This window comes from Rhipicephalus microplus, chromosome 4, assembly GCF_043290135.1.
Source record: "Rhipicephalus microplus isolate Deutch F79 chromosome 4, USDA_Rmic, whole genome shotgun sequence".
Classification (NCBI taxonomy): domain Eukaryota; kingdom Metazoa; phylum Arthropoda; class Arachnida; order Ixodida; family Ixodidae; genus Rhipicephalus; species Rhipicephalus microplus.
Window position 1 is genome coordinate 6,300,733 of NC_134703.1, and position 72,089 is coordinate 6,372,821.

The window sequence follows — 72,089 nt, forward strand, 5'->3', positions numbered from 1 at the left end:
GTTACGTTTAGGTCCACATGACGTAATTGATATATATGTAGTGGTGTCAATGTTTACTTGATAGTGTACTAGTTGATGCATAAATTTTAATCTGGTTAGTTTACATCTATTTTATAGGCTAAAGAGGCCAGCATTTTCAGTAATTCAGTCGGTGAGTCTGAAGTTTTATAGTTGTTAAATACAAACCTAATGGTCTTTATATGCATCCCTGCATTCAAGTTTATCATTCACATATTAGTGTACGGGAACCATGCAAAGTTAGCATATGCGAGAGCTGTTCGGATAAAAGTTTTGTATGCTAAATACTTGATGTCAGGTGGCGGAAGACAGAGGTGTCTGCTGAGGAAGAAGAGCTTTTTTGAGGCAGTTAAGGTAATGGTGTTGATGTGGGAGTCCAATGTAAAATCGGGAGTAAGTAATAAACCTAGGTATTTGTTTTCTTGATTTCAAGCTAGCTGTGTGTTATTTGCGGTATATTTGAACTCTGACACGTGTTTTTAGTGCTAACTGTGAGGGCAGCCAAATTTTTAACCTTAAGGAATATTTGTCAGTCAGTACATCATTTAAAAACTGAGCGCAGATCTTTTTTATGAAATGTAATCCTCGGAAGAGTTAATAATATGATAAAGTACACAATCGTCCGCAAACAATCAAATTCGGCACAAATGTTAAATGGTAGATCATTGTTAAAGATCAGGAAAAGAAGTGGAGCCAGTGTACATCCGCAAGCACTCCAGATCTTACACGCGAAAGAGTGGATGACTGATAACAAATTTCTACGAACTGCAAATGGTTGACAAGGTAATTTTGATGCATTGATAAGTGGGGTTTAACGTCCCAACTCCACCATATGATTATGAGAGACGCCGTAGTGGAGGGCTCCGGAAATTTCGAGCACCTTGTGTTCTTTGACGTGCACCCAAATCTGAGCACACGGGCCTACAACATTTCCGCTTCCATCGGAAATGCCGCCGGCGCAGCCGAAATGCGAACCCGCGACCTGCGGTTCAGCAGACGAGTACGTTAGCCAGAAGACCACCACGGCGGGGCGAAGGTAATCTCGTATACAAGAGATGATGGGTCTGTTTCCCAGAGCTGATTCAGTTTTAGCCATGAATGTACTTAGTGAGGCCCGATCCGAAACTTTTAAAATGTCTAGTAAAAGAAGGTCTATTTGTTTTTTTTATTATCGATGCTGAGTGATATGTCGTGAATTAGCTCAACAAGCTTGGTGACAGTAAATAGCCCTTTTCGAAAGCCGTGTTCACAAAGTGAAATGATGCTTTCTTCTTTAAGGTATGTGGATATGCTTTTAAAGCACTATGTGTTCCAAAAGTTCACTGAATCAGCTGGTGAGAGACATGAACCGATAATTAGAGATTCCAGCTTTCTCACCGAACCTATATACTAAAATAATTTTCGCGACTTTGTTATCTTGTGGTAATGTAGAGGACAACAGTGGATTACTGAAAACTAAGCACAGGCATTTTGCTAACCCTTCGTCATATCTTTTTAGGAACATATTAGGTATATCTTCTGGTCCCAGTCAATTTTCAGTGTCGATATTTAGTGAAAGTCTAAATAAACAGACCACGCTCAGTTACAACAGGTCTGTCTAATCGTATTTGGTTCCATGGGTTAACATGTGGAATGTTTCCATCATTCACGGTAAACACTGACTGAAAAGAGTTATTAAAATTATTCGTCCTACAGAGTTTGTTTTCAGAGGGAATCAAGTGCTCGCTTTATTTATTTAGGTTTAAAATAATTCTAGAACTTCTGAGGGAACTTTTTGGAAAATTTGAAAGAGTATTGTAAAGGTCTAGTTGGCTTTAGACGCGTTTATTTGACTTTTTGTGTTACGAATGGCAGTCGAAATGACTAGTCAAAATGTGTTGCTGGGATTGGATTCCTATGTCTTCCTTAAGCGCTTTGCCTTACGTTTAGCATAAATGAGTTCACGATTATAGCACAGATTATTTCCTTTGTCTTTTTCATTTTCATAGGTACAATACTGTCTATGCAATTCTTTTAATCTATGTCATAGTTGTTCAATGTCAGATATTGCATTATTGGATAGTTCTAGGAAGACAGGAAATTCAACGATCAGGTGACCAAGGATGCTCGGGTCGTCAACATTACAAAAATCCTGACATTTATTTGGGGTATTTAGGTATGATATGGTGCCTCGAATAGGTATACTACAAAAGACAAGATTATCTGCTATACCATTGATGACGCCAATTCCTATTCGATATTCTGGGAAGTGACCACTGAGAAATAATAGATCTGGAATGTTAGATGAAGACCTGAATATACGCGTAGGTTGATTTACTATTTGAGACAAATTAAGATTCAATGTAGTATCTAGGAATATGTTCTAAGAACGCGAGGGAAAGTGCAACGTTGTTCAGTTTGTATTAGGCATGTTAAAATCGATTGATTGATTGATTGATTCATTGAGAGAGTGATTGATATGTCGGGCGTAACGTCCCAAACCAACCATATGATTATGGGAGACGCCATAGTGGAGGGCTCCGGGAATTTCGACCACCTGGGGTTCTGTGACGTGCACCAAAATCTGAGCACATGAACCTACAACATTTCCGCCTCCATTTGTAATGCAGCCGACGCAGCCGGGATGCGAATCGCGACCTGCGAGTCAGCAGCCGAGTACCTCAACCACTACACCACCACGGCGAGGCAGCATGTTAAAATTGCCCAACGATTCGAGCAAGAAATAAACTCACAGTAATGTGATGCATATTTTTCAAATTCATTCAAAGTGTTTTGACAATATTTTATAAGCATGATTTCTCGTATGGCGCAGAAAAGTGGCAGTGTGCGGGAATGGCAGCAACACAACTTCGAAGGCACTCAGCCTCGTTTCAGGCTTTGATGGTCATGAGCAAAAACGGACATAAGGACATAAAGGACATAAGAGATTATTGACAGGCACCCTTTTTAAAGCTGTTATACTTATGTGCAGTATTCACGGCTCTTTACTGTTATACAGTTGCTCTTGATTACAGGGCTTGGTGGCAAATCCGTAATATGTGGATTAGATCCCAGCCACAGGGGTTGCAGTATTATTTAGCCGAAATGCTAGATGCCTATGCTAGAGAGCGTTCATGTTCGATGTCAATGCACATAATAAAATAAAGGTGTCACGTGGCACTGGGAACTTCGAGACTGAGAATATATTTGTACGAGATAAGCTTTATTGAAGGGCCAGTCAACAGGCAACAAACGCGCTGGAAAAGCTCGCAAATTTTCACGGCGCGTCACCAACTTCCTTCCACGCGCAGTGACGTCAACTCGGTGATCGGAGTTCGGTCACGTGCAGGGAAAATGCGTGAGTTTTTCATGCGTGCTTCGGAGACTGTTGACTGGCCCTTTAAAATAAACCATTCGAAGCCTTCCACTGCAGCGTCTTCCGCAGTCCCACCCGCATTGAGAAGCTATACCTTACTTACCAACAAACAAACCAACTATTTTTCTTTTTTTTTGCGGCGGTGAGGCTGGGCCTCCCCGTCCCAACGTGGGAGCGGCCCGCGATCCTACCCCTATAAATCGGAGGTGGAATCCTTCAGGACTTCAATAAAAGTTTTTCATCCATCCATCCATCCATCACGCCCCACCGCAGTGGTCAACGGCTAAGGTTCTGGGCTGCTGAGGTTGCGGTTTCGGATCCCGGCTGCGGCGGCTGCATTTTCGATGGAGGCGGAAATGGTGTAGGCCCGTGTGCTCAAATTTAGGTGCACGTTAAAGAACCCCTGGTGGTCCAAATTTCCGGAGCCCTCCACTCCAGCGTCTCTCATAATCATATGGTGGTTTTGGGACGTTCAACCCCACATATCAATCAAACTTTTTTTCAGGGGCGAAGCGCGCCGCTGCGGTGGTCTAGTGGCTGAGGTACTCGGCTGCTGAGCCGCAGGTCGCGGGATCGAATCCCGGCTGCGGCGGCTGCATTTCTGATGGAGGCGGAAATGTTATAGGCCCGTGTTCTCCGATTTGGGTGCACGGTAAAGAACCCCAGGTGGTCGAAATTTCCGGAGCCCTCCACTATGGCGTCTCTCATAATCATATGGTGGCTTGGGGACGTTAAACCCCACATATCAATCAAACTATTTTTTCAGGGGCGAAGCGCCCCGCCGTGGTGGTCTAGTGGCTGAGGTACTCGGCTGCTGACCCGCAGGTCGCGGAATCGAATCTTCGCTGCGGCGGCTGCATTTCCGATGGAGGCGGAAATGTCGAGGCCCGTGTGCTCAGATTTGGGTGCACGTTAAAGAACCCCAGGTGGTCAAAATTTCCGGAGCCCTCCACTACGGCGTCTCTCATAATCATATGGTGGTTTTGGGACGTTAAACCCCACATATCAATCATCAATCAGGGGCGAAGCTCTTAAAGCTGTAAGTCGGACCAGGCATGTCTCTTTGTGAACCACTCGTAACCACCTACCTGTATGACTAACTCAGCTGGTGGTGCTAGTGTGAGGGACAGTCAGACAGATAGACGGACGGACGGATGGATGGATGGATGGATGGATGGATGGATAGAGGCACGGACAGAATGACGGACGCATGGATGGACGCATGAGCGAAGGGACAAAAGCATGAACGGAAGGACGCACAGATGGACGGACGCATGGAAGGGTAGACAGACAGACAGACAGACAGACAGACGGATACATGGACGGGTGGACAAGCAGACGGATGCATGGACAGAAGAACAGTTGGACACCCTATGAACCGGCGGAAGCATGGACGGACAGACAGACGGAGAAGCACGGACGGACGGACTTACTGACGGATGGACGGACAGATGCACAGACGAACGCACGGACTGACGTAAGCCCGAATGGACGAACGGATGGAAGCATAGACAGATAAATAAATGGACGAGCGAACGAACGGACGGACAGATCAACGCACAGACGGTTGGACACACGAACGGACAGATGGATGGACGCTTCGTCCAACTCATAATTATTCACTCCGTGGATATTCTGTGATTTTTTCCACTATATCTATGCCCTGTGAAGGCCTTAGTTTTGTTTTCTCTCCACTCGCACTACGTCAGTACAAGGGGCGGATGCATGAGGCGACGAGCGCGTTTTGCCAGTCGCTGCGACACAACGCATTCGTGCGTCCGGATCACGCTGGTGCGCGTTAATAGCGCGTATAAAGAGTAGCACATCTCATCGCTCTTTGTTCAGCTGGCCGCATTTTCTTTTCTGTGAATGAAATAAGCGATGACGCCAAGATGCCGTACAAGTATTTTGAGCTCTTGTATGTGTAAATTTTGTGCGCGCATGTTTTTATACTTGTATAAGTACATTTTCTGTGCGTCTGTTCTCAGATCCTGCAAAAGTATTGCTCATGTGTTTGTACAACTTTCTATTTTTTCCTTGATTTTGCATTTAGAAAAATGCCCCGCCCCCTTATAAAATGCCTCTAAGGGGCCCTTAAGGGTCAAATAAATGATGATGATGAAGTTCTGTATACCTCCATGTCCCAGGAACTACACAGGGTACATGAAGATGCACGTCTTCAAGTTGCTGAAACAGTAAGCTCCGAAGAACGCTTGGATTTGCGCTGTAACAAGGGAAAATATCACAGCCATAAAATTTTTCAGGGTAAGCTTTTTTTTCGGTATTTAAGTGCTTACAAGTGGTTCGCGCATCACACGTTTTGTGACAAGTAATCATCGGTTTGCTGATTTGAGCTAAATTTTTATTTCTGGGTACGCTGACTCACTTTGAAGATGAAGACATCATTTGAGTAACAACGTATACAGATCAAGCTGATATAATGGAAGTGCCACTATCTAATGTGTACCTTCGTTCAGCCACTGTGCCGTCAATGCTCTCGAATTATACTAGCTATATTGCCATGTCCCTTCCTCTAGTTTTGTTATCGTGCCGTCACTGTACGTAATTCTCAGCAAAAACTGCACCTGCAATGTTCGAGAAGGTTTGGGGCTGCAGTAGATCATTTCGTTAGGATCAGGCCCACTTCGCGAACATTGTAGATTAATGTGGAACCTACGCGGTCGCTGGCGATAACGCTAGAATGTTCGACGCCACGTGTATAAATGCAGACGCCCTTCACCCTTTGTCAGTTTATCGATGGCCGACACGGTACGTTCACCACTATCAGTGCGAGTCTGCTACAGTAATCCAACACTCCGTTTCCGGGGCACAGATTCGCCCAAATAAACAGTTTAATCTCAACATATCGTCTCCTGTCTTCGGCCATGTCACGAACCCATGACATCTGGAAGAGGCGCTGCTTCGTTCATCTACCGGACAGCCCCGTCAAGCCATTCACCAAGCCCACATCGCGTATAAAACACTGACGCCAGCCACGAGCAGCGAACAAGCCGCAGGCGGCAAGGTCTACCGCTGGAGTACGGGCCTCTACAAGACACGACTCGGAAAACCAAAGTCATGACCTCGACTGCGGTGACAATGATAACCGCTGCGTCACTGCCCGCGATCGTCATGCTCCGGAAATTTGGACCACCTGAGGTTTTTTAACGTGCACCCAAATCTGAGCACACGGGCCTACAACATTTCCGCCTCCTTGAGAAATGCAGCCGCCGCAGCCGGGATTTGATCCTGCAACGTGCGAGTCAGCAGCCGAGTACCTTAGCCACTAGACCACCGCAGCGGGGCGCCCTCATCTCAAGAAGGTTGATGATTGATATGTGGGGTTTGACGTCCCAAGACCACCATATGGTTATGAGAGACGCCGTAGTGGAGGGCTCCGGAAATTTTGACCACCTAGGGTTCTTTTACAGGCGCCCAAATCTGAGCACACGGGCCTACAGCATTTCCGCCTCCATCGGAAATTCAGCCGCCGCCGGGATTCAATCCCGCGACCTGCGGGTCAGCAGCCGCGTACCTTATGGCCTTTACACGCGCTACCCTCGCAGCTGCAACGTACGTGCCGGGATCCCTGCCGCACGCAAGCAGGGGTCGAATAAGCCGATTGGCGACGCTCTTCCACCCTACGCTTCTGTCCGGCAGGTGTGCTGGTATGTGTGTTGCGACTGTGCGGCGAGTGCATGGAAGGGCCCTTATCCACTAGACCACCGCGGCGGGGCAAGACCGCAAGAAGGGAAGATCTCGACTCCAAGCGCACGTATATGTAGGATGCGGCCCTCCAGAAAGCCATCGCTGTATTTTACGTGACATTTGGTTATCAAAGTTTGGGATGAGGATAAATTCAACACTGTCAACGAACTTACCTACTGCTTGAAGGGCAAAGGTATGTAGTTCAGGGATATAACAAAATAAATATGAACGGCATCTCCTCATACAAATCACCTATGACGAAGCCCCGTGGTTGAAATACTCTGCGTGAAAGTACACTTGAGTGTGGATCTACATGCTATAATAACGGCTGTAAAAAAGCATGGCATAAATTGCTACGTTACCGAATTGCCCAGCAGCAAAAAGGTTGTGTCGGAATTCCTGGAAGGCATGGAGAAATGAGATGGTGACCTGATGTGCATCTCGGTCATGGAAATTCGCGAGACAGTTTGTTTACTGCTAGACCACCTTTGCACATCCCAAGCGAAATCCAACGCCCAATATATTAGATTTGTGAAGGAGCAAGTCATCTTGCATCCATCGAAAAAACAGCGCAAGCGTTATTCTGCTAACTTCATGACGTTCTTCTGCATTCTTTTCACTGTATTACCCCATGCGTACGTGTTAATGCCCAGCCACGGAAGCATCACTTTGCCGCATCCTATGACTATCAGATTGGTGTGCTCATCATATGGTATGAGCCCCCAACAAAAGCATCGAAGCTAAACACTCCTCCACTACATGACGAGAAGAATTTCTGTCATGAAAGACGACCAATGCTTTGTCACACTTATGGTAGACTAAATACATATAAAACTCTACTTGGACTACGAAGGGGGCAATATTATCGTTAACAGAATTGAAGCTGCTAACTGTGCACTAGTTTTTGTAGTGCGCATCCTGACGTGTAAGTTCAAAGACTTGTACTTCTTTAGATTATTCTAACCGTTAGTACTGTAAACATTAGCCATCTTGGATCTAGCCAGAAGTGTCGTTATGAGTTTTTATGCCTTGTAAGAGCATGTGCAGTAAGACTACAGTATAGTGTTTTTCCAATATAAATATTCTGTATAAAGTCACTGCTCATGTGGTATCTATTCTTTGCTGAGCCCGTGTTTTTCACCTGTTTTGTATCTCCCAGCTGTGAGGTCGTCAATAAATTGATGCTACAATTGCTCGCTAACGAAACGCTATCCAACGCCGACAGGTTCAATGGCTACACGATTCCATTATTACTTACACATCCTGCCGTGGAACACCCATATTCTGCTTTAAAAAAATTTTGTAAGAAGCTGAACGACAAACCTTTCGACGCTGTCAATAAATAAACAAAGGTAGGACACAGCCTACAAATAAGTGCATCAATTGCTTCTAATATGAGCAAGTATTAAACGAAACTGGGCTGTGTAAATAAAGGTTCTGCTGGTATACAGCGTTTTGCTTCTATTTAATTTTGAATACATGCGTGATTGTTCTTGCAGAAAAAAAATGTTTACACGCTGTGCACCTGCGAGGCAACCTCTGTTCAACAGCACTTCATACTTTTTTCCTTTCAAATACGCCCCAACGTGTGACGTCCCGTGGAGAGAGCGAAGGGCTTCGTACTTTTCTAGAGGGTGTTGCTATGCCCCTGTGAGTTTTTCTCTACTAGCCACGATTGCGCATCGGCGATGTCTGGCTACAGTCTACTGACGTGGTTCTATCAGAGTAACCAAGGCAGCTGCAGCTCGGGCAGATACAAAACGTAAAAGCCAGGGTGAAGTAAAAAAAAAGGAGGGAGCATTACATCACACGAGTGAAGCCCACCTTGTCGCCCCAGCAAGTGATCAAAACGTGAGAGCTTGTGGTAGGACTTAGTGATCTCAGTGCTGTTCCGTCTTTGAACGACCTGTGTGAGCCGGCTGGTCTACACCGAACCAGAGCGTTTCGATTAAAAGCTACCTGGTGCCGTACTCCGAAGTATCGACAAGTCTCATAGCTGGCGTGATTTTCCGGAAAAGGCCACGTGCTGGGCTGACAATGCTGGCTTCAAAACTTCACGGCTTGCCAAGGCTGCCCACGTGACGTCAGGTGCCCTACTTTCTTTTTCTTCCTCCATGGTAAAAACACATATGTATCGTGTATTGACTGCATAATTGAGGAATACATTGTGAATCGGTACTGAATGTTTCATATTCGGATCGTTCTGGCATGTTCACCAAGGAATTATGTCTTCTTTTTTTTATTTTTGGTAATGCCGTTTATCTTTTCTTAAACCTTGTTTATGATGGCCTCCTTGCTTATGTCTTCACAAATGATAATTGTTTGTTTATTTCTATCATGGTATGTGCTTGACTAGAAGATATGGTATCTGCAATGATAAAAGGTGCATTTATGATCCCTACAATGTCATGATTTGAATTAGGGTTCTGTTAGTGCAATGAGAGTTTTGGATATGTTATGCTTTGTTATACGTTCTCGTGTAGCCTATAGACTCGTAATGAAGTATAAAAGACGACTGCATTCTAAACAACACCGTAAAGTGCTATAGTGGATTCACGCTGCAGGTAACGGCAAGAAAAACGTAAGGAATTTTTATTTTTTACACTGGGAATACCGGTAACAGTTTCTTGAAGCAGCAGATATAAAATTAAAGATATATATCACATTAGGCCGGGGCCCATACGCATGCGCCCCCATCACAGCTGCGGACGGACACCATGTCGCTCAGCCGTGGTGGCTCTTCTCGCTGTTGAAGACGTATCCCTTCTCGGAGCAGATGCCGGTGGCGCCGGTCAGGATGGCTGCGCCGGGCTCCAGCTGGCAGGTGGTCTTGCCGGCGCACTTGTCCTGGAAGACTGGCACGCAGGCCTCACCGGGGCACTGCGAGACAAGAGTACAAAGGTCGGTGATTTGGGCTCATTATGCCTCTCGCTTAAACGAATGCTACCGAGAAAACTATAGATATACGCCATTGTTATTGTTGGTCACACATTGATTATGAAAAAAAAACAATGCAAAAGAAGACGAAGCACATTTTTTTTTTAAGGCGAAACCCTCACCCCCGTATTCAGACACAATTGTTGACTTTAATTTGACTTGGTATCGCCTTCCATGCAGTACAAATGCGAATGCGCTGCTTTAGACAGTACCGAACCAGCACGAACGCACAAAAGCATTTGTCCGTTAAGACGCTTCATCAAACGAGAAAATTTACATCCCGCATCGGTGGTATCAGCGTGAGTGATGCAAAAACAAAGCGTGTCATGAATTTCACAATATAACGTCATTATGACGTCACAAGACGCAGCGTCACGTGTTGAGGTAATCGCATCGCAGCGTCACGCGCTTAAAGCTGGGCCGGTCATGGAAACAGAGCAAGACCGAGCAAGCTGCAAAAATGCTCGCGATGCCTGCAATCTCACAGGCAGCGCAATACCTTTTTAGAGGCAGAAAGTTTTCAGATGAGGTAGAAGAGCATCAAAACATCGACTAAAAAGATAAAGAAAAGGCTTTCTGCTTCGAGTCTTCTTTGGCATGCAGTAACTTTTGAGTTTGTCTTTTCATAATCATGAAGGCTTTGAATGTTTTCCCGTTGTTAAGTGCGCAAGATAGTAATACTGAAAGTAAAAAAATTCAGTGCTCGATGTCACGCTTGTGCTGCGCCTCCTGACAAGCTGTTTTGCCCATTTGCGAATGCCTCGCATTTGTCAAAATAAGGTCGTTATTATCTCCGCGGAGGTGCTCGGCTCTAGCTACATTAACGACACCCGTCATACTACTTACGCTGTCTTTATGAGGCGGAAAAAAAACCCAAAATGATGGATATTTTCCCGTTAAAAATATAAAAAGGGTATACAGCAGAAGTGCGTCAACAACAAGGTTGAACTTGCCAATGATTTAAACACGCGAGTGAATAAAAAAGGTGCAGTTCAGTCTTCGTCTTTTTCTTCAGTTGCTATCCATATGATTTAGAAGTTTAGATCACTATATTATAAAATGTGTTCAATATTACGTGCAAGAAGCATCCTCGCCCAAAAACTTCTCTTGACCCTTGTTTTATCTTGATGCTATATATGGGTTTATGAGATTTATTCTTCTATTTGAGAAACTTCACTGCAACTGGAAGGTTTATACGGACGTATTTGGCGTACCATTTGCCATGCATTTTCGAAGAGCCATCCCTTAAGGCTGCCTATTCATTTCTCGGCGGCACTGATGCGACTTCGTAAGAAACAACGGTTTTTTTTCTGCCTTTCATGTTCCTGCATAGATCAGTCCATGCAACTAAAAGAAGTTTGCTAGTAATCACCTGGCAGAAATAAAAAGAATCGCCGGTCCCAATTTCCTCTTTATACGTTCCTGCAGTTATAGCTACAGATAACTCACGAATAAAACAATAATTTTTGGCAGTTGAAAAGTTTGTATACCTTGTAGCAGACATCGCAGCAGTTGCAGGCGTCCTTGTAAGTACCGCACTTGCAGCTGGCAGTGTTTGGGCACTTGCTTGGATCGCAGGGGCTAGCGGCGCAGTTTGGCTGAGAGGTAGCCAGGGTGCTGCGTTATAGAAAGGCACATATTATACCTATTCCAGTGAAACACGTACCCATAAGCACATGGACGTTGAATTAACCAAATTCAGCGCAAAAAAGGATGACAGAAATTCAGGCGTCATGGTAACACATCCGGCCGTTTCCTACGATGCTTTATTCATATGTAGAGGTTTCTGCGCTCTAAAATCATTACAAATATTGTATGAACACGATAGCAATAAAGAGATCGTTTCGCAGAAATTCTGGTGTCAGCGTCGTTGGTTTTGAACAAAACATCATCATCTTATGTTGACCGAAGAATTGATCACACTGAAATAAAATGAATAATGAAAATCTTGGAGCAGAGTGCATGGGGACCGAACCAGGGTTTATTGGGTACAAGTGGCAATCGAACCTGCGTCTTTCTCGTGGCCAGCGGATGTTCTACCACACGAACACATCTCTGCTTGTGAAACAGGGAAAAGAACTTTGCTTGGAAATGCAGGGAAAATATATTTAATGCTTCACAAGCACATGCGTCCTGTATGCATGTTTCACAATGCAACATGAAATGTTGCAGTAATGATGCGTGGTACAAGTGTTTCCTGCGAACGGGCGTCAAAATATGTGATTATCATAATGGTTCCGTGGTCGAAGGCCGGTACCCCACTACAAAAGGCACACACGCTACTTCGCTTATTCCCTTAATGCCACGTGGTGGGTGCATACCAAATTCGAAAAGATTTCATGCACTAAGTGTTTATGCACTAGAAACAATACGTTACTATCTCATTCAACTCTTTAAGGTGAAGCTTTAAAATCCCCTATTTTTTTTTCAAACAATGACTACTGACTGAAGTTGCTAACATTGTAAGTTGTGCGTGGAAGCTCATGCCGCCGGATCACATATAGGCCACGTCATCAGCATTTAGATGGTAGCGAAGTACACGATTATCTGTGTACTTTGATTTAGGTGCATATTAAGAACGCAACATGGTCATATTGATCCGGTTTTTCCCACGGTGTGCCTCATATGCACACCAATGTTTTGAAATGTGCATATCTAGAAATAAATATTGCCAGCTAGACCATCCATTTATACTACCATAATTTTTGCAAGCGTGAAATATTTCATGACGTGTCAGAAAGAAAGCAGTGAAAGACTAAACGCCTATTAAAAATTCCCGCCTCTTATTCCACTGTGTGTAATGATGTAGTGATCATTTTTAGTGAATATATAATCAAAGCTCTGATATACCATGCATTGATGTTCTAGTCCTGATGACCATGATTAATTGGAGCTGCCCAACTAGTCTTCGCCTTATTCTAGCATAAAAATACTCTCAACTTCTGTCTTCAGTAGTTCTTCCAGGAACTGAATTACCTTATTTCAATGTTACTGAATATCTCGGGCATACTAAAATGTCAGAAAAGTTTTCGCAGTTATTTTGACAGCCAAACTACATATATGGATGTTTGGGTAACTGTATTCAGCCTCTAATTGGATATATCTAGGATAGATCTAATGAGAATGATATGGTAGAGTGCGTGAGTTTTCTAAATAGAAGACGCCACATAACATGCTCTTTCTTACCCGATGACGGCTATGGTGAACACGACCAGGAGACACAGAGCAGCCTTCATCTTCGTTTTCTAAACACAATGCAAAGAAAACGGGAGTGCAACAAGGTAAACTAGGGCATTAGTACATTAATTACTGATGCGGACGTATACGCAGCAACAAAAGTCGGTCTTTTTTACGTATATAAAATCTAAAAAAAAAGTATTAGTTGTATTATCTTTCTCATCGCCCTGTACTGATTGAGATGATCACGGAAACACCTAACGGTAAGTTCGACGTCCAGCTTTAAGAGGCTTCGTCACTAAGCGTGAATTAGATTCGCTATTCAATTAAACCAAATCGCAGCTTCTCATTTCGTCTCGTCACCTCTCTTTTAAGCACTTCTTACTGCTGCAGCCAAGGGACCTTCGTATGCCTTCGAAAGGCCCTTTGCTCGTTTTTCAAAGAGAGCCGCCCCATTATACTTGTGCAAATATTGTACCTAATTACGTGGTAACTCATTTTACTCTCCTCTCTTTTTGGCGTATTAGCCTTACTGTATCCATCTTAAAAAAAGTAGTAATAATTCAAACACGGACTACGAAACATCAAACGAGGATGGGTGTGCCTTCATGTGATGTTTCGCAGGTCGTGTTTGATTTAGCGCGGCTTTTCTCAGATGGATCCGTATCAACGTGTTTACTTTCATTCACCTCTAATCCTGAACTGTAACTTCCGTTTCCATTTGGCGATTTCCAAACATAATTACCTCTGGTAACCATAACAGATTTCTACACAGCCTTCACTTTGCTGGCTGATTTCTTGGTCTTTCTTCCTCTCTTTCTCAATTCACTACCTTTATTTTGATCGTTTTGGATACCATCTTGCTGGTGATAAGTGGCAACCCTGCTATTGAAAGCGAGCAACAGAGAAAAGAAGCTGAGCACAAATAACCTGCCACGAAATTTGACCCGCAGATACGGTAGGAGTGCCTTTGTTTCTCATTACTCTTGTAACACTATGCCCAAGAAGTTATAAACCCTGGACTGCAACAATACAGACTCACTAACCTTTAACACACACAATACACCATACACATGAAACACAGTTTAAAACGTTCTCACGCACATAAAAACAGTTCGCAAAAGTCGCAGCACAGATAAAGTTAGGCAAACATGAGGCTTCATATCAATTAATAAAAATAAATTACAGGTTCCTCTTCACATAAAATAATTTTTGAATATCTCTTATAAGTAGCGTCGAAGTTCGGCTATGAGGCTATCGAGAAGACAGATATAGAAGAACCTAGCTGTCACAGAAGCGTTGTTTCGGTGAACCTAATTAATATTTATTTTTGAGTTGTCAAATTAAGTAACTTTTATAGTGAAGAAGTATTTTGCTCATCTTGACCGTATTTTACTGCCAGTAGCACTCTTACCCCACAATATTGTTCTTCAAAGTTACGATTTATTCCTCACATGCTGAACCATATCCTGATATAATATTTCTTGGTTGCGTATTGAGTCAACAAGCAGCCATCCGGTTCTTGCTTTTTCTATATTTAGTTCTTCACAAATTTACTCGTTTGACTCACGAAAAAAAATTTGCGGGGGCCAAGTTTCCAGACTCTCATTAGTAAGTTGACGGGAATTTTCAGCGCACAAAAAGACGCATTCACAAGACTAGAGGACTGGACGGGTGCTAGATCTATCAAACTTTATTTGAGGCATCGCCTGAAATCTAACTGGAAAAGCACACATGCGCACGCAGTCAATCGTAAGTGTCGATAACAGACGTGCCTCCTCGTATCAGGGAAAAGAGCTCTCAGTGACAAATCGGTGAAGCTTTGGAAAGCAGAAGCTGAGAATCTCAATAAACTTTGCGAAGCGAAAACGTCTTCGACAGTTGCATTTGATTTTGCGCACACGTGGGCTTTTCTGGTTAGAACGGCGGGCGATGCCTCAAACAAACTTAGCTGAAAGTGGCGCCCATCCTCTCCTCTCCTCTTGTGACTGTGTCTTTTCAGCACTCGAAATTCCCGTCAACAATGCACCATCTCACCGAATTTGAAGTTTTGCTAAATCACCAATGGAAGGCGGTGTGCTGCTTCATCGTACGAACTCCTGCGAAATACCGCGCACTGAAACGTTGACATTCTAACTGAAGTAGGTTATCGGCGTTAATGAAATTCTAGGTTTCTTAGTTACCAATTTATTAACCAGTACAGATATTTTTGAAAAGCAGAGAGATGCGCAGATTTCTTTCATAAGTATGCTAACAGCAGGCTCCCCAGTGGTAGTCTAGTGGATATATGGAACTCGACTGCTAACCCGAACATTGCGGGATCAAATCCTGGTTGCGGCGGCTGCATTTTCAACAGAGGCGAAAATGCTTGTATATAGCCTGTGTACTCATATTTAGGCGGAAGTTTAGATGAAAATTTCCGGAGCCCTACACTTCGGCGTCTCCATAATATAATTAAAATATTTTAATAATATAACCCTCTATTATTATAATATTATCATGTTAACGTGTCTTACGTGCGGGTGTTACTGATAACATGGATGCTAACATCGAAAAAACGTTTAAAGACATCATTAACACTACGGCAGCTGAAAATTATGGAGACGTTAGTGCTTACGCAATGTACCTAGATAACTTTGAACAAAAATGTTACCGAAGAATATCTGTGTGCTTGTACAATAACTGCAGAATTTTTGCTTTAAATGAGAGATTTTAGTCGGAACTCAGTACATGTGAGAAAATATTTCGCTTTTCTATATTCTGCTATATCTTGCATGCTGTGGATACATTAAGCTTTATTGTATGTGGGCTACCACATTTCTCTACGATTGCTTTCTTCTCGTGGCGGAAAACTCGGAGGGGGGGGGGGGGTGTAGCTAGTAATGCATATCCACCGGTGCTTGCCACCAATATTCAAGCTCAAGATATGTCCTATGAAGTGATGCGAACGCTGCTAGAGATAACATATCCGGGAGCCGCGCTATTTTAAAGATTTGCAGGCTGCCTTTCACGAGAGCAACAAGGCGTCGCTACTTGCGCAGAGTGTCACGGCGTGGCGTGTGTGACGTTACGCCTCTTCCGAAAGCTGGGCAGTTTTGGTATCCGCAATCGTCGCGAAGCAAAGCGTTCATCCTGGCGTTCAGGGGCTCACCTTCTCAGTAGCCGCACAAGTGCAGAGTTGGTTGAAACGAATACGGAGCCCTAGAAAAAAAGGGGTGGGTTTTATACGCACGGACCTTTTTGCCCTCTCCTTCCTTCGCCTGAACTAGCAACTAAGTCCAGCTTCGAGCGTCCTCCTCTTCACAAAACCTTGAACGTTCGCTCGAGGTGGCACCGGTCACTTGACGTTGTACAGCCTCATTAATGCAATGGGTGAGAACGAGTTTCGTGCGATCCTATATTAACTAAATAAAGAGCTCCGCCAGCCTGTTTCTCGGCGTTGTTCCTATCTCGGAAGATCGTTGCTTTTCGCTTCAAGTTCCAGCGTGCTCCGGTGTTGCGTGCACAGACCCCCTTTCTTGATTTACAGAATTTAAAAAAAGAAGCCGCAATATCAACGCAAAAGCCTCACTCAAGTAATGAATTGCGCGAGCACAGTGTTACGTGGAGGGAATCTTGGATATGCGCGCCTGTTAATCGCACTGGCTGCGGAGCACGTGATCTGACTGGATGATACGATTGCACGTTATGTTAGCTTATGGAGACGCCCCGAGTCGTGTGCGGGGGGTATTCTCAGAATCGCTGCTTCGAGCATCGTCCGATTGTCAAAAATAGCTGGTAAGCACTCAAATGTACCACCCTTTTTCTGGAACTCGCATGCGTATCAAACGGCTTGCATACATTTATTCTTTGGTCAGCCAGCAATGCTCTTGAATCTATTGAGCTTTTGGTTGATGCTTCGCATCCGCCTCAACTGTATTAGCAAAACTTTATGGGCTCGAGTGTGACGTATCATGAAATAAAGGGATATGTTCGACAACACTTGGTTTCACATAAGTTTAGTCATTTGGCTGCAACCTAATGCATATTTTGTCAATGCCCTGTTTGTGCGGACTTTTGTATTTGCACATTCTTAATGCAGCGTAAACAAAACAGCCTCGACTTTGAGAATCACCGTCACGCAGGGTATAAACTTAACTGTTTTTGTGAATCTGAGGTCAGAATTAGTGAGAAATTTTCACCTCTTATTTAAACGCTATTTTCTTGACTGTTACCACGTGAGTGGTTTGTAGTATATTTTGATCGGAGCCGACAGTGCTTCTTTGGTAGTATAGCTATTTACAGCATGGTCTTTCATTGTATGATAACAGTGCAATAGGAGTTATGTATATATTCTGTATGTTCATTGATAAACGGGGTTTGTTGTGCATGATTGTCCCGACGGCAGGTTCTTCTGCCCCCATCCTAGCACCAGAACCATGTCTAGTTACGCATCCCCTCCAGCACTCCCAGCTTCCCACCCTTGCAGATCTTCATTATGTATAGTCGGTTAAAACCTAAGAATATAAACCCAAATAAAATAAAAATACAAGCACCACCCCCTAACACTGCGTCTCACCAGCGATTCATCAGTGCGTGAGAGTCGTGCTACGTGGTTTCCGTTGTAACCATAACTACTTTTTCACTGTTAAGAATGTTTGATGTCCCTACGTGAAGAATTACGTTTGACAGACAGTGATGTCGAAATCATCTGAAAATAAGGCAAACCTAAAAATAAGGCAAGCCCAGAACGGATTCGCTTTGTTTGCGCGATAATTATTCGTTATTATCCGCTCCATGACAAAAGAATTTTAGCTTGTTTGAAGACAGATGTTCTTGTGAGAACGTTTTATGCATTGCTCTTAAAAAGAAGGTATGGCGAAGGGGGGGCTACTAGTGAATAAGGTATGCAACCTTGCCGCTTCAGACGCTGATTTCGCAGTAGCCGAAATCTCGTAACCATTCAATGCAAACGTAGCAAGCTTTAGTTCATCGTAAATGCAGCGCAGACGAGAAGGAGAGACAAAGCATATGTATATTGCTATGTGCCGCTCACCTAGAGAACGACGAAGTGAAGAACTAAGTGTGCCTGCTCTCGCCATTTTGGTTGTTTTTGGCCGCGCTACTGTGGACTGTAAATATTGTAAATAATACGCCTGTTTTCTGTCATTCCCCCCCACGTAACATTATTGGTGGAGGTTGCGGGGTATTCACTTCACGCAAGACGGAACTTCGCAGCGGGCGTCTTCTTGGACAGTCCATCATGTTGACAGACAATTCCATCGATCCAGCCCCCGATATGCCGTATGCAGCGAGCCGCGTTGTTGTGACCCACCCTCGAGACTCTGGCTCTTCTGCGGGACTGATAACGTGCACGTGGAGAAGTGGCTGGCCGACTACGAGCGCGCCAACAAGACCGATCGCTGGGATCCGACTTTGATGCTTGCAAATGTCAGCTACTACATCAGGGGTACGACCAGTCTGTGATTCGACACGCACGAGGAAGAGCTGATCAGCTGGGACGTATGTAAACAAAAACATGAAATACCTTTTCGGAGAGCCTATTGCACGCCAATGAGCCGCCCAGAAAGACCTCTCGTGTCGGGCCCAAACCTCAACGGAGCCGTACATGCTGTACATACAAGACGTCTTAGCCTTGCGCCGGCAAGTTAATAGCCAAATGCCCGAAGCCGACAAAGTCAGCCACATCCTCAAAGGCATCGCTGACGACGCCTTTCACTTGCTTGTGTATAAAGACTGCTCCGCCATTGAAGACATTATCAAGGAGTGCCGGTGGTTCGAAGAAGCAAAGAGCCGACGAGTCACGCAGCACTTTGTTCGGCTCTCTAACAATGCCACAACGTCGTTGTGCGAAGACGTCCAGAATCAGCCGCCACCCAGTACCGAAAACATTCTGCGTCTTGTGCGGCGAGAGATCGAGGCAGCAACTCCTTCCGCTCCCCAGGCTCGTTCTCACGAGGAAGCGCGTCTGACAGTGTAACTAATTCAAGCCGCCATGCACGAAGAACTGGCAAATGCAGGCATCCAGCCAGCATGTGCCTTAAGTAGTCTTGCGGCTAGCCCTGCTCCATACTACCGGTCACAACAGATGTATTCCCGCTAACGTGATCTAAACCAGTAGCGCACGCTTGATGAACGGCCGATATGTTTCAACTGGCATGGTGTAGACCACATTTTTTGCTATTGTCGCTACCGTCAGCCATCGACCCTTCGTTCATTATACCGTTTAGACGACACTAGGTTTTCCCCTTTGCACAGCTATGAGGACCCAGCAATCCCTGAGGCCCTAACATCGACCACACGTTACGACCGCTCGCCATCCCCACAGACCCAGCGACGTTCTCGGTCATCTATGCCCCGTCGCTCCCCTTCGCCTTTCCCACGCCGTCCCTCCTCGGGGAACTGACCCGTGCAGCTATCGGAGGTGATGCTGCATTGAACAATCGACCCGAAAACCCTCTCCTAACTCCGGCAACTCGGCAAATCTTTTTTTGACGTAGAAGTAGATGGCGTTCCTGTCTCAGCGCTCATCGACACAGGTGCCCAATTATCAGTCATGAGCGCTTACCTTTCTCGTCGTCTCCGTAAAATAGTTACACTTGCCTCATCACCTGTTGTTCGCGTAGCCGATGACCGTAAACCTACTATCCTTGGAATGTGTTCGGCGCGTGTAAGTTTCGATGACCACAAGACCCCAGTTCTTTTTGCTATTCTGGGCGAGTTCCCTCATGACCTAATCCTCGGCCACGACTTTCTGAGCATGCATTGAGCCCTGATCGACTTTTTGTCTAGTTTGTTAGAATTCGAGCTTCCTGCTATACCTGACCTCACTATGGTATCGTCACCACGTTTATGTCTCGTCCAGTTTGTTCGCTTGTGCCCAGGTACCGCAACTTACGTCTCATTTAACGCAGACCCACTAGTAGGTGATGACGACTACATGATTACCCCCTCCTTGAACGTTGTTCTGAAGCGACGAGTAGCTGTGCCTCACTCTCTTGTGACTGTTTCTGCGAACAACGCTTGTACACCTGTCCTGAACTTTGGACGCTGTGCACAACTGCTTCCTGAAGGCATCACGCTGGGCACTCTATCACCTTCAGACGCAAACGACCCTGTTGCCCTGGTCCTTGATGTCCTACAGCCGCCTCTAGGCAGCCCTGTTTCTAGTCCAACACCTGATGACGCATTCGACAACATCATTGCCCCAAACCTGGACCCTTCTCAATGAATGGACCTTCGCCTTTTGTTGGCGTTATACCACAACGTGTTTTTTTATTTTGCTTCACCAAAACTTGAAAAAACATCTATGGTGACCCATATAATGGACACCGCAGACGCAAGACCTGTTCATCGACGCCCTTACCCTGTCTCGGCGACTGAACGCGGCGACATTCAAACAGAAGTTGACGAGATGCTCTCTAAGGACATCATCAAGCCATCTTCGATCTTTTGGGCGTCGCACGTGGTACTTGTAAAAAACAAAGATAACACCTGGCGGTTCTGCGTCGAATACCAGCACCTCAACAAAGTCACTAAAAAAGACGTCTACCCTTTGCCGCGAATGAACGACGCCCTTGATTCTCTTCTTGGCGCACGGTCCTTTACTTCTATCGACCTTCGTTCAGGCAATTGGCAAGTAGCTATAAATGAAAATGATCGGGAGAAGACCGCCTTTATTACACCCGATAGTCTGTATCAGTTTAAGGTCATGCCATTTGGGTTGTGCAACGCGCCATCAGCAACATTTGAGTTGCTGCATGATGGACTCGCTGCTGAGGGGTTTCAAGTGGTTCATATGTCTCTGCTACCTGAGACGATGTTATCGTTTTCTCTCCAACGTTCACCAGTCACCTGCAACGTCTGTCGGCTATTTCTCAAGTCTTTCGCACCACCAGTCTTCAACTCAACTCATCAAAATGCCGCTTTGGCCGCCGAGAGATCACCGTGCTTGGCCATCTTGTTGACGCTGTGGGTACACGACCTGATCCAGCAACAATACGCGCAGTCACCAACTTCCCTAATCCAGGTTCTTCCAAGGACGTTTGCTCGTTCCTCGGCTTGTGCTCGTATTTTCGCCGCTTTGTTAGCTATTTCACAGTCATTGCGCAGCCCCTCACATGTCTTTTGAAAAAGGACGTCCCTTTTTCTTGGAGACCTGACCAAGCATCGGCTCTTTCTCATCTCGTCGACCAACTCACGTCATCCCTTGTGTTGGCCCATTTCAACGACTCTGCACCTAGCAAAGTACGGACCGATGCCAGTGGTCATGATATCGGCGCTCTCCTCGGTCAAAATCAACGCGGCAATGACTGCGGTATTGCTGACGAAAGCCACCTCCTCACCGCAGCTGAGCGGAACTATTCTATAATTTAGATAGAGTGTCTTGCTCTTGTTTGGGCTGTCGGAAAATTTCGTACCTATATTTAAGGCAGACCCTTCACCATGGTAAGTGATCGCCACGCCTTAAGCTTGCTATCTTCACTCAAAGATCCGGCTGGTCGACTTGGTCGTTGGGCACTACGACTTCAAGAGTACACGTCCACTGTTGTCTACAGACAAGTCTGGCCGCTTTCATCAGGACGCCAACAGCCTTTCCCGCTATCCAGTCGACCCAGAAGGCTCTTCGGTGAACGATACCACTCCGCCTGTGCTTGTTGTAACTGATATGTTCAACATTTCTGATGAGCAACGAAGTGACCAGACTCTTCGTAACATTATCGACCACATCAACTCTACAGCTCCCGATCCATCCCTTCGGCTCTTTGTGCTACGCGACGGCAATTTGCTACTTCCTGAGCTCTTACTTGTGATTCCCGCATATGTTTGTTTCACTGTTCTAAACCAGCTTCATGACGTGTCGATGGCGGGGCACCTTGGCGTTTCCCGTACCTACGATCGAGCACACCGTTGGTTCTGCCAGCCAGGAATGCATAAGTCAGTACGTCGTTACGTGATCTTGTGCGATCCTTCTCGGTATCGGAAGAAGTCAACTCACCCACCTGCTGGCTGTATTCAATCACTCGACGTTCCATATAAACCGTTCAGGGACAGAGAAAAAACAACATCATAGCGACAGAGGAAATGTCACATCAAAGAGTAAAAGACACTAAAGTCTGTCTCTGAATGAGGCCAGTTGTCCGCAAAAAACGTAGCAAAGCTTTCAAAGCCTTCTGAGCTGAGGATGAGCTCGGCCAATGACCCAGAATCTTTTGTTCCGACAAAGGCTGATCATCCAGTCTATCCAGAGCTGCAGTCAGTGCTTGTCTTGGCGCGTTGAAATGGGTGCGATCACATAGAAGGTGCGCAATGGTTTCTTCGCCGCTGCAGTAAGTGCATGTAGAAGAGCTGGCCATTCCAATGAGTTAGGAGTATGCCTTCGTAAAGGCCACTTGAAGCCACGGGCGGCATAGAAGAGTCTCCTCAGCTAGAGATATCCCTGAGGGAAGACGAAGCTGCAGATCGGGATCCAAGTTATGCAGGCGCGCGTTTGTGAATTCTGTCGAGTTCCACTGTACCAGTGTGACATCACGTGCACGCAAGCGAACGAAGTCTTGTAGCTGCGTTGGTTCTTGAGAACGGGATGGCTGTGTATTGGGTACCGTCGTGCGCAGATCTAGCGGCCTCATCGGCGCGGTCATTGCCATATATACCGCAATTACCTGGTATCCACTGATACACTATGCTGTGCTGTTTCTTGATTGCCTGGTGGTGAAGAAGCCTTATTACAGCTACTAACTGTTCATTAGGTTCATGTCGAAAGGGTGACACAAGACATTGAAGAGCTGCCTTCAAGTCCGAGAAGATAGGCCAAGTTCCCGAAGGTTGTTCAACTATAAACTCCTGAGCTACACGTATGGTGGCGAGTTCTGCAACTGTCGACGATGTCAAATGCGATGCCATAAATTTAATTGTGATGCGCCTCGCGGGAATAACCACCGCCTCTGCTGAGCTTACTGAAGACACCGAGCCATCCGTGTAAATTTGAAGACGTCCGTTGTGCTTCTCTTGCAGGAAGAGTATTGTGGCCCGTTTCAGGGCTAGATGCGACAAATATATCTTAGTTTCGATGCCAGGAATTGTAAGAAGGGCATTGAGTGGGTGTAGGCACCACAATGGTAAAGGCGGTCATGCTGCATGCGTGAAGTGAAATGGAAGTATTGCGTTATGCTTAGCTACAGTTGCGCCAAACACTGAGTGTGCCCGAGAAGTTCGAAGTGAGGCGAGGTGATGTGATGGAAGCCGAGCGAAATGTCTTATGTGCATTCTCAAAGCGTCTACGCGAATGTATGCGTCGACTGGATAATCACGCGTAATGATGACTGGTCGCTGCTGTAGACGTGCATCTCGGGAGACCAAGGCTTATTCACAGTGCTTGGGCTTGGATCGACTGAAGGACGCGCAAGTTTGTTTTTCGGATCCCACAAAGCAGTGGTAAGCTGTAGCGCATATAACCGAGAAACAGAACATTGTAAAGTTGAAGTATTGCTCGTACCGATGCGCCCCACGTTTTTCCAGCAAAAAACCTCAGCACGTGGGTGAATAGGCCAAAAAACTCAGTGGGACAGTCACCACCAAAATACCCAATTTATACCAGGATCTCTTGTCCTCCTGCGGTGTCCAGCACGCCGTATTCGGCTGTCTGAGAAGCTACTATTCCCGTACTCCGGACCATACCGTGTGCACCGCCATGTGACCGACGTCACGTACGAAATCGAAAAATTGTCTTCGTCCTCGTTCACGCGACCCCACACTGACATCGTTCACGTTGTCCGCCTGAAGCCTTATCACACATATGACTCCGCCAACGCACATATATAGTGACGACTTTAACTACCTTCTTTCTCTGGCTGCACCCTCGGTGCCTTCGCCATTGGAGGGTAATGGTGTTTGCCGCTCACCTACAAAACAAAGAAGTGAAAGACTAGGTGTGCCTGCTCTCGCCATCTTGGTTGTTTTGACTGCACTACTATGGACTGTGAATATTGTAAATAATATGACCGTTTTCTGTCATTCCCCAACGTAACAAGATATATATATTGAGAGAGAGAAATAGAGAGGGAAGGCAGGGAGGTTAGCCAAGCTTGGCTCGGTTGACTATACCTGCGCTTGGGGTAGGGAAAGGGGGAATAATGATAAGAAAAGAGATTGAAAGAAAAAAAGAAGAGTAAGAAAGAGACAGATAATTAGCTCGAGACAACAGGGCACGGTTTATAGTTTACTGGAAAGAAACCAGTGTTTCCTGGGGTGAGACGGGACAAAACCACCGAGAAAAAAAATATCAAGGCCTCCGAACGCCGATGCGACGTCACGCTAGCGAGATGGGCCGGACCGTTGGCTTCGACGCGTCTAGGTTTGTCGCGCTTGCAGGTAGTCACTTTGCGAGTCGCTGTTTATGGCTTCGAAAATTTTGCGCTGTCCTCCAAGTTTATACAGCACTGTATATGCTTCGGCCTCAACGCAAAACACCTATTCTGAACGCAAAAAATAAGTACTTCGTGCGGGTACACCGCAATCTACACCATCATAAGAAGCGTCATTCTCTTACCCTTAGGATAATGTGCTAAAAACATTGTTTTTGTGTGTATCGTAACATTACATCTCTTATTGTGCTTTTGGGCGTGAATGCTTGACAAAGGCTATAGAAAGCAAACTCTGTCACTTCAGTCGTAGACTGGCGCGACTACGAAAGAGAACAGCACAGTGAAGGCACATAGTATACTTTGTACACAAATTATAAAAACTCCATTCTTCAAGAATAGTTGAAAGCATGTATTTGCATAGATCAAGTGTATTTTCACATTTTGTAAATCAGGGCTAGACACAAGAGTATCATCATCATCATCATCATCATCATCATCACCATCAGCCAGACTACGTCCACTGCAAGACAAAGGCTTCTCCCATGTTCCGCCAGTTAACCCGGTCCTGTGCTTGCTGCTGCCAATTTATACCCACAAACTTCTTAATATTATCTGCCCACCTAACCATCTGTCTCCCCCTAACCCGCTTGCCTTCTCTGGGAATCCACTTAGTCACCCTTAATGACTCGCGGATATCCCGTCTACGCGCTACATGCCCAGCCCATGTCCATCTCTTCTTCTTGATTTCAACTATGATATCCTTAAACCCCGTTTGTTCCCTAATTCACTCTGCTCTCTTCTTGTCTCTTAAGGTTACACCTACCATTATTCTTTCCATTGCTCGCTGTGTCGTTCTCAAGTATGAAGGTTCATTTTATTGGTGTACATTTTGTCAGAATAGCGCCATGCACAAATGATTCGCACAAAACGATCTTCAGCCTTCTTGTACTATCCCTGATCGCTTTTTTATTTCAATCCACCCTGTTTGCTGCTCACTTTGCTCATCATAAAATGTTGATATAATGGCGAAGACCCAACAAAAGACAAAGTTTCTCCCATCAGTGCAAAATTAAAGTGGCCAATGAATAAATGCGGTCACATGGAGAGCTCCAATGATAAACTACCATAATGCGCTTCAACGATAATATTTAAGATGAACAAAATGCAATTTTTCATAAGATGATGTGCGCAAGTGAAGCCTAGCTACAGCACACAATTTTTACATGGTTTCTGTCAGAAAAAGCATACAAATAAGTTCCAAAAAACAGAGCATCATGAATAAAACATAAAGAACGAGAAACAGCTCTCATGTCTTTAAGGTCTTTAGCTTTCGCTCATTCTTGACATTACGCGTTTGTCGTTTTCTGCGTGGCACAAGTTGTTCAGCAGTGTATTCGCTGCAGTACTTACAACATGCTCCATTACTTCCTGTTTAGAATGAATACAATTGTTTCCACATTCATATATCTGCCTTATTCACACATGGTAGTTTGCACCCGACAGTTACCGATACTTTTCGAAGCGATCCTCTGAACAGTCAGTTTGTAATTTGCCCAAAAGAACGTACTCAAAATGAAGCTCTTCCAAGCAGTGTATGGCTAGTTCGTGCTAGGGGGGGGGGGGGGGGTAATGTGGCTGAAAGGTGTGCGCGTTTCACATATAAGGTGGCCGTTGTCATGTCTGAGGCTCTCCCGGGGATCAAGCCACTCAACTATTTTTTGCAAGAAGTCGAGCTGTGGACACAACGATGATACTATTAGCCCTTGCAAATTATATCTCGCAACTGCTGCCCTTTTTTTAGCGTCTCTACGTTAACAATGTTCCACCAAGTCAATATGGTGTCAATGTACTCAGATGTTTCTTTAGCATGTTGGAATGTGGCGGTACTGAAAGCAGGCAACAGTAGATGAGTTCAAAACCTTTAGTCCAACCTAAAGTCCTGTCATTTCTTGTTGGAGGGGTTCAGCACTTTCAAAGCGAGAGTTGGCGCTAACTTCAAGAGCTCGTGCTTTTCAGCTTCGTGGAACTCTCACAATACCTTGAAAGACGCTGTATCTTTAGTTCAGCCGCTATACTTTCTGGTTCAGGAAGGCACGTGCATTTTCCAATGTTTTGTTGATTGAACCGGTTATTTCTCATACACTTTAATATGTGAATTGGGTCCAACATGAAAAACAGAGGACGCGATGAGTCAGCAGGATGCTGGTAAACAATGCTGACACTTGCGGGATTAGCGAAGAAGGACATAGCTTTTCTGTTTACGAAGTTATTGTCTGAGATCACTGTGATTATTCTAAAACCAGGTGCCTCGAGATCAAGAATAAGCTTCCGGAGAAAGTCATGTAGTGTCTTAGCATCAATTTGCGCCAAGGGAAGAATGTGTACAACATCCTTGTTTGGAGAAAAAAGGCTCTTTATCATAAATACATGCGCAGTCTTTGCTGCAATCGATGAATTTGGCGCAGCGCAAGTTAAAAAGCCAACCTTGTAATAAAAAAGGAGACTGCAGATCAACCTCATCAAACCTTAATGTCACAGTCTTTTCATGATCTTTAAGTGCGCTTACAATTGTATTGGCATAAGGAAGAAAGCTAGCTTCTTGCTGCTCCTTCACTGGGTTAATATCACATGATGAACACAGTCTCCTGATATTACCAGGATGTGGCGTCTTAAGAAGATCGAATTTCTCAAGAATATATGCATGAGGGAAAATGGTGAACAAAAGGCTGGAAAAAACAACAAATTTGGGGGATAACGGCTGGCATTATTCAAAACGAGATCAACTTGACTTTTCAAGAATTTAAGCACCTCCAAATGCCACTCTCGCAACTAGCATGCGAAATGTACCCCGCTTACTTGCCCTAGTAACGTCGACACCAATCTCGGTAGATGACGGGCTTTCTTGATATCTTCGTGAACAGATGCGAACCAATTCTTTCGCGAGGGCGGGAGGGGGGGAGCGAACCTATTTTACTCGTCAGCCACATATATATTATTCGGCTGAACTTTTCTTTGGCGTTTCCAGTACGGCAAAACCAGAAAATTTAAAAATATTTGTCACAATCATCGGCTCACAGCAGCTTCGACAGAGCAGGAATTAAGCTGTTCATTTTCGGCGAAAGAAAATGATTTTGCCGAAAAAGCAAAAGCTCTGATTGGTTCATAAAACGATTGCTCGTTCCCATCCATAACAAAGCGGGCAAAGTATACATAACAAATCAGTATATGCTTTCTCGCCTTGTTCTGTAGCCTGCTTTGCAATGCGTGGTACAACGCGCGAAAATGTCGCATAGGTGGTCCGCAAGGCAGAGAGCCTTCAAGGAAAATCTTCACAGCAGAAATGTTGAAAAGTTTTGCTATATTAAAACATTGCCTGTAAACATTTTCGTTTTTTTGTAACATTCAGTGATTACTATGGCGAAGGAACATTTCGCCTTATTTGTTAGTTTCCCCAGCGTTCAGCTGAAAGTGACCACTGTCGAAAGGGGGGTGGGGGGGTTTAAGCCCTCCTAACTTTCCTCAGTTGGGAGGCTCGCGCCTCCCTTGCAACCCCGGCTGATACGCCTATGCTTGCCAGTCTGATCAATGATATCTAGCACTATCTTCATATCTCTTAAGTCCCATATATTCTCAGAAACTATCACATCACCCCAATTTCTCACGACCATTTCACTAAAAAATTCTTCAATGTAAAGGTCAGTTGACACAATCACTGAAGTGCGGATGTTTGGAGCGGAATGGAGAGCCAAGTCCAAAAAGTAAACCTTGGAGCCATTGTGGTTTACAGTCCAGGAGTCTGAATGCCAAATCCTGGCAAGGCGTTGAGCAAGTCTGCAAAACTACAGAGGTAATTTTTGGTTTTCTTTTCTGCTTGCGTTTGCAGCGAAAGCATTATTGCATTGTGCAAACAAGCGGCTTCCAATAACGCTCTTTTCACATCCCGTGCTTCCAGAACGCATGCTTGCGAACGCGATAAGTAGGCAGGGCAGTTGGGAAACAAGCTCGGCACAGCAGTTTGCTTCGGACGACTGTTTTTAGGGTAATTTCTACAATTTTTTCTGTCTTCACGCCTGTGTAAGATGTCGTCTTCAAGTAATCCGAACGCAAGAAATGCTTTTCACAGAGTTGAAACAAAATAAAAAGATGTTAGAAACATGAGATGGACCAAAACGCAGAACAAGCGTGCCGACGAATGCGCAATCCCCATCTAGCGTGCAACCATCAACGGATACATAGGACACTATGCTAACGAAATCCATATATCTGAAAACCCTGATAAACAACGCAGATAATGAATGCTTACCACAGTGTACTTCGTTGGAAAGAAGTCCTCCAAAGAAGAGCTCTAGTTCACGCTGCCCGCATGATTGGGTCTGAAACAAACCTGTGCACTCGTACACTTGGCCCTCCATCATAATTTGACTAGCAGTTTGGTGCACAGCAACAGCCAGTCATTGTTGTGCTTCAGTGGATGACCATGGGAATCGTTAACCCCGCGCACGTGAGATATTGCAAGCGCGTATGCGATGCAGCGCATGCGATGCAGACGCGCGTGTTCCTTCTACGGAACGCGTGCGTCTTTCCAATCCGGCCGTGGCTCTACATTCGGCCGCTGTAGTGTTTCAGCCTAGGAGAAAACTTTTTTCACAGCGCGGCGTGGGTTTGTTGCGTTCACAATGCGGTGGGCGTCGCTTTGACTACTTCCTTACTCCCCTTCCCCATTCTAACACTGTGATCTCACTTCACTGTCTTGACAGGAGGAAGTGATTTGGAGGCCTTTATATTTTTTCTAGATGACTTTGGGCGGTGCGATGCTCGAAGCGGAGCAGGGACGACCGAGTACTGAAGTGCAAATGCCATGGTGGGGCCTCCAACAGTGCACAGGGCACCGACCAGGCTGTCGACAAGGAATAGTGGGCTGGTCAGGCTCGTGCGAACGTCGCCGCCGATAGAACACCGGCATCAGCGTTTTGTTCTGGCTGGCGTGCCGGCAGGGGTGGTCGTGTCGATGGACGCGAAAACACTGGTGGTGGTAGAAACATTTATTGCCACGTTAGAACGCGGGAGCCGAGCCCTCTCAAGGCACGTGGGCGCTCCCTCACGGTGAGAAGGCATCCTTAAACCCCGTGCCTAAATAACGGTAACGCGTGCACTACGGGTAGATACGCCCACGGCAAGTTGTAGGTCATTGCGTCGGGACAACCTAGTAGGCGCATGCGCCGTCTTGAAGGCCATGGCTGCAAAAGAATGACTGCATAGCAGGACGCCTGAAGAAGGGCCGTTCTGCTTTACGTCGAACGTTATGATTGCTTCTATGCGCTGTCACGGGTGGTAGACATGCAGCAGCAATTGGCGTCGTCACTCATGTCACCAACGAGCCTGCGTTGCGGACACGCCTGCGTTGCCGTCCAGCGTCAAAGGCTCCGGGGGATGGCTGGGGAGCCCAGAAGTCATGGCCTCTGCTGGAGGGTTGAATGCCGTGCCCGTGCTCGTAGGAGCAGCCTGGTGATTATCCGCCTGCGTGGAAGTTACAAAACGTGTGGTCTGTCCTGCTGTTGGCCAAGCTGCCACGTAGTCCTCGGTCATTGTAGCAGCATCTCCCCGAAAGCTTGGTCGTAGCATGTCACGGGCAGGAACTTCAGCTGTGGGATACGTCGAGGTAGATGATAGTGGCTGATTGAAAGACATACAACGCGTCCAGGTCGGTTCAGGAGTCCCCTTCAGACATCGTCGACGGCGGTGCCTCCGTGATCGGGGGGCGAATAGCGAGCATGACCCTGTACGTAGTTGCTGCAGGCTCCAAGGCGTGTGATGAGGTTGCCATCGTGGAGCCGGACCTTCCTGAGTCGTCTCGGGTGGAGGAGGTCGAGGAAGACGTACAGGCAGCAGGCACGTGTGACGGACCGGTGTTCGCGGGCTCCAAGTGTGCGCACCTCTCGCTGGTGAGACCAGTCGAAGTGAGAGCGTCTTCGTGGTCAGTTGCAAGATTGGATGTTCCTGCAACCGGATCTTAGGTAGAAGGAGCCGTAGCAAGGGTAGCGAGGTCGCGGTCAATGAACGGTTGCGGGCCGGTTGGTAGCGTGCGCTGCGACACAGTGGTGACCCCGAAGTCGCGGGACCCCGGAAGCGGGCGGCACGTGAGGTCTTAGCAGGCGACCAGCGCAGTGTAGAGGGCGTCATATGGATGCGGGCTTGTGGTCTATTTTGAAGCAAGGGGCAGCGCGTCCTGCAAGATGGCGTGCTTAAGAGGCAGGTCCAAGACGCCACTCACAGCGAGAACGGTGACGAGGTGCATAAGCAGTGCCTCTAGGGTCGGGTGGAACGGCGGCACTGGCGGGCAGAGTGGCGGAAGCGCGGTAGCTCGCCGAAGGGCGTGTCCTTCAGGTCACCACTGTACCTGCGAGAGAGACGTGAGACGACGTCGAAAGTGGCCGACGAGCTTGCCATACTCGCCACTTTATTCGTCGGGGCTGAACCGTGCCGGTCAGACCCGATCCGACGCCCACTGCCATTCCGGGGCTATAAAGATAATTTAATCACTGACAATGACATCAGAAAATATTATCACTTGGGACGTAGGCAATTCCCACTGTCGCACGCAAAATTGAACAGGGCTCAGGCAGTCACGCTACGTTTGCTGCAAACCGGAGGTTACCCCACTCCGTATTTTCTACATGAAATTCTCCCTCACAGTGAAATTCAAGACAAGTGTCACATGTGCGATGACATATTGGGTCAGACAAATGCTGGCGGGCTGTCCCGCGACTCTCGCCGACCCCGAAGAACAATGGCTTTACTGGCAGACGATGGTGCGAAGCGCGTCTTATCAAGACCAACTACGGGCAGTCCAGAAGGTCCACGATGACGCCACAGGGCTCGGCCTGACAGTACCGACGTGGACGCGGCCCACCTTGGTCTGAAAACACCGGGCTTCAGGACACAAATAAAGTTTTGTGAATGAATGAATGAATGAAGTGGAGCGGTGGCGGCTGATTATGATGAAAATGAGCCTTTTGATCTGCTGGCACTCGCCCACAAAGGGGTATCAGCCAAGAACCGGATGGCAGGGTCATCAAGTTAATTAGTTATGAATTTCAAATCATTACATAGAATTTTAGTATAAAGGAGCCAGCGCCCGTCAAGCCAAGCGCGTGAACTCGTTCTCTTCTCGTGCAGCTCGAGCTACGCGTGAGCTGCGCGACAGGCGCGGTGCTGTGAGTATGAAATGATGATGATGATGATGAATGGTAATGATGATGACCCTACAAGAAGTTCGAAAATATTTCGCGCTAATAATCGTTTTCACGCGCTCATGGTTTAAACACGCTATTCATTACGCAGGACGCAACCCAATTCGAAAGTTTAAGACACAAGCCAGTTCGAACATTATCTATTAAATTGTAGCCATCCACAATTTGAGCTTCTTGAATAACATCATAAGTCATGTGATAAAAAGTACGCACTAAATGGTTCAAGTGCACACAAGAACCGTATATCGCTATCGGGTTCGACTCTTAAAGGTGAACATTAAGGTCCCCAAATTTTTATCTCTATGGTTTTACGGCACCTGGGTGTTTGGGCAATTCTTAATTGATTGTGTCATGCGCACCTCCCACCTAGGTTTTTTTTCGTTATGTACCAGTGGGAGACCGCGCTGCTAAGCTCAAGCATCGAGGACCAACTACAGGTCATCAGGCAAGCCGAAGATGCCGCTAGGGCCCAAGGACTCCTAGCTGCCATCTAAGGGAGGGGAGTCAACTCCTCTAACACTTGCCGTTTCAATAAAAGTTGTTTCTCTCTCTCGTTATGTACCATCATCGGCAAATGTAACTGGAACAGTGGCAGGCCTTCGCGATGGCGTAGAGCAAACCATCCAGCTATGTGCCAGCTATGCCTCTTGACATATGCGCGTGCGCATACTTCAAAGCCACGGTGTAAGAATATACAGGTGTTGACACTCTCCCCGCAACGCCTTGAAAAGCGCAATCTCAGTGCGTTCAGAAAATGTTCGGCCCGTTATCAGTTATCTAGCAGCATCAGCGGTGCACGTCCTAGATTGCGCTTAAACGCTAAAACAAGTGGTGTCGTCGCCTTGGCGGCACGGTTGGCAGAAACGCGCTTGCTGCGGATTTTGTTGTTGGCATGTGTGACCACGCAGTTTCGGAGCCACGCAGTTTCGAAATGCGTATGTGTGTGCTCATGCCAAAATGAGTATGCGCATGCGCATGCCATGAAATGTCTGCGCGCGCACATGCAAAAATGCGTAGCGCAAGCTCACGCCCCAGCGCCTATGCGCGTGCGCATGAAAAGAGGCGTTTGCGCGTTCCGAAATGCGTATGCGCGTGCGCATGCCCAAATGCGTATGTGTGTGCTCAAGCCAAAATGCGTAGGCGCGTGCGCATCACAAAATGCATATGAACGTGCGCAAGCCAAAATGCGGGTGCGCTCGCGTATACATAAATGCCTTTGTGCGTGTGCATGCCAAAATGCGTATGCGCGTGCGCATGCAAGAAGGCGTATGTGCGTGCGCATGTCAAAATCCATTTGAGTGAGCGCATGCCAAAATACGTATGCGCGTGCGCATGCCAAAGTTGAAGATAAGCATTGAACCGAAAGTAGCGTAAAAGAGGATGTGTCATATTGCTATCCACCTTTCGACGAACACAAGTGTAGTGGCAAGGGTACAAGCGGCCGACGGGCCCATGTCAAACTCACCACTTTATTCGTCTGGGCTGAAATCGGCGGCGATATCCAGATTCCGTAATGTCAGGCGCGTAAACTCGTTCTTTTCTCGCGCAGCTCGAGCTATGCATGAGCTGCGCGAGAGGCGCGGCGCTGTGGCTATGAAATGATGATGATGATGATTTGCGATGATGATCACGCTACAGATTACTGCCCTCTGCAGAAATGAACCCGTAATCAAAACAATGAGGGCATGTATACAAAAGTGTGCAGATCGACAAGCTAAAGGGTGCGTAAGAAATCCAGGTCGTCAACGGGAATGGACTATCGGCAACCAGTGTGTCTGTGGCGGGCGACACTGGGAAGAGTGCAGACGTCGAAGGACACTCCATGACACCGTGGTCACAGGCAAATGGGAACCATAATGACGTGGTGCGGTCACTCGAGAGCACACCTCGTGTCGGGAACGCTCGCTGCTGGCAAAGGTTGCTGCAGGTGGAGCCGTGAAAAGGTGCCGAAGAGGCTGACCCGGTCATAAAGCCGAGGCGAAGCAAAGTCACGTAAAAAAAATATTTTTAGGTGCGAAGCTCCTTAAAGCGGCACCCGTTTGTCCCACATAGTCGTAGTCGTAGTGTGTAAGCAGTGTTACATTTTGACCTGCAAGTTGGTGCCGGTGGAAGATTTCTCCTGTGCTTTGTTGAACAATAAAAAGTTCACGGCGTGCGTGTTAACTAAAAGCCGAATGTTCCTGTCTCTCATTCCCCATTAGCAGCCATTGGCATGTACATTGAGCACTATCTGACAAGAAAGGTTTGCTTCGTTATACTCGCTGGGCATAACCTCCTTGATATTAGAAAGGTTTAGTGAGCGTTGGGCCGCAGTGCCATGAATACAGTGAACTAGTATGTACCGTGAACTCGAGGTGGTTAAAGATAGGAAGTAGACCCGAAGCGCCAGCCGTCCGCTGGACGGCGGTGCTTCTGATGGCGGAGCAGAATGTCCGCTGGATGGCGGTGCTTCTATATGGGGAATATATGACGAAAAGATGCGAGATGATGGTACTTGGAATGTTGAATAAATGGACGAACGGACACACAGACATATGCATGGATGGACGCATGAACGGACGCAGGGGCGGACGCACGAACAGATGCGCGGACGGACGGATGGACGCATGGACGGTCACACAGACGGACGCATGGACGGATGAAAGCAAAAACGAATGGACGGACGAATGCTTCACCCCATTCTCCATCATTCACTCCGTGGATATGCTGCCATTTTTTTCTAGGTGGCTTTTGCCGGGGGCGGTGCCACGAAGGTACCAGTACTGACACTACTAAGGCCCCTCCCGGCGCCACTGTTTTTATGATAAATGTTTACGAACTCTCACAAATTTCCATTGTATTGGTGTTTTAAAGTTTCTTCCTAAATTTCTTCAAACTTAACGGTAATAATGGCAGCATTTATGATTATAGGTAATCACTCCGCCGCGGTGGTGTACTGGATAAGGCACTCGGCTGCTCACTCGTAGGTCGCAGGATCGGATCCTGGTGGCGACGGCTGCATTTTTGTTGGGGGCGAAAATGCTGTAGGCCCATGGGCTCAAATGTAAGTGCACGGTAAAGAATTCCAGTTGGCTGAAATTTCCGGAGCCCTCCACTGCATGCGGCGTCTGTAATAATCATATGGTGGTTTTGGGACGTTTAACCCCCATATCAATCAATCAGTATCATGCATATAGGCAAAGACTAAACTTCTGGAGCGGACATTTTGGTATGTGGTAAACGTTAATTGCCCAACGAAGTAATGTAATCGACTGAAGCATAGATTAAAGCCTGATTTTTTATCACATGGTGTCTCGTGATTTTTGGTCCTGGCACGAACTGTTATGTAATGTTGTGCATTTCAGTTTTTTGGCTCGTTGTTACATGGTGTTACGTAAATTTGAGTCACGTGACAGAAAGCTTTTGTTTGTTTTTTTGCACTGGACAAATGGGCACCTGGGTTGTAGCAGCTAGGCAGAAGCAGTGGACAGTGGACGAGGCGAGCACTACTGGTTTATGATGATGATAATTTCTGTTAGCACTACCTGGCGCATCGAGAAGTTAAAAGAGTGGCGCTATCACAACGTTGCGGGAGTCCAGGAGAAAAGAAAGCTCATCAATTGATTTGATGATTGAAATGTAGAGTTTAACGTCCCAAAATCACCATATGAATATGAGAGACGTCGTAGTGGAGGGATTCGGAAATTTTGACCATCTGGGGTTCTTTAACGTACGCCCAAATAAAGCTCATCAATCAGCTATGTGTTTTCTCGGCCACCCTGCATCGCCTGTCTGCACAAACGATTGTTGTAAAAAGAAAAACAAGATTCACGTACAATATATCCCTCATGGCTTAACTAAAAGGAAGAATTCTGTAGCACGGACCATGAAACAAACTATTTCAAAAACCCTTTTTTTTACAACGAACAAAATGAAAACAATAAAACGATGATATTTTGAAAGGAAATCAATGGCAACTATATAGCGATAAAAAATTTCCGTAGTTTGTGAAATGAACCCGCCATGTTCAAAAAACTCGGCTGCTGACGCGCAAACCCGTGGGAATGAATCCCGGCCGAAACGGCCGCATTTTCGATGGAGGCGAAATTGTTTGAAGTCATGTGTGCCTAGATTGAGTTGCACGTCGATGAGCCCCAGGTGGTTAAAATTTCCGGAGCCCTCCAATATGGCGTCTCTGATAATCATATGATGGTTTCGAAACGTTAAACCCGAACAATTGTATTATATTGATATAACATTGTTTTTGTACTACATAGCTGCTTCGCTTCGTGCAGTTAGGCTTTACTTGTAAACTAATATTACGGAGACAAAGAAAAACAACATATTGCTGTTGCTGGCATAACGATCAAACTAATTCAGTATGATAATTTATAAAGACAAACTGCTAGTTGTAAAGTAACCATTATTACGCGGCATTCAGTAATAGTGCCTTCCCCTTTCCTTCATCATCGTGGCACCAAGGTGTGCCCACTAATCGATGGTACCTTGCTTCCTGCTTTTCTATCTTTGTCTAATTCTCCGACCCATAACTCAACGTTTGAAACAGTGACCTGTTGCTATCTCTCCTATCTCTGTTTCTATAGTAACAGGTCAAGAGGTCAAGTGCAAAGGTTACATTTGGATTTTGCATATAAAGAACTCATGTAATTTTAATGCATTTCCGTATTCAGCGAGTGATAACACTCAGAATTGATAGTCATAAAAAAATTGCTTGTCTTCTGGCGTTAAGCTTGCGAGTTGCGTGGTCACCTCACCTTTGCAATGTTTGCGTGAATCAGTTTTTTTTTTTCCTTTTTTGTCACGTGCGATTTTAGCCCTTTTTTTAGTCTGGAAACCTAGACACGCATTCAGCTTGTTGGGCTTACTGGCGACTAGAGGAGCCATAGTCGCGCTTTGCATGTAGATATAAAATTGGCAGATCCCACGTACAGTGGGTATCGATGATATGCGAAGCACGAATGAGGAAGGGTGATAGGTCACTTTAAAATCAGCACAACGTTAAGAGGCGGAGGTTGATTATGCCGCACATGACTTCCAGGGCATGATTACCATGTTTGAACGTTTCGTTTACCTTCGTCATCTATTAACGTCACCTGATACCCACTTTGGTTTACATGAAGCTAGCGAAACGGCCGCCAGCGTGCTATGAGCGTAGCATGTCGTCATGTTTTACATAAAATTTATATCATGATTATCATATTTGAGCCTGTCATTTAGATGTACCTTTCATTGACGTCACGTAATATCAACTTTGGTATATGTGAAACAAGTGTAACGGCCGCGAGAACGTAATGAGCGTAGCATGTAGTCATGTTTTACATGAAACGCATATTTTTATTATCCGGTTTGGACGCGTCATTTACCTACATCGTCTATTCACTTCCCGTGATACCAAATGTGGTACACGTGGAGCCAGCGCAACGGTGGCGAGCGCGTCATGAAGAACCAAATATACTCCGACGCAACGTTACGCACGCGCAGGCTGGGCGCAGCGACGCCACGCCTGCAAAGCGCGAGTACTCTGTAGTGTGACGCCAGGCGCAGCCAGCACGACCAGCGTCCGTCGGCGAGGCCCGGTGACAAGCGGCGCGAAAAGCGACATGCTGCATTTCGCGCCGACGACGTTATTTAGACAGCACCGCATCTGCTTCTGTGCGTGACGGAGGGACGCCGTGTGTGCTCAAACGCGCATGCGTCAAAGCGACGCAGCGCGGCGTGCGCCTGCGAGTGCATGGCATGCACAAGGAAGGCCAGTGGGCAGATCCATTGATCTCTACTAAGGTACAGTGTACTAGAAGGGGGCAGTGGAATGAACGACGCGGCCGCGCCGCATCTCAGCTGATTTTCCGGCGGGTGACAGTAGCGGGGGCGTTGTTGTCCCATTGTACTGAAGACCTCAGGAGCGTCTGCATTGGAAGAGCGCGCTCCGTAGCCTACGAAAGCATGTAATTGCGCGTATTTAGCGCGTTTAATGCGTTTCTGAGCCTTTATCAGTGGACGCACCTGCTACGTGCCATGGTGTATAGGTGTGAATATGCAGGCACGCCAAAATTGCGTCATTACATTCACTGTTTCAAGAGCCTGCCAACTCACGAAAAATGTCAATTAGAATTTGCACGGATCGGCCTAGCTTCTTCATCAAGCAGCACTTTGAGCTGCGGTACATCATAAGTGGCTACTGGTGAACAACAAAGAGAGGAGAAGTATCAAAACCGCGATTAAATCATACGCTCGTTTTGTCGGTATAGTCTCTACGATATCCAGAGCACAGTGTTCCTCGTATGAGCCTACATGCGCTCGATTGTTTCACGAGAAACCTGAGTATAAGTAACGTTGTCGCAACATTTATATCGGTGACGACTCAGTTTTATCATGCCAGTTTTGCGGAAGATAATAATTATTGCTTTCTGAAATGCTTATTCCATATTAAACATAATAAAAACAACACACAAGCATAAGAAAATGGGCGATTGTATACATAGATCATCCGTTAATCTGCCTAAATTCATTGCAACCAGTTCTCATATGGCATGATTGCATGACCAACATAAGCGGCAGATCCTAAGAGGAAAATCATGACACACGTGCCATGTAACAACATGACTACATGCGACGCCCATGAAGCGCTGGTGGCCGTTTCGCTAGCTTCACTTATGTTGAATTTGGTATTACGGGAAGTGAATGGATGACGAAATTGAGATACTGGTGCAAACATGATAAACATGAGATGCGTGTCATGTAACAACATGACTACATGCTACGCTCATGATGCACACCAGGCCGTTTCGGTAGGTTCACATGTATACAAACTCGGTATTACGCGACGAGAACGGACGATATAGGCAAATAACACATCCAAACATGATAATCTTGACGTGCATGTCATGTAACAAGACTACAAGCCACACTGATGATGCGCTCACGGCTATTTCGCTAGTTGAAAATGAGCCAAATTCGGTAATACGTGACGTCTATGGATGACGAAGGTATGTGACTGGTACATACATCATAATCATGAGATGCGTGTCATGTGAGAACAAGACTACATGCCACAGTCAAGGCGCCAATACATTTCGACGTGAAGCGGTGCGCGTGCTCGCCGGCGTTCATTTCGTCGCGTCACGCCGTCGTTGCCACGCCAAGCGCCGGTCCTGCCATATTCTTGCAGGCACGCGCCGCGCTGCGTTGCTCTGACGCATACGCGTTTAAGCGCGTCCGGCATGCCTCCGTCATGAAGAGAGGGAGACGCAGAGTTGTCTGGGTAACGCATCGGCGCAAAATGCAGCATGTCGCATTTCGCGCCGGTTGCCATCGGGCCACACCGACGGACGCTGGTCGCGCCTGTCGTCAGACAATAGAGTTCTCGCGTTTCGCTAACGTAACATCGCTGTGCTCAGCATGTGCGCGCGTCAACGCTACATTGGAGTATATTGGGCCCTTCATGATGCACTCGCAGCCGTTTTGCTACCTCTACATATACCAAATTTGGTGTTACGTGACGTCAATAAATGACGAAATATATGGCTGGTGCAAACATGATAGTCCTGACACGAATGTCATCTAAAAACATGACAGCATACCACGCTCATAGCGTGTTCACGGCAGTTTCAGTAGCTCCACATATACTAAATTTGGTATCACGTGACGTGAATAGATGACGAAGGTAAACGACACATCCAAACGTAATTATGACACGGAAGTCATGTACTGCATCATTTACCTTGACGTCGTAACGTTGTGCTCATTTGAAAGTGACATATCAACCTTTCTCATTCGTGCTTCGCATATCATAGATTCCCGCTGTACGTGGGATCTGCACATTTTTAAAGCATTTCTTAGCGAACTTCGGCGACTTTAAGCGTATCTATCTATCTATCTATCTATCTATCTACATATATATATATATATATATATATATATATAGCCTTTTACATTTGGGTGCTCTCGTGGTCACCCCCTTACCCTGGCGTGAACCAAAATTACCATGGGAGGGTAAGATGGTTTGACAAATATGACGCGCTGGGAAAGGCATGAATAATGTAATATTCCCGTCGCGCACGTCGTCAATCACTTTCCGCCCGACAGTGGCACATACCAACGGATGGGTATGTGCCGCTGGTATGCGGGTATGTGCCACGGGTGATAGACACTTTCAGTATCTACCCAGGAACTACGAGAACACACATGGACAATTTTAACGTGGGAGCGACAAGAAAAACCCGACATCGGTATTGTCCACTTGACGAATGCAAAGAATAAATGTCAGGGTCCCAGCTGGAATCGAACCCAAGAATTTTGCGTGGCGATAAAGCATTCTATCGCAGAGCTACGCCAGGTGTCGTAACTACTTTTCAAATAGTCGCTAATCTTCGTGAAATGTTAATAGTGGTTGCAGTGCTACCTACCCAAATTTATAAACATTACATATGTACACCTTTCATACAGCCATCGGGTTAACGTCAATTGTGGTTAGTTGCGATGCACTGAAGTTGATTTATGCAGCAGTATCCAGGTCCAGCATCCTCGCGAGCATCAGCGCTTCATATAAGCATCTGGTGTTGCTAATACGCATGTTCCAGTTGGCTTCGTTGTGCAAGAGCAAACAATTGGTTATATAAACATCTGCAACTCTTCAACATACGTCTATGCGCGCAACATGTGTACATATATTTAGCGTCATTTGATGACGTGTCACTCAATAAAAAAATTGCAACACGGTCCCCTTCCCTACGCATGCTTGCACAATGTCGATTTCAAGCCCCATGCACGCGGGATCTGGCACTTTTTTCAACATGTTATGTTGATGAAACCATCGCAAGAGCAGCAAGACCATGACATGTAAATCATGACATGTATGACATACATCTTATGATTTTCGTGTTATGACTAGTCAGTTATGTTCGTCATACAGTCATGTTATATCATACTAAGTTTGGTTTCGATATCATTATCTAAATGTTCAGGAGAGCTAAATGTCGTAGGCGAATAATATATATATATATATATATATATATATATATATATATATATAGACACACGGACGGACGGACGGACTTATGGATGGATGGATGGATGGATGGATGGATGGATGGACGGACGGACGGACGGATGGATGGACGGACGGACGGACGGACGGATGGACGGATGGACGGATGGATGGATGGATGGATGGATGGATGGATGGATGGATGGATGGATGGACGGATGGACGGACGGACGGACAAACGGACGGACGGACGGACGGACGGACGGATGGACGGACGGATAGACGGATGGACGGATGGACGGATGGATGGATGGATGGATGCGCTCAAAATCACCAAAGTTCGCCAAGAAATGCTTCGCATTCATTAATCAAAGCAAGTCAAGTGAGCAGTGGCTTCATTGCTGAAAGTTAGGTAGTGGAGGGTGAGTTAGCAGTTTTTTTATTCGACAATATTGGAAGAAAATTTGCTGACATTCGAGGTAATATACTGTAATATGTGAAAGGTGCATTTTAATACCTGCATAATGAAAACTAGATGTCTTTATAAAGTCCGCGGTCTAATAGCCACCTCATGTTGCTCACACCACCTAGCCATCTTAGTTGAAGGCAATGATGTCTGTTTTGGAGCAACCTATGAATATTATGCGATGCAGTGTGGCTAATCCTAATCTTCTTAAACGTGTGACTTTCTGGCACCCTGGTTCTATCTGTGAAGCATCTCAGCATTTTTCTTGAACCAATCAGCGCACAATATTACTTATAATTCAAGTTGCTAAATAAGTATGACATTGACTCACTATATGATGACCCACGGGTATGGCGAGCAAACAATTCAGTGCGTATTTGACGTTCCTGCCCAGGAGTGACACTTGTGGTACAGCACTTAGTGGAGTCACTTTGTAAAGTTACATTCGAAACTAAAGTTGTGAAGCTTAAAGTCTACCGGGGTGAAGCAATAATTATGCCGCTTGGTTACCGACCGGGAGGCGTTAGGTTCGGTCCCGGCCATCGCATTTCTACGGAGGCAAACTACTGGAGCACCATGCCCTGTGCGATGTCAGCTAAAGAACACCAGATGGTCAAAGTTTGCGGAGCTTTCCACCACGGTTTTACATATACTAATATTGTACTTTGGGTAGTAAAACCTCAAATATTATCAATAATACGAATCCCTGAAGTTGGACACTGAAAAGTGTCAAAGTGCCACATACATTAGGCAAATCTAACCGCTCACCATTGGTCCCCAAAAAATGAAGACAGCAAGTACGGGCGGATAGAAACAATTCAAACTTTTAGCCAACTAGCCCAAATAGCCGTTCTTCTTCAATGCATTTCTAGGGAACTATTCGCACCTTACTTAATGCTCTGTTTGCTGGCAAGACTGATCGAAAAACGAAGATGGCTGCGCTTAACAGGGCCAACACGGCACTTCCATTTTGCGCTGTTGAACGCAATTCGACTGTGGCGTCGGATAGCCTTGATTCATCGAAGGAGAATGGCTGCTGGCCGCGGACCATTGCATTCTCAGCGGCATAAAGGCATTTCGATGAGAAACAGCGGAATATTTCTGCTGTGCGCGCAAACATCGAGCGTCTTCGGCGAACCACAATAATTCAAGTTGACGAACCTGAATAGCGATGCAGAGGCAACTGCTCATGTGGAGCGGGCCTCTCCAAAAGGTGCTAGCCCTTTCCTACCACCTGCTTTTGCTAAGCAAGGCTTCAAAAGTTTTTGATGTGACTACGCTGCGACGTCATGCTGCCGTTTTGCATGTATCCTACTTAGTTTCCCGTTAAAAGCTGAATACGCACGCTGTTCACTTCAATACAGAAAGAAAGCTCTAATTGCGCCAGTGTATCTTGAGATAAAACAAATCGTACTTATTATTGTGATATGTAGGAGTCGATTCCTATTGCTAGGTTTCTAATGAAGAAGGTCGTGTGCTTTAGAACAGTGGCTAGTTGATGTTGGCAGTGGTTGATATCCAAAGCAGATATATTCACGCACACTACGCGTGCCATGAATGCACGGTCATGAAATATATACACACGAACACAGATACACGCACGCTATTCGCGCGCGCGACATTCGCGCGTACGTTTGAGTGCGTGTAAATAGAGACATGTGAAATCAAACAATTTTAGGAGGAACAGCAGCCTAATTAGAAAATCGTTAGCACTACGACTTGCACCAGAAATACGTATACCAAAAATACAGTCACACATGTAATGCAAAAATTTTTTAAAGTGTTTGCTCATATAACCAATTATTGGTAAAAATGCACCTATGCTAAATAACAGTGTACTTTCTAAGGAGAATGAAGTCGTCGCGAGCAAATGATTAGAATTAACTACCATAGTTTTAGTCACCTTTCCAATGCAAAAGTGTTTCATTTGCTCCGTTCTTCATTGCGCGTCATCTGCATTCTTCGGGAAGTGATGGAACGATGCGTTGCAATCATTCCACCACGATGCCACGCATTGCAGCCCATTTGAATGGTCCTTGGACAGTGATTTCTTCTTTTTCCGCACTCGGACGTGTGGCATGGCGAAGATTAAGGAACTGTATATAGAGCCGCTTTTCAACATGCGGAACGTGGTAGCATATCTCCTTTCAAGATTTAGTCTGTCAGCGCCGTTTTCAGGTGGGCCTATAGGTGGCCAGCGCTGAGTTGGAGTCCCGAACAGTAACGGTGAGAATATTTGATAGATCACCGCTGAAGCATCTTTGCGGAATACTTTAGCGGTACGTTCAAAAAATGCGAGAGAGTGAGAGAGGCAACTCTGCGACCGGAAGATTTTGAGGAGGTCCTACGCCCATGACGATGTTCCTGTATATTTATTAGAGAAGCGAACGCGGATCGAGTTTTGATCTCTGGAGTTTCGACATCCGCGTCGTGTCTGTGAGTGTCCTTGGTTTAACTCGAACCACCCTGCGCGTATAAGCAACCAAGAAATAGCCAATCATCAACTCGCTGAGTCCTAGTAGCATTATAGAAGCAATCTTGAAACAATCTAACATCACGTCGCGAAAGCCTAGCAGCAACGTTGTATAACAGTCATATAAGCATTTGTGAAACATATACCAAACACAGAATACACCTCGAGAACACGCCGAACATGTTAGTTTAATAGCTGCAGCCCTAAAACAAGTTGTACCTCTCCTGACTTCACTGAAAATGTGATCTGAATGCATTATCAGTCAGTTGTACTCGTTGCAGGTGCATCTATGGTACTTGGCCGCATGCATATGTTTCGCTCTGCCACCTACGATTCTGGTGCGTCATGATCAATTTTTATTTTTCCTGAAGTGGTAATTCAACGTGTTTTCTCTCTCTCTCTCACTCCGAAGATCGGCTTTTTAAGTGTTACGAACGCATTACGCTGGTCAACAAATTAAAAGAACATTGCATCGCTTAAGAGCTCACAAGACAAAACCATTTTCTACAATCAGGTCACGCGCTTTTAAAGTATACGAGGACACGTTGTGCCGGACCTATCCGGCTGCAGTATATTTTATTTATTTAGCAAAGGGACTGTCTGCCAGGAAAAACGTGTGCGATGAGTCAGTGTGCAGCAGGCAGCGGCACGCGCAACTGCGAATAGAGGCTAGACGAAAAGGGCCACAGAAGAGACGAACGTGGTGGTATGAAGCTGACATATGGAAAAAACTAATAGACAAAGAATGCGCCAACGAAGCCGTTGCAACCTTCAGATGCGAAGCACATCTTGCTCGTGCCTAGGCTCCGCGGTGTCGGCTGTGTCCGCTTTCACACTAGGCATGCGCAAGTCTCCTCTTTCCATCTCTCTAACACCTGTGTGTTACTCTTTCCACGTCTCTCCTACTACCTACTCGCGCTCGCTCCCCCTTCTCTCCCTCCTCAAGGCATCTCTTGCCGCTTTGCTAAAGCCCCATTGCGCATGCGCGGCTTCTTCCCCCTCCTCTATTCTACGCTCCCCTTTTCTCGCCTAGCAACGCCAACGCTGCTACCTATAGAGTTTCCTAAAATTAACTAGAGAGTACCATGGGAATGATGGGTAGTACACAAAATTTTTTAGTTTTCGTACTTGCGAGCAGCGAATCGCACTTGTGGCTTCCTTTATTGCGGTGTTTAGATTTTGTTTAGAAGGAAAGAACGAACCCTTTCGAACTTCTTGACCTGAATCGAAATGGTAAGTCTAAAATAATAGGGAGGTGAAGTGGAATCGCTGATCATTTGCTCATTTTGGTTTCGTGAGAGAAACAGCTTCAAACCACATTAACCCACATGGAGCAAGAAGTACGAAGATTTGACAAATCCGCGTACTACCCTTCATTCCCATACTCGCTGAAGCGCCGTCCGTTTCAGCTCCCGTAGACACTAGCACCAGAGCTTTCTCTAGTGTATATTTAGGAAACTCTATGGAAAAAAAAAGGCGCGAATGGCGGCTCACCTAAAAGCATAGCTGAGGGCTCGTTAAGTTGCCGCGGCACGGCGACGCAGGCAAGTGGACCCGGAGGCAGTGAGAGCGCGAAAAACGGCGACGAAACACCGGAAACGTTGGCAACCTGAAGTTGTTGGCGCTGACGCTCAGTTCAAGTGTGATTCCCATGACGAAGTTTCAAGCTCAACTGAAAGGTATGCAATCACCTGTGTTTAGACAACGATTTGATGAAAATCGCCAACAGTCAAAATGAACGGTCTTGGACCAAAGCCATTGCTGTGCTGCAGCGAGAGTTTGCCGGAATCACATGGTGTACTTGGTTTCCTCTACATGTCAAACGAAGTCCGCACCTCAATACAGTATGCGACCCATACAACAAGATTGTATATAAGGTACTTGTTGTCACTCATTTCCACGTTCCAGTTAGCCATGTTTGGTTATTTACTGTTACCCGAATAATTCCCCGGTGCTTCGCCCCCTAATAATCATTGACTTCGGGGACATGCGGTAAATTTTTTTCCGTCACGTCATCTGAGGCACGCAGGGGATTTGCAGTGGGGTTCAGAGTACGTGCATGCCGTAGACAAGGCGCTGCTTGTCTTCAGGCGAATGAGCAGCCACCACTCGCATCTCTCCAAGCCGGTCTCCGGTAGCGTTGGCTGGGCTTTGCCACTTGCCACGCTCTTGTCAGAGTCAGCTGTTGTTACCAGCGGCCGCAGTCGTGGCTGGCAGTAGTTCGACAGGGCTGCTGCCTCGATGACTGAAGTGTCACATCATGGTGTCGAGCATTAGCGGTGGCGTCAGCCTCCTTCTTCCAGCACATATCCCAGTGTGTGAGGGAAGCGAGTGGAGGGACAGGCGCTCACCGCAAGCTGTATATACTGATTTAGCTTGGTGCGCAGCAGCGCCACGGTGACCTGTAGCCGGGAGTCACTTAATGTCACTACGGGAAGTTGGGGTGTTGGGGCAGTGAGGTAGCAGTCTGCGTCCAAGTAAAGGCCAGCGAAATAAACTGCCTTGCAGCTGGCATAGAAGGGAACACACCGTTGAATGGTCGTCGCAGTAGTTGGTTTTACATTGCTAGCTGTTGCTGAGTGGTGAGAGGAGGGGGGGGGGGTCTCGGACGTGGTTGTAAAAGCGTCCGTGGGCAGCCGACGATCGTAGCTGAAGCGGAGAGAAAACGCCCAGCTGCCTCCCATCGCACAAATTATTCCTGGGGTGTCCCGGGCAAAGAAGGGGGGGTAGTTAACCAAGTACGAATCTAAACATCAAAACATAACAATAGTTTATTTGTTTAACAATGGCAGTGGGTGAGCACGCCAACGTCACACTTGTCTGGTAAGCCAAGCATTGATTATCCTTCTAGCTTGGCGGCTAGGTGTTGTGGCCACCGCCTGTGACGTAAGCCTGCGGTGGTGCTTTCATTTATCGGAGACGTGCTGCATGCAGCCGCTTCACGCCATACTAGATGATGGCAAGACGAAGGCTGCACCTGGATGGGCATAGAATCTTCCGGCACAAAAAATAGGGTGGGCCTTAAGTGTAGTGGAAACTGCGCACTTTGACTGCCCATGCGCGGGCACGGATCTTTTCCTGACAGCCATCAGCACTCGTATGTATGTGCTGTGTTCTCACCGTAAGTTCACGCAGAAGCAATGGACAGCACATAAGTACCTTCCCAAGCTGCAGTGATGACGTTTGCTAACTTTGCGTTTTGTTTATTTTAGCCAGGTCGAATTCTAGAAAAGTTAACTGCTCACCTTACTTCACATAAACTTCAGTTTCTTGCTATCGCATTGTTTGCCTCGTCTTCGAGGCGAAACTGTTTTGTTTGAGTTTTTTTACTTTGAAGGAATAAAATTTTGCTGATTGATGTGTAGGATTTAAAGTCCCAATACCACCATATGATTATGGAAGACGCTGTAGTGGAAGGCTTCGAAAATTTGAACCACCTGGGGTTCTTTAACGTACATCCAAATCTGAGCACACGTACCTACAGCGTTTTCGCCTCTATCAAAAATGGCACCACCGCAGCCGGAACTTGATCCCGTGAGCTGCATGCGGGTATGCAGCCGAGTACCTTAGTCACTACACTACCACTGCGGGGCAAGCGAGATTACGTTATTGGCATATCAGTGGCAATAACAGCAGCCCGCACCTATTCATATTAAGTTCTTTTTTTTCCTTACCTCTTTAAAAAGTTCAATAAAAGCATTTTGCTGATGTAACCTCTTGGTGCTATCAATCACCACTTCATCACTGAGCAACATAACATGCCTGGGGAAGCCAACAGTACCTTACTTTCGAGCACCTAATGTTTTCCAAAAGTAAATCAATGAATCAGTCAAGGCAGCACCAAAGTAGCTCATGTGGAGACCATATACGACATTTCATCTAAAATGCTTGTGTTTATCTGACTCTATGTGTTCACTTTCCCCCCCCCCAATAATAGTCTCAATGATCACCTTTTTCGCATATTTCTGCAATGATCTACAAAATTCCTGACGTACTCGGATGTCAAGGGCCTAAAATCTTATTTTCTCTCCAAAACATTTCCCAAGTGATGATGGAGTGCAGTGAACATCCATACTTAACTGCTGTCCAATAATTTTACTTTCAATCGAGTGTCCTCTACTCTCTATAAATACAGATATTATATTACAGGTATTATATTGAAGGACGGACGGACGGATGGATGGATGGATGGATGGATGGATGGATGGATGGATGGATGGATGGATGGATGGATGGATGGATGGATGGACGGACGGACGGACGGACGGACGGACGGACGGACGGACGGACGGACGGACGGACGGACGGATGGATGGATGGATGGATGGATGGATGGATGGATGGATGGATGGATGGATGGATGGATGGACGGAAGGACGGAAGGACGGACGAACGGACGGACGGACGAACGGTTGAACGGACGGACTGGCGGAGGGACGGATGAATGGACGGACGGATAGATGGATAGATGCATGGACAATTCGCCGTTTCCCAACAAAACCCTCCGATGCTTCACCCCACTCATCATCATGTATTCCGTAGAAATGCCGTGATTTTTCTTTGTTCTGTGTGATGCGTTCCCTGGCCGATGGGTGTACTCACACAGACACGTTCACGCACCCGCACTGAGTTTAAATCCGCAAAAGTCAATCACACTTGTTACCGCGTAATGAAGACCGCAAGTCGTCAGCATCTCTTCCTTACTAAATTTGACGCATCAGCTAAAATTCTCTATTTTGCACCCCTACAAATGTCTTGTTTATTCAAGAAATAGTTTTTTCAACAAAAACGAAAATGCAACATCCTTGTTTATTCAACGGAAGGTGTGTTAGATGCCTTCTGCGTTGATGTTCTTTATTGCGGCTAAACCGTGAGCTAAGATATTTTCATGATTCCGGGTTAAGGGACGTTTCAAAAGGTCAAAAGGTATTTTCAAGAGATAAAAGTATGTCAAAAGATAAAGATATTTGCAAGACTAAAGCGCGGACACTTGAAATTTCCCAGACTGTCTTGTGAGGCGTAACACTTTGAAAAAACTCTCGAAATTTATTTATTTATTTATTTATTTATTTAAAAATACCTTACAGGCTCTATTACGGAGCATAGAGTAAGGGGGGTACATAGGAAAGAATGCTAGTGGGTGATACTTCTGTCACAATACAAAGAAACTACAAAGCAAAGCAACTACAGAGCAACTAATAACTAATAACTAATAAAAATACAAAGCAAGTAATAGCATTGGAACTAATAATGGTTGAACAAATGACAAAGAGGGGCTTCAAGCAACAACAAGCATTTCCCACCCGCAAAAAAGCACAAAGAACAAAAACAGAATTCAAGGAGGTTGCACAATGCTATTGAGATAGATGTATCATTAATTGCTCACGAAAATTTTCATGATTAGTTAAATTGACAATGACGTCGGGTAGGTCATTCCAGTGTGCTATGGCACGAGGCAAAGCCGATGAATTGAATGATTTTGTTTTTCCAGAGATGCGCGTGATGCTTCGCTGATTGTGAAGTCGTTTAGACATGCGCGATGGTGCCGTTAGTGGGAAGGGTGGTGGCCTGAATGCGTGAATATATTTATGAAGCAAAGACAGGAGGGCAACTGTGCGCCGTATGTCTAGATGCTGTAATGAAAGGTCATGTTTTATTTGTGTGGCGCTCGAGGGGCGACTGTAAATACGTGAAATGAACCGTGCCGCCCTGTTTTGCACAGTTTCTAGCTGGTTAATGAGATAGGCTTGGAAGGGGGACCATATGGGTGATGCAAATTCCAGCTGTGGGCGAACAAAGGTTAAGTAGGCTTGTTTGCGGACGTTATTTGGCGCGTTTCGTAGGTTTCGACGTAAGTATCCCAGTGTTCTTGATGCGTTTGCAGATATGTAGGTTACATGTGCCGCCCAAGTAAGATTAGAAGTGAAATGAACGCCGAGGTACTTATACGAAGACGACCGTGACACGTTGGAATTATTTATGGTGTAATCAAGTTCAACAGTTAATTTTTTTCGACTAAAGGATATTACTTTACATTTTGATAAATTTAAAGTCATTTGCCATGCGCCACACCAGTTGTTAATGAGATTAAGGTCTTTTTGGAGAGCAAAGTGGTCATCGGTACTAGTTATAGAACGGTATAGAATGCAATCGTCAGCAAAAAGCCGTATTGACGAAGAAATATTAGTTGGAAGATCATTAATGTAGATTAGAAAAAGTAGTGGCCCCAAGACGCTGCCCTGAGGCACTCCGGAGGTGACATCGGAAATTGGAGAGGAAGAGGTATTAACCAGAGTGAATTGCTTTCGAAAAGACAAAAAGTTACGGATCCACGATAAGGTTAGCGAATCTAAACGCAGTTCTGTTAATTTTGAAATCAGACGGGAATGAGGTACGCGGTCGAATGCTTTAGAAAAATCCAGGAAAATGCAGTCAGTTTGTAAATTATTATCCATATTGAAGTGAAGATCAGTGGTAAATTCCAGTAATTGGGTGTCACAAGAGAAACCTCGCCTAAATCCATGCTGATTCTCAAAAAAGAAGTTATTGGTTTCCAAATGACAATAAATGTGCGAAGAAATGATATGCTCAAGCATTTTGCAGCAAATGCATTTCTCGCTCTGGCATTTCTGTTTCTTTAAGAAAGAAGTTAAAAAGGATTTCTGAGCACTTAGAACGTAAGAAAAGACAATGCAAAAGTGTTTCTTTTCGTTAGCTTTTGTGACCAAGGAATGCTTCAGAGTGGGGCTGCCAAGTTGTTATAAATAATGAGGCAAACAGGCTAATTTATTTGTAATTACAGGATTGTGACGAGGGTGTGCTTTCTTGTTGGCGCTGCGTTGCTATATTGCCTCAAATGAGCAACCACGTACTAGTGCATTTGTGGCAGACATCAGCACGCTATGCAGCACGGGATGTACTAGTTTTAGTCCACGCTTGTCCTTTTCTTGTTTTTCCATGTGCTTTTTTAGTGGAGGGGGGTTTCTGGGTTTTAGTTTTGTACAGCGACATTTCTTAACAACGAATGCTTCACGATGATCTGTCTTTAAAAGGAATGACGTCTTATAATTGCTGTATGACCATACTAACGCAGATGATGAGAATATTTTAAAATCATCTAGATGCTTCAAAAATATAGAAACTCCATGGGCGATGCCCACGTCATTCACATGCGACAAAATGACAACCATTGCCTCGTCGACACGCTAGCCGCGACCACCACCTTTACCATCTTTGTCACCAAGCGCTAGCAGACTCGACATGAAGAAAAAAAAGGGCCAGCTATTAGTGAGTTGTGGAGTAGGATACGGCGGTTTCTGGCTCGTTTTATAAGGGTGCCGTTTCCTCCAGTAGCAAGACACTACAATAATGAGTGGATTCTACTGTTCATGAGGGAGAATATCATACCGCAGGTTGACACTACCGAATTCCCAAGTTTCGTTTTACTATCGCCTAAAAAGGTGGCAACTGTTCAACAGCCATGTGCTCATAATTTATCCACTTTTAGATTCAGGGAACACAGCGGGATCGCTCACAGTGTTCTTTATCATCTTCAACTACACATACAAATCATCGTAATCATTGCCATAGTTTGTCTCACCGGATGTTCCGTCTCTGGCTGGCAATCCTGTGTTGAAACTACACCAATCGTACCGTCTTAGCATAAGTGATCTTAAAAGTAGTGAAGGGAAAAAGCGTGTGGAAACCATCGCATCGAGGTCACTGATTCAATTGTGGAACTCGCAATAACACTGCACGATATTCCTAGTATTGGAGGAGTTATGCCAGTTATGAAATGTTTCCGTCTCAAAAACCCCCTTAGACCACTTCTAAATGATACGGGGTGTAGCTAAGACATCACAGATGTCTGCCAACAACTGCAATGACACACGACGGCGGAAAAAAATGAGACACGAAAAATTATCTGTGCATGCCCATGCACTAGGTGATCAACACAGCACGTGGTCTACGTGACTGAGAACTGATACACCATTTGATGTGTTTGCGCAAGTTTAATCGATGGATGACTCCCGCATGTGCTACCACTATAATCCATATACCTTGCCTTAAACTTTAAATGAGTTTCTCTATTCTTGTGCTGGTACAAAGTTATGCATAATTAGCAGATATTACTGCGCACTGGTTTATTCCAATCAATCATTCGTGCAGAATGAACATAAAACTATCATCATTACGAACCGCCACGCACTGTCCTCATCCCCACTCCCTTTTTTTTTTGCTTCGCCCTTTACTTCATTCTCTGATTCCCAGCCAGAATACGAGTGCTCATATGTCCGGCATGGGGATGCAATAATGATAATAATATTTACCTTCCCCAAACCACATATGAATATGGGACCAAAACCACCATATGATTATGAGAGAAGCCGTAGTGGAGAGTTCCGAATTTTTTTCTGCCGGGGGATATTTAATGCGCGCCTAAATATAAGCCCATGGGCCTCAATCATTCTCGCCTCCATCGAAAATGTGGCCACCACTTCCATAATTCAATCCCGTGACCTGCGGGTCAGCAGCTGAGTGCTTTAGTCACTAGGCCATTATGGCTGCTTCATGCAATAACACTGATAGGCCAAAAAAAAAAGGTACAGGGAGTGAAAAAAAATAAATAATTGCTATTCCAATAAAATAATGAAATCGAGTGAACAATGGAAGACAGAACAACATAAAAATGTCATAGAAAGAAACATTCAAGGGTGGAAACACGGGAGTACCAAAATAAGTAAAAAAAAACGCCAGACCTGCGCGGAAGGAGCAGCACAGTCCCAACAAAAGCTAGAAAAGCGGCCTTTAAGAGCATTTTTTAAACGCTCATTAGGTAACTGCTGCAAGCACACCCACTATGGCATTATTATAAAAATTTTTGGGTAGTAGGCTGGCTTTTGCTATGCCATTTTTCGTCATTGTTCTGAGAAACGTGGTATCCGCTAAACACTTGCAAGGAATTTTGTGTTGTCCATGCAGTGGCCGACGACGAGGATGAATTATGCCTGAAGTTGATATCCACCACAGTTAATAGGTGAAAAGGAACAAGCTTTTGTAATAGTTTGAAGCATTTAACAACCCTCTCGTTATTCCAATCACATTGTGCGACGACCGCTTTTTGTTTCACTGTATTGAAATGCTTTACAAGTCGTATTAACGCGATTGCTTTCCCTACATCAAGCCTTCCTAAAGCAAGCTTGCCAACAGGTCCCAAGCACATGTTCTTAATGGGCACGCATAGTTTATGGAAATCTCGCATGTTGGACAGGCGTGAGGAACCATTGGGATCTTCGCGGTGAAACTTTGTGCGACTGTGTGGCTAAGAGAAGTTTGTGACCAACTGCAATTTAGCCGGACTGGTATGCTGAGTTCATGAAATGTGCTACTCAATTACCCCTTAAAACATTGTGTTGTATGAGATTTACTTTATAACGTCCATTGTACATTCGTCGACTTGACCCTATGTATGTGGTACGCTGTGTATATGCGTGAGCCGCATTTGTATTAAATACCATGTAAAAAAACAGCAAGGCTTATTGGAAGAATACTGGGCTGGCACTTAGCGGACCCGGGTTCGAGCCCCACTGTGTCGTTGGTACTAGGTTTTATTTTAGGGGCGAAGCTCCTTAATGTGTGGGTCTGTGCATCCCTTGTATGTGTGTAGTAATACGTAGCCACTAGTGGCACATACCCGCTCTAAATTGGGTATGGGCCACAAGGGATGCGAGATGGCTGTACTTGGAGTGTTCACTAGATGTACGCATGGACGGATGGCCCCACAGACGAGCAAATGGATAGACGGATGGACAGACGCGTGGACGTACGGTTGGATGGATGTACAAACAGACAGATATACAGATGGGTGGACGCACTCATGGACGGACGCGTGGATGGACGCACGGATGGTCGCGCGGACGGTTGGAAGCACGGACGGGCTGGCGGACGCTTCGCCCAACTCATCATCATTCACTCCGTGTATATGCTGTGCCTTCTTTTTCTAATTTCTTACGATGTGGTTACGGACACCGGTGGCGGCGGCGGACAACTATGACGGCGCGTCACCGAGTTTTAATATTATACAGCTTTCGCTGTAAAAACAGAGCACCAGACAAAAAAAAGAGGAAATAAAAGCAGGAGAGAAGGAAATAGAAAAAAAGAAGGGAGCTAGAAATAGAGGGAAAGAAATTATGGGAGACAAAGAACGACAGAGGATGTCAGAAAAAGAAACAGAGAGAGAGACAGACCGAAAAAGACAACAAAGAGATCGGACATACAAAAAAAAACGACACAGGGTGGACCACACTTCATTCATAATTGGCTCCTCTAGCACGAAACTGCCTACAATTTTTTTTCCTTAAATGCATTTTTGCTTACGTAGGTGTCAAATCACGTGCGCAGCTACTTCATTTCAGTACGTTTCTTTTTTTTTGTCTCTCTTTCTGTCTCTCTTAGATTTTTTTAAGTTGGTTAATATAAGAAGGAGAGTCTTGACAATTACATCGGTGTGCGCACAAGAGTAGGGCATTGGGGCACCCCCTCCTCATCATCCAAGGGGGAACCAAGCGTGCCCCATACAATTTTCCATTCGCCCACCACTTTGTTCTTCTAAGCGTTTCTTAGCCAGGCCTTCCCCGTGACCATTTAACGTGCATCGCTACGGCCATGTGGTTTTTTTGTAATAATAGTTTCCGAGGTTCCGTGGTCTTCCGAGAACTGGGGTGCTATGGAGAATGGCCCAAGCTACGCGGCCACACCAATTTCCTCCGAGCTTGCAGTATACACGGCATCATGACAAGACATTGTGAAACACGCGATAGTGGCATGGATAACAAGAATCGCAGCATATCCACGGAGTGAATGAAGGAGTGGGCCGAAGCGTTGGTCTGTCTGCCTCTCTGTCTGTATGTGTGGGCGTATGTATGTATGTATGTATGTATATGTATGTATGTATGTATGTATGTATGTATGTATGTATGTATGTATGTATGTATGTATGTATGTATGTATGTATGTATGTATGTATGTATGTATGTATGTATGTATGTCCATCTTTCTGTCCATGCGTCCGTCCTGCATATCCATCCATGCATCCGTCCATGCCTCCACCCGTCCTCCTGTCCATTCATCCGTTCGTCCGTATACCTGTCTGAATGTTTGTCTGATACTGCTGGTCAACGCCTGACGCAGCACAAGACCAAGACGAACTCCGCCCCTAAAATTCCTGCAAGAACTAGTATGGCATCTCACACATGCGTGGCATTTGCGGTGGTCTTAAGGGAACACCACGGACGAACTCGACCACGCCGCTCAATCAGAATTTCAGCAGTGCAGTGGCATCAGCAAGATTGTCGCCCTATATATGTATTTGCCAACAGATCATCGCGCCTCCCAAAGGCGTTTTTGTAGGCATCAGCTCACTTTCAAGCGAACTCTTTCATTCCACCTACAGCATTGGAATTTCCATTCTCTAAAGCTACAGTTGTGCACACTCACCACTGTCATGCAGCTCGTTTAGTTTCTATCGAGAATATTGAGTAAATGGACAGTTTATTGCTACTTGCATATTACACGTATAGGGATTTTTCAGTAGTATTAAATCGGTGGAAACGACGTCTCAGCAAACAAATAAATAGAAACATATGTCGCTGCAACAGACGCCATGGATGCCTGCTTCACGTTATTCAGTGGTACGTGACGAGCACGGTGAAATTTATTTGAGTTGTCATAGCCACATGATGATGTTGTTACGAGGCAGTGGTCATGGCTCCGCCGTCGTTGACCCATCGATGAAGAAGAAGCAGATTCGGCACGCGAGAGCCTAGCAGCCCTGGGGTGTCACACCTACCTGTAAATATAGCAAATACACTCGTTTCTTTGTTCCTTGTATTTGTGATCCCCGTAACAAATTGGTGGACGTGCTGGGTAACGAAGCGCCTTACAACGGAGCTCTGCAGTGGTCGTCAAATCGCAGTTTCCGTGATGGAACACGGGACTGATCCCACGGCCACCTCTCCATCGGCCTCGGAACGCCCGCACCATCCACGGCAACGCCTCCACCGGCCCCACCCACGTACGTGCAGACGCATCCGAAACATCCAGGAACAATCTGCGGTACGGACGAAGTTGATGTTGACGACTGCATAGCTGACTACGAACGAACCAGTGTACTCAACCGGTATGACCCGACTCTTATGCTGGCCAATGTGCTGCTTTATCTGAAAGGCACGGTGAAAGTCTGGTATGAGAACCATGAAGAGGAGATCGGCAGTTGGGACACATTCAAGGAGAAGCTTCGCGACTTATTTGGGAAGCCCATCGGTCGAAAGGCGGCTGCAAAGAAGGAGTTGTCTATACGTGCTCAGATGTCCACAGAGCCGTATATCTCGTATATACAGGACGTGCTGGCTCTATGTCGTAAAGTCGACAACGACATGTCGGAGTCTGATAAGGTTGGCCACGTCCTCAAGGGGATAGCGGATGATGCGTTCAACCTGCTAATGTGCTGGAACTGCCTGACCGTCGATGAAATTATCCAGAAATGTCGGTGTTTTGAAAAGGCCAAAAGGAGGCGTATTTCAAGATCATTCACTCGACTGCCGAACACCACTGCGAAGTCCTCCTGCGAAGATTGGCTGACCTCTCATCGGCAGTCTTCACCGGCATCTGAAGTTACGCGAATCTTCCGGCGGGAAATTGAAACAATAACACCTGCTCTTCCCACCAACGGCCACGTCGATTCTCAAGTACCTCAGGTTTGCTTGGTACAGGCGATTGTGTGGGAATAACTCAGAAATTTCGGCTTCGATGTCTGCGCCGTTGCTCAGTCTCGACCAATTGGCTTCCGTTCAAGGTCTCCGCCTCGCCCAAGGTCACCGCCCCAGGAACGGTCTTTTCCACGCTCTCGCAATCCGGCCGAATGGCGAACGGCGGATGATCCGCCGATCTGCTTTAACTGCCGCCGCATAGGGTACGTCACACGGTATTGCCGCGACCATTGGTCTTCGTCCCGAACACAGTATAACACTGCTCGCTGCGCCGACAGCTACCACCTTTTCCAGCCTCCTGCCCTGATCCCCGACAGCTACCGCCGGCTTCCACCCTTCGATGCCCCTGATACGCAGCACAGCCCCTCACCATCGCCTCGACGTCATCAGTCTCGTTCGCCGCCTGGATGTCTCCCGTCGTCCGCTTCTCCTCTACGACGACGCCCGACCTCCCCGTTCAATTCCCATCAGAAAAACTCAGTGGTGCAGCTCTTAGAGGTGAAGCTGCATTCTCGATACCGACCTCAAATCCTCTCGTGGTACTGCCGACAAGATGAAATGTGATTGACGTAGACGTTGACGGCTTGACTGTTTCTGCACTTATTGACACCGGGGCGCATATTTCTATGATGAGTGTCCGACTTCGTCACCGCCTGAAGAAAGTTCTCACACCGGCTGCTTCTGGCATTAATCGTGTCGCCGACGGAAGAAGTCTTGCCATCACAGGAATGTGCACAGCACGCATCACAATCGCCGATCACCCCACATCTTTTCTCCTTGCAGTTATTGAGCAGTGCCCCAATGACCTTATTCTTGGATTGGATATCTTGTCCACTCATGCCGCTCTCATTGACTATGCAACCGGCGTTCTCCAACTTGAACTGCCTCGACTTGCATTTGTGCCGTCCTCATCGTCACACCGCTTGTGTGCTGTTGATTATGTTCGGCTGTCACCGCAAGCCACCACGTTTGTTGCCTTAACGATATCGCCAGCTCTTCCTGACGGTGACTACATAGTGTCTCCATTAGTGAATGTGCTCTTGGCGTGAAGCGTTATGTGCCGCATACCATAGTGACTATCGTGGACAACTACGTTCAGCTTCCACTTCTCAACTTTAGTAGTTCAACCCAAGTTCTCCGACAAGGCATTTCGTTAGGCCATGTTTCCCCTCTTGATGCATGTAACATCGTGGCATTAAACCCTGAAGACTGCTCGTCCCCTATTGCAGCCAGCCGAGCAAACGTACCTACCGATGAAATCACGATGATGATTGCCCCTGATCTTCTACCCTGTCAGGCTGCGCAACTCCACGACGTTCTGGCCACCTACAGAGATATTTTCGACATCGATGACCGACCTTTAGGTCAAACGTCCGTCGTGCGTCACAAACACATACCGGCAATGCTAGTCTTGTTAGACGGTGACTATATCGCGTTTCCCAGTCCAAACGCCTGGTTATACAACGAGAAGTCGAGAAGATGCTCTCCAATGGAGTCGGAGAGGCCTCTTCAAGTCCATGGGCGTCACCTGTTGTTCTAGTCAAAAAGAAGGATGGCAGTTGGAGATTTTGCATTGACTACCATGCCTTGAACAAAACAACCCGCAAACACGTATATCCACTGCCACGGATCGACGACGCCCTTGACTGCCTTCAAGGCGCGTTGACGACTTAGACCGCAATAAAACTCCTTTTGTCACACCGGACGGCCTTTATCAGTTCAAGGTTATGCCTTTTGGGCTGTGCAACGCCCCGGCAACGTTCGAACGCATGATGGACTCTCTCCACCGTGGTTATAAATGGTCCATCTGCCTTTGCTACCTCGACGATGTGATTGTTTTTCCCCAACATTTGAAAGCCACCTAACTCGTTTGTCGACCATTCTAGCCGTTTTTCGTCGAGCGGGACTCCAGATGAACTCGAAAAAGTGCAATTTCGACCGACGAGAAATCACGGTCCTTGGTCATCGTGTAAGTGCTGCTGGCGTGCAACCGCACCCTGACAAGATTAACGCTGTCAAGAACTTTCCTCTGCTTTCTACTACCAAAAATGTTCATTGTTTTGTGGGCTTATGCTCGTACTTCCGACGTTTTATACGCAATTTCGCTACAATTGCATGACCACTCACTGATCTCAAAAAGAATGCACCCTTCTCGTGGGGCCAACACCAAGCAGCTGCGTTTTCCACGCTGATCCAGCTGATCACTTCACCACCAATATTGGCTCACTTCGACCCGTCCGTGACGACTGAAGTTCGCACAGACGCCAGTGCTCACGGCATCGGTGCCATCCTCGACCAACACCAGGGGGGGGGAGCAAATGTGTGTTATTGCGTATGCCAGTCGCCTTCTTTCCACATCTGAGTGAAACTATTCGATAACGGAGCGCCAGTGTCTTGCGTTGGTCTGGGCTGTAGTGAAATTTCGCCCCTACTTGTACGGCCGGGAGTTTTCAGTTATTACGGACCACCACGCTCTGTGTTGGTTGTCGTCACTCAAGGACACAAATGGTTGCCTAGGTCGCAGTGCTCTACGTCTCCAGGAGTATAACTTCGGTATAATTTATAGGTCTGGCAGGTTATACCAAGATGCCGATTATCTCTCGCGTTATCCGGTGGACCCTGCTAGCCTCGCTGTCCATGAGAGCGATTCTTGTGTGCTCGGCATCATATCTGATTTGCGCGACATCGGCACAGAGCAGCGCCGGGATGCAACCCTCAAGATGGTCATTGAGTGAGTATCTTCAGGATATTACGACCCTTCACTGCGTCAATATGTCCTTTGCAACAAAATTCTGTACCACCGCACCATGAAGCCTGATGGCCCGAAATTTTCGTTAGTTATTCCCCGACACTTGCGTGCCACCATTCTTCAACATCTGCATGACGCTCCGATGGCAGCACACCTGGGTTTTTCACGCATATCACCGCGTGCGGCAACAGTTCTTTTGGCCTGGCCTGCATAAATTTGTGCGCCACTATGTCGCTGCTTGCGAGCGCTGCCAGCGTCGCAAACGTCCTGCTCTCCGTGCGGCTGGCCTGCTCCAACCTATCGACATTCCCACGGAACCATTCTGCCGCGTCGGCCTTGACTTGCTCGGACCTTTCCCAACCTCCGTGTCAGGCAACAAATGGGTCGCTGTCGCAACTTACTATACGACCAGATATGCTATAACTCGTGCCTTGCCACGTAGCTGCGCTACAGACGTCGCAGACTTTCTACTGAATGACGTTGTAGCGGTGAGACGGAAGAGACTATAGAAGACGTCGTAGGCGGCCGATCTCGCCACTATTCCACGCCTGAAGCGGAGCCGCGGCAGCTGTCAGCGTCCGACACGCCAGGTGCGTAAGCTCAATATAATTTTCGCGCAGCTCAATATAATTTTCACGCGTTCTAGTGCATGATAATCATGCACTACAACGTCATTCTGCGGCATGGGGCTCCGCGCCAGCTTCTGACGGATCGGGGCCGCTGCTTCTTCGCAAAAGTTATCGACGAAATCCTCCGTAGCTGCTCTACCGAACATCACCTTACTACTGTCTGCCATCCCCAGACCAACGGTCTCACAGAGCGCCTCAACCGAACTCTTACAGACATGTTGTCCATGTACGTCTCTGCTGATCACCGTGACTGGGACGCAATGCTCTCCTACGTTACGTTTGCGTACAATTCAGCACGGCATGACACAGCCGGCTATTCTCCGTTCTTTCCTCAGTACGGCCGCCACCCTGCGTTTCCATTCGACACACTGCTCTCTTCTGATACTACCAAACCAACGGTGTATGCTCAGGACGTTGCTTCTCGAGCCCGCGTCGCTCGCCATATTACGCACACTCTCAGGCCTCACAAAAAGTCCGCTACGATGACTGGCACCACGACATTGACTACCCTGCTGACTCTCTCGTCCTACTTTGGACGCCGCATCGGCGTGAAGGCTAGTGTGAGAAGCTCTTTTTACGATACACCGGGTCCTACAAAGTTCTCCGCAAGGTCACCAACGTCGACTACCTCATCACTCCCATTGAACCACACTCATCTGCCACACCACCTACTGATGTTGTTCATGTGTCGCGACTAAAACGCTACTACACTGCCAGTCCTGATTGACTTAGCGGCGCCATGACGGCGCTTCGTCCGCCGGGGGTGATGTTACGAGGCAGTGGACATGGCTCCACCGTCGTAGACGCATCGATGAAGAAGCGGATTCGGCGCGCGAGATCCTAGCAGCCCTGGCGTGTTACACCTGTAAATATTGCAAATACACTCGTTTCTCTCTTTCGTGTATTTGTGATCCCCGTAACAATATAACCTGTAGTTGTGTGCACAGACTATGCACATGTGCGCATAGTCTGTGCAGTCATACTGATATACATATCGGGCCACTCGCTGGCGTTGCGGCTTAAGCTCTTCTCCTCGGTAAAAACAAATGCTGTGGGCGAACCTGATCTTCGTTGCGGGCGTTTGTCAAACAAACATTATTAGATGATTCTGAGATAATCCCAGCTCAGCTCGTGACTGTCGTAGTGCCGATGTGACTGTGAAGCGTTTCGTGCGGGGGGCACTAAGCAGTAGCTTCTTTTAATATGAAATACTTTGGTCAGCGCTCAAACTTGTGTATGGCTGGGGTCATAGGAGGAGCTTATGATCACACACCTTCTTAAAGCTTTTGAGGTTGCTCGTCTACTCAGTCTGCTCGGCCTGCTTCAGAGTGAATACTATGTCATTTAAATCTCAATTTCAATGGCACTAATTAGCTATGGCTCAATGAACATGACTTTGAACAGCAGTGTCTTGATTAGCAATGTTTTAATTAGCATGTAAACAGTAGCATAGAGTTTAATTGTGTATTGTATAATAGCAGCTAGTTGACAGTCCTATATATCCCAGCCCTGATTAGCATGCTCTTAGTGATACCATGATGGGCTTGTTTTAATTAGCACGCTCTGAATTAGCATTGCATTACCTAGTATGGTGTTTATTAGCGTGATCTTAGCCTTACATGGCTTCAATAGCATGCTCCTATCAAGATGTTGCTTAATCAGCCTGGTCTTAGCATGACTTGGCATGACTAGCTGGGTCATAGCCCGTCCTTACTCAATTGTCTAGGTATAGCGCCAAGCCAATAAGTTATTCAGCCGGGCGCGCATGCTCGGGGAGCAAGCAGGCGATGAAAAAGACGATGGGGAGGGCGCACGCTGGCAGAGTAACGTGCCACAATGTAAACGCCATGATGAATGTAAACGTGGCCTCCGGGATTACCAACCACTGCGATTATGATAGGCACTCAGCCTCATACTCAGAGGCCACGGTTCTCATTGTTCTTAAAGAATACTCTGTGCAGACACTAAACTCTTGATGAAGAACTGAAAGAGCCCGTATCTCTAATAAACATCGTCAGTAAAAGTTTCGCATGCACTTTTTGCATGTGTGCACTTCTGCACTTCATGCAATCACAAAGAAATGAAAGAAGATGCGTCTGTTATGAAGACACCACTTTAGGTGATTGAGAATAATCATATGAAGTACTAATCTCTATAATGTTTGATATCTTGACCACACAAAGATGACGAAGGCAAAGTGAGGTACAGAACATGTGTCGTCGTACCTTCATTCGTCCTCGTGTTTCGTCTGAGGACAAGATGTCGAACAGAAAGCGCCAATTAGGCCCCACTGAACTACTCCTGTATTCTATATAAAACCACTCAATTTGATCGACCACCTTGGACGTGACGCCGCGGTCCACCGTAACCAATATAACGCAGCGCACACTGAGGTGTGGATTTTGCCTTTTCTTTGTGTTAGCTCGTTCAAAAGGAGGTATTGACAGAGCTCGAGAAGATTCCAAATTTTGCCAAACGTGGACCATCCTTCTGCATAGCGCCTCTGTATAGACAAATTCCATCGGAAACACGTCACGAAAACGCGGTGGCGCTGTTCTCAGGCGTTTGGTTTTAGGCTGATAAAGACATTAGGTCCGAAGTCTAAGCAGGCTTTGAGAGAGGCAGTGAGCACAGTAATAATCGATGGTGAAGTTCCCGATGGATGCAAACTTAGCAGGATGAGCATGATCTATAAAGGAAAGGGGGACAAAGCTGACATAAACAACTACCGTCCTATAAGAGTGACATCAGTGGTCTACAGGCTGGCGATGCAGATTATAAAGGAAAGACTGCAGGCGTGGATAGAGGATGAGGGGGTGCTGGGGGAACTGCAGAATGGGTTTCGGAAACACAGGAGGTTGGAAGACAATCTGTTCTCACTGACGCAGTGCATCGAAATAGCAGAAAAGGAACGCAGGCCCCTGTGGCTAGCATTTTTGGATATCAAGGGAGCGTACGATAGCGTGGTTCAAGAGGAATTGTGGGGAATACTGGAGACACTAGGCGTGGAACATGTAGTCACTAATCTTTTATAGGGTATCTATAAAGGTAACAAGGTAGTTATAAAGTGGGAAAAACAGGTATCCAAGCCTGCAGAGGTAAAACGGGGGCTTAGGCAGGGGTGCCCCCCGTCACCCTTATTATTCATGATGTACCTACAAGGATTAGAGGCAAAATGAGAGGGAAGTGGACTGGGCTTCAACCTCTCTTTAGTCAAACAAGGAAAACTTATTGATCAGGCACTACCAGCATTAATGTACGCAGATGATATAGTGCTAATGGCCAACAACAAGGAAGATTTGCAGAGATTGATGGACATCTGCGGTAATGAGGGAGATAGGTTAGATTTTAGATTCAGTAAGGAAAGATCAGCAGTCAGGATTTTCAATGAAAACGAAGGTAGTGAGCTTAGAATACAGGAGGTCACGCTAGAGATAACAGATAAATACAAATATCTGGGCGTATGGATAAGCAATGGGACCGAGTATCTGAGGGAACACGAAATATACGTGACGACTAAAGGTAACAGGAATGCAGCAGTCATGAAAAATAGGGCACTGTGGAATTACAATAGGTATGATATTGTGAGAGGCATATGGAAAGGGGTCATGGTTCCTGGGCTGACGTTCGGCGATGCGGTCTTGTTCATGAGATCAGAAGTTCAAGCAAGATTAGAAATTAAGCAACGTGGAATAGGTAGGCTTGCTTTAGGAGCTTACGGGAATACACCAAATCAGGGAATACAAGGTGATATGGAATGGACATCATTCGAGGGCAGGGAAGCTAGCTGTAAGATAAAATATGAGAAGCGATTGAGAGGAATAGGGGAAGAGCGTTGGGCTAAGAAGGTTTTCAGCTACTTGTACATGAAGAATGTCGATACAAAATGGAGGAAGCGAACCAGGAAGTTGACTGGTAAATACTTAGAAAACAGCAGGTGGCCAAACCAAAAAGAACTATCGGTTAAGAAGAAAGTGAAGGAAATGGAGACTGACATGTGGAGAATGGGCATGATTAAGAAGTCCGCACTAGAGATCTATCGAACTTTTAAGCAGAAAATTGCCAAGGAAAGGATATATGATAATACTCGGGGTAGTTCTCTACTGTTTGAGGCCAGGACGGGAGTACTGCGAACCAAGACATATCGGGCCAAATACGAAGGGGTAGACACAGTATGCAGTGCGTGTGGAGAGGAAGAAGAAACTGCCGAACACTTGATAATGTTCTGTAAAGGGCTTCACCCTATAGTTCAAGATAATGGCTTAGAGTTTTTCAGAGCACTAGGGTTTAGGGACCGGGAGGTCAAAATAAATTTTAAGCGGGTAGACTTAACTAGAAGGAGGTTATCTGATTGGTGGCTAAAGTCAAGGCACGAGATTAAACTCTTCACTGCAAAGTACGAATCCTCAAACTCACTTTTTAAGGAAAAAAATAGTTTTTGGTTCATTAGGTATTACGGCTTGGTGGCGCTAGCTACCGCCCGATTTAAAGGGTACAGCCATATCCATCCATCCATCCATCCATGGTTTCGCTTGGTAGGCAAAAGCCACGGCGCCTACCACAGTTGCTGCTGTGTTTTCACTGGTGCGTACGCTGTTTGTGGCCGTGCAAAGAAAAAAAGAGTGGTGTACCGATAAACTTTCACGGTGATTTGCACGAAAAGGCATAAAAAATATGGACCAGGTCTTTTTTTTTTCAGTTTTCTGTTGACGAAAACCGTCGCCTATGAGCCGCAGCTGTGAAACGCGAGAGCTTGCCTTCGACGCCGCGTCATCGGTTATTTTTGAGTGGCTTACTTATACTGCCACAGCTCGACCATCGCAGAAGACGCGTGCCACAATTCTCGTTCGTAAAAGCCCAAGTAGCAAGAAAGCAAGAAAGCCGCGCCATGGAACGCCATCCTGCACGCGCCACGATGCTACGCCACGGTACCAGCACGAGACTCGAGGGGCAGAGGAAGAGACCGACGAAGTTGGAGTCAGCGAGCAAGAGACATTTTTGGCTGACCATCTTTAGCTTTGAGTTTACGGGCACAAGTTTACCCTAAATAAAGAGTTTATATAGTACCAGGTGCTATATTTATTCGTAACAATCTGGTGGAGGTGCTGGGTATGATTCCAAGCCCACCACAGGCAAGAGAGAGAAGCCCAGATCCCAGAAGATCGGCGCCAGCAGAATTGACACCTGTGCACCAACGCACGAGTCGCCGACTACGTGGTGAGCAGCCCGAGTTTGGCCCCCTAATTAACTCATCAAGACCTGTCGAGACCTCAAGCACAAGCGTCACTGCGATGGCCACCCAGTCGATGCCATCTACATATAACCTTATTGTGGATTCGCCGCGTACACCAGAGGTCTTCCACGTTGAGACCTTTGAAGACGCCGAGGACTGGCTTGAAGGCTTCGAGCGCGTTGCACGTTTGAATAGCTAGGACGAAGCCAGAAAACTTCGTTACGTTTACGTCGCCCTGCAAGATTCGGCACGTACGTGGTTTGAGAACCACGAAGCGTCCTTGCAGTCGTGGGACGACTTCCGACGAGAGCTAATCGCAACCTATCCGAACACGGACCGCAAAGAGAAGGCAGAGGCTGCTCTTCAGGCAAGGAACCAACGGAATAACGAGAGCGTGGCCATGTACATAGAAGACACATCGCGGCTCTTCCGCCGAGCCGACCAAAACATGGCCGAGGAGAAGAAGTTGCGGCACCTAATGCGCGGAGTAAAAGAAGAAATTTTTGCAAGCCTGGTGCGTAATCCACCGCGAACTGTGGCGGATTTCCGGTCCGAGGCAACGACCATGGAAAGGACACTACAACAAAGTGCGCGACTGTACAATAGAGACTTCAGCGTCTCTTCAGTCAGGGCGGAGTCAACAACGCTCCCCACCAACGTTGACATCCTCCGGGAAATGGTGAGGGCTATTGTTAAGGAGGAGCTCCACAAACTGCAACTCCCTCAAAGTCCTCCAGCGATGCCCTCAATCGCGGACGTTGTACGTGAAGTGCGGCAAGCAATTAACCGCAGCCTCAGGTGCCACACCACACGCAACCGGAACCTCAGCAACAGCTGTCGTACGCGCAAGTCGTACGGCAAGACAAGAGACGCCCGAGCTTTGCACAAGCTCCCGTTATGCCACCGACCTTTCCTCGCAGTACGCCACCGCCGATGCCAGAAGCGAGACCCCGCAAAAGTGATGTATCGCGCACGGCAGACCGGCGGCCCCTCTGCTACCACTGTGGGGAGGCAAGTCATCTTTATCGGACATGCCACTACCGTCGGGTCGGGCTACGTGGCTTCTCAGTGAATGCACCCTGCCCTCGTAACGGTGAGCGCCCTTACGAAATCGAAGATTATTTATCTTCGCGCTATGCCTATCCAAACACTCAGCGACATGAATCGCGGTCGATTGCACCAATGCGCAATAGGTCGCCGAGTCCGCACCTATCATCTACTTTCCCGTGGCGTAGCATCGTGGCGCGTGCAGGACGGCGTTCCATGGCGCGGCTTTCTTGCTACTTGTGTGGCAGCTTTTACGAACGCGAATTGGGGCACGCGTCTTCTGCGATGATCGAGCTGCGGCATTAGTCCCCCTCTTAGCACGCATCGCCCCGATGCGTAGAGCCGACTGACAGTTTCTAAACAATAGGACTTGTCCTTGTGTTAGACGACGTGAGTCAGTTCACTTGTTCATTTCCTGTCGTAATACGGTTTCATACGTACTACATGTACAACTTCCGGGAGATTCCTGCGTCGTGTTGTGCATACTTGACCTTCAGGGATCACTGCGTAGTTTAATGGGCCTAGCGGACGAAGAAACCTCTAAGGGCCAAAATAGCACCGCATAAGGTTTTTTGATAGGTCACGTGCACGTAAAGGCGTCCAGACCCACACCTGGTCTCCAGGGGAGTACTGAACGTCCCTTCGTCTTAGATTGTAACGGTGCGCGTCGACGTCCTGCTGTTGAATGATGCGGTTCCGTGCTAGTTGTCGCGCCTCTTCTGCCTTTTCTACATGTTCGCTTATGTCAGGGTCCTCTTCATTCGTGCTGTTGACAGGCAGCATCGCGTCTAATGTCGTTATTACTGTCCGACCATAAACAAGTTGAAATGGCGTGAAGTGGGTTGTCTCTTGTACGGCGGTATTGTATGCAAATGTAGCATACGGTAATATGGTGTCCCAAGTCCGATGCCCGACATCCACATACAACGCAATCATATCAGCAAGCGTCCTGTTCAGCCTTTCAGTTAACCCGTTAGTTTGCGGATGGTATGCGGTAGTTCTTCTGTGGTCGGTGTGCGTTAGTTTCATGACAGACTGTACAACCCTGGCAGTGAACGCACTTCCTTTGTCAGTTATAAGGACTTTAGGTGCGCCATGTCGCAGCACTATCTGGGTCACAAAAAACTGAGCCACTTCATTTGCCGTTCCTTTTGTGACGGATGACGTCTCGGCATACCGGGTCATGTAGTCGGTTGCTACAACTATCCAGCGCTTCCCAAACGATGACATAGGAAATGGTCCAAGCAAATCCATTTCGACCTGCTCAAACAGGACTTTCGGTGGCTCTATCGGTTTCAAAAGACCCGCTGATTTTAGGGGTGGTATTTTGCGTCTTTGGCATTCTCGACATGATCTTACGTAATGCTGTACTAAATCCATCAATTTTGGCCAGTAATATCTCCGGCGGATTCTTGCCAAAATTCTACTGATGCCAAAGTGACTTGCCGATGGGTCATCATGACACGCTTCTAAAATTTCCTCTCGCAGTGATGATGGTATCAGCAGTAGGAACGTTTCACCGGTGTGTTGAAAGTTTCTCTTGTAGAGAACGTTGTTGCGGAGGACGTAGGAACGTAGTCCACGGACGAAAACTTGTGGTACTTCGACTTGCTGCCCCTCTAAGTATTGAATGAGCAGAAGTAATTCTGGGTCTATTCGTTGATCATGAGCCATCTCCGACAAATTCACAGCTCCAAGAAATTCGGAGTCTTGTTCATGCTCAGGAGACGAGGTCTGGACTGGTGCTCGTGACAAGCAATCCGCGTCATTGTGCTTGTGGACAGACTTGTAGACTACGGTGATGTCATATTCTTGTAGACGCAGGCTCCATCTAGCAAGTCTTCCGGAAGGATCCTTGAGGTTCGCAAGCGAGCACAATGAATGATGGTCACTGATGGCTCGGAATGATCTACCGTATAAATATGCATGGAACTTACTGATGGCCCATATAACTGCGAGACATTCCTTTTCCGTAGCTGAATAATTATACTCAACTTTCGACAGAGTGCGGCTTGCATAAGCAACAACTTTTTCTTCCCCGTTCTGCCATTGAACAAGAATAGCACCAAGGCCAACGTTGCTAGCGTCCTTATGAATGTCTGTTTTGGCATCTTCGTCAAAATGAGCGAGTATTGGAGGTGACTGCAAACGCCGTCGTAACTCAGAGAAGGCGTCTTCTTGCTCTTGGTGCCAGATGAATGGCACACCTTCCTTCGTAAGCCGTGTCAGTGGTTCCGCAATCTTGGAGAAGTTTTCAACGAAGCGCCTATAGTAGGCACAAAGCCCCAGGAAACGTCGCATAGCTTCCTTGTCTCTTGGCCTTGGGAAATTTTCAACCGCAGTGATCTTATCCGGATCTGGGCGGACACCGTGAGAACTGACAATGTGCCCGAGGAACCGAAGCTCCCGGAATCCAAAGTGGCACTTTTCGGGTTTGATCGTAAGTGCAGCCATACGAATAGCGTCCAGTACCGTTCTCAATCTCTGTAAGTGCTGCTCGAACGTAGTGGAAAAAATTACTACGTCATCAAGATAGACAAGACATGACTGCCATTTGAGGCCGGAGAGCACAGTGTCCATCATCCTCTGGAAGGTAGCGGGAGCAGAACTCAAACCAAATGGGAGTACTTTGAGCTCGTAGAGTTCGTCGGGTGTCACAAACGCCGTCTTTTCACGATCTCGTTCATCGACTTCTATTTGCCAGTACCCGCTCTTTATATCCAACGATGAAAAAAAAGTGAGCATTGCGCAGTTTATCCAACGTATCGTCGACTCGTGGGAGTGGGTACACGTCTCGCTTTGTGACGAGGTTGAGTTTTCTGTAATCAACAAAGAACCGCATGCTGTTGTCCTCCTTCTTCACCAGTACTACCGGCGATGCCCATGGGCTTTTGGAGGGCTGTATGGCATCGTCGTCGAGCATCTCCTGTTCTTGCTTCTTTATCGCCTCCCTTTCTTTCGGAGCTACTCGGTATGGATGCTGACATACTGGTCTAACATGCCCTTTGATTACAATGCGGTGCTTTGCTAAAGGCGTACGTCCGACTTTCGATTAAGAGGAAAAACACTCTGCGAATTCCTTGATCAACTCCACAATCTGGTCTTTCTGCAGAGATGAAAGCTCTCGGTCAATATCTGTTTTCTCGAGGACACTGTCCACTGTTGAGGGCGTTGTAGGTACTTTTTTATGGTGCAAACATCTGATACTTGTACGTAGTCATTAAGTAATGCTATGGCTCCTCCCTTCGCCACATGCTGTACCTCGTTGGTAAAGTTAGTCAATAACACATCAGTATATCCGTGCCACAGGTTCACTAGACCTCTCACCACGCGTATCTCCTTTGTGAGTAGCAGTCCGATATTTCCATCAGCTAGTCCGGCATATTCACAAAAAACGTCGCTTTTCACAGAAACTGTCACGCTGCTACGTGGCGGCACTGTCACACCTTCATCCACAATACGAAGAGACGAAACAATCGGTTGCTCCGCATGATACACACGGCAACAGCGTTCTCTGTAGAGAAATAAACTTGGGATTTCTGCAAGTCGATGATGGCACTGCTTGCTTGCAGGAAGTCCATGCCCAGAATTGCCTCACGGGAACATTCGGGGAGAACAATAAAACTGCAGACGTACACATGGCCTCTTATTCCCACTCTCGCTGTGCACAATCCTACGGGGCTGACTAAATGCCCTCCGGTGGTGCGTATCTGCGGTCTGGTGCAATGAGTGAGCACTTTCTTCAGATTCTTTGCGAGCGTGCTACTTATTACTGAGTAGTCTGCACCTGTGTATATTAACGCTATGGCTTCGACGTCGTCGATTCTGACTTGTAGCTCGGATGCCACGTCACCATTACTGCGCTTGTCCGTCGTTGTGTCAGTGCCGTCGTCTGATCCGGTTAGCGATGGAGGGTTTTCAGTTTGAGAGCTCTTTCTTGATTCGGTGGATGGTGGTGCATGAGTAAAGTGTGGGATTGGGCTAGTTGGTAATCCATATAGAACTTCTAGGCGCGTAAAACTTCAGACAACTAACACAAGAGACGAGGACGAGCGCAGGCTGCGCTCGTCCTCGTCTCTTGTGTTAGTTGTCTGAAGTTTTACGCGCCTAGAAGTTCTAGGTGGTGCATGGCCGTTCTTAGATAGTCGAGCTGTGGCAATATAAAGTGATTAGCTCTCTCAATCATTGGAATAAGCCATCGAATTACGCTTTTGTTAATACGGCGTGGAGGCATATCGAGCACACTTACCTCAAAGAACGTTAGCATTTTGGATAGCATTATCATATGCGAATTATTTTTCACGGTTGCCATTGCTGATATAACTGCAAAAGTCCTCGACACTGCAAAATGATGTCGCCATACTGACGTGAACTAAATGTGTCACTCGGTCATCGAGCCAAAGATTGAGCATGTGTTTCTTTCTGCGTAGGTACGGTTCATGAAAGTAGCAGCGAACGAAAGGATGACTTATACTATGTTTTTTTATGATTATATGCATGCGGCTGAGATGATACGACACCTGACATAAGCGTCCTGTTATAACTCTGGTGCGTTTCGCTAGATTTTCACGTCTGCGTGAATTCACAGAAAGTCATCACGCAAGAAACTTGCCCAGTCATACGAATTTCGTGGGGTTGGCTTGAGCGTACGAATTGAACCCCGAAACTTACAAGTACGTAACCGCTTTGTCCGCAGCATATTGTTAAAGCTTTATCGCAAGTGTGTTGGGGAAGAAAGTGCCATGGAGGTTGTTCTGGTTATTTGAATGAATCCGGCACATTTAATAAATGTGAGGATTTACCGTGGCGATTCATGGCTACGTATTTTTACACCACGTATTTGCATAGTGTACCCTAGAGCCTCTTGCTGAACTGGGTCTCTCCTTGCATTGGTACAAATTTAGGTGTGCATGTTTGACCTAGGCTGCAGCAACGACGATGATATTTCGCAAATGAGCTACATTTCCGCAGTTCATAGTACTTCATATGTTTGATGAGGTTCTCAAAGCTAAAGCTACGTCAACACAGCTCATATGTTCATTTCAGAACCCATCTACGGCAACTGCAATTCCTCTGTTGCAGCCGCTGCTGTAAACATGCGAGAGGTGTCCCGACACGCTGTTCTCGAAGGCAGCTTGCGCACCTGCTCCGCTCGTCGTCACGTGATTATAGTGGCTGGTGGCGCGCTTCCAGCTGGGACGACTGGGCGGAGCCAACGTGCCGTGACGTCACTCGGCGCCTACCGTAGTCACAAACATGGAATAGGTCTATAGACGAGAGCACGCCTATCTCGAACCCAGCCGTGACGTCACTCGGCGCCTACCATATATATATAGTTACAAACATGGAATAGGTCTATAGACCAGAGCACGCCTATCTCGAACCCAGGCGCCTTCGGCGGTATACCCTCGCTGCTAGAGACGCCATAATTTGTTTGCAACTGCCAAGGCGCGCCTCACTAGCATGAAATTGCAGTGGCTCTGGGAGTTAAAAATGCGAAAAAGCGCCTGTTCACGCTGCGCCCGCTTATCAAGTGTCATCTGGGTACCACTGCGCTATCATCTGATGCGACAACAACCAGCGCAACAGGAATAGATGGCTGAGCACTGCCTGTGAAGTTCACAGCGCATTACGGGAATCTTTCCGGTGCGGTGTTTCGCGATTGCACAGATTTCCATTCGCAATGAAAAACGCCGAGCTCCACCGCCTTAGAATACAATCGCAATCAGCAGGGAAAACTACAAGCCTAGGAAAGTGTACAAGTAAGTATACTTATTGCGTTTAGTTAAAGAACCCCAGGTGGTCTAAATTTCCGGAACCCTCCACTACGGCGTCTCTCATAATCATAGAGTGGTTTTGGGACGTTCAACCCCACATATCATCAATCTTATTGCGTTTATTCAAGCACGACTCCAGCTGCTTCACTTTACA

General features: G+C 46.6%; 1 protein-coding gene across 1 annotated transcript; it reads right to left on the reverse strand.

Moving 5' to 3' along the window:
• Positions 1-9,656: 9,656 nt before the first annotated feature.
• LOC119171639 (8.6 kDa transglutaminase substrate) lies at positions 9,657-16,481 on the reverse strand. Its single transcript, XM_037422425.2, has 4 exons — positions 16,347-16,481; positions 13,205-13,263; positions 11,509-11,635; positions 9,657-9,961 (listed from the first exon to the last, which is right to left on the reverse strand). The coding sequence occupies exons 2-4, from the start codon at positions 13,252-13,254 to the stop codon at positions 9,806-9,808; spliced, it is 333 nt and encodes a 110-aa protein (XP_037278322.2). The 5' UTR covers positions 13,255-13,263; positions 16,347-16,481; the 3' UTR covers positions 9,657-9,805.
• Positions 16,482-72,089: the final 55,608 nt, after the last annotated feature.

What these genes read in the sequence shown, in the direction of transcription:
- LOC119171639 (XM_037422425.2), bottom strand. Translation starts at nt 13,254, where the DNA reads ATGAAGGCTGCTCTGTGTCTCCTGGTCGTGTTCACCATAGCCGTCATC. An exon ending in TTCACCATAGCCGTCATCGG is followed by an intron (nt 11,636 to 13,204) that starts GTAAGAAAGAGC and finishes TCTATAACGCAG; the next exon opens with CACCCTGGCTACCTCTCAGC. An exon ending in GCTGCGATGTCTGCTACAAG is followed by an intron (nt 9,962 to 11,508) that starts GTATACAAACTT and finishes CTTGTCTCGCAG; the next exon opens with TGCCCCGGTGAGGCCTGCGT.